This window comes from Schistocerca piceifrons, chromosome X (genome assembly GCF_021461385.2).
Source record: "Schistocerca piceifrons isolate TAMUIC-IGC-003096 chromosome X, iqSchPice1.1, whole genome shotgun sequence".
NCBI classification, from domain to species: domain Eukaryota; kingdom Metazoa; phylum Arthropoda; class Insecta; order Orthoptera; family Acrididae; genus Schistocerca; species Schistocerca piceifrons.
Window position 1 is genome coordinate 948,818,615 of NC_060149.1, and position 72,089 is coordinate 948,890,703.

General features: G+C 40.3%; 1 pseudogene; it reads left to right on the plus strand.

The window, feature by feature from the left end:
• The first annotated feature begins 1,826 nt into the window (after nt 1–1,826).
• LOC124721116 lies at nt 1,827–54,734 on the plus strand (annotated as a pseudogene).
• The last annotated feature ends 17,355 nt before the right edge of the window (nt 54,735–72,089 follow it).

Sequence of the window (72,089 nt, forward strand, 5' to 3'; positions counted from 1 at the left end):
TTGAGTAGCATGAAATGATGTACCCATGGCTGTAATCCAACCTCGATTTGATATCCAGTGTGATGAGAGCTGTTCTGCTGTTCCAGTTTCAATACTGAAATTCATATATTATTTTTAGGCTATCCTAACCAGATTGGACTGTGGTGTCATACAGCATAAAATATCTTACAACATGCTGAATCAGTGATGAGAAGTGTAGAACAGCCAGCAGGGGAAAGATGTTGGCAATGAGACAGCTTTTATGTAGAACAGCAGTACAGTGTTTCACAGTGCATAATGCTTCCGCAGATTGAGAACAAAATGTGTGGTTTGCTTTCATCCATTTTCACAAACATAGCCTTGAAAAATAATGTTGACATTACTGTGCATTCACTCTGAGGCATATTGCACTCTGAGAATGTTCATCGAATTCAGTTACTTTGTATTATATTTCAGTAACAGTGACATAATAGCAAATTGGACTGTATGAGTTTTTATGGATTTTTTTTCCAGACACACCCTACCATTTCTTCAGATTTATTTAATTTGGGTATAAATCCTTTCCAGCATATATGCTGTACACAAAATGTTGAACATAAAATGTAGCTATCTGCTGATTTAACATCTTGCTGAGTATACCAGTACAATGTTTTGTTGTAACAAATAGTTCAATGCATTTTACACACTTATAAACTGATTTATACAGTTATAGTAATTTATACCATTACATTAATGTTGTACCTTAATGTTCTGGAAGACGGTATTATAAGGAGCCTCATACTTTTCCTGGATGATAGAGTTGTCTATAATGAATTATTGCCTGAAAAAAATCTGCACAAATTTGAGTCAGATCATAACATTTCAAATTGGTCCAAAGATAGGCAACTGAGTTTAAGTTTTCAGAAATGTAAATTGGAGCACATCACAAAACAACTAAAAGACAGTATTGTATGACTACATTATCAAATAATCACAGTTTTAATTGGTCAACTCATACAAATATCTGGATGAAATGAAATGGTGACATAGACTCACTTGTAGGCAAAGCAGAATGCAGACTTCAATTCATTGGTAAGATACTGGAAAATGTAATCAGTCTATAGAGGAGATTGCTTACAAAATACTTGTGTGGCCCATTCTAGAATATTGCTTAAGTATGACCCATAACAAATAAGGCTAATGGCAGACATTGAATGTATACAAAATAGTGTGATTTATTTGATGCATGGGAGAGCATCAAGAAGCTACTACAAATTGGAAATGCCAGACAAGTGAAGATAGACGCCAAATATATGACAAAACCCAACTTATGAAATTTCAGGAACCTGTATTAAGTGAGGTATTTAGGGATTATACAATAACCGCATATGTATCACTCCTAAAGGGGCCATGAAGGCAAGATTAATTACAGCATGCACAGAACCATTTAAAGAATCATTCTTCCCACACTCCACATGAGCATTGAATGGGGAAAAACCATAATGTGTGGTACAACAATGTACTTTGTCGTACAACCCACAGTGGTTTATACAGTGTGCATGGAGACATGGAATCAGTTGACAGTAGCTGGGTAATGGTTCATATTGATTCCCATTTCCCTGTTGCAGTAGGTGATCTCATGCCTCTAATTATTTTTTCATTGCTATCTTAACTTGCATTCTTCAATTCAGTTTATTAACCCTTCTTATCTCTTTGTATTAGGGCAAATGTACAGTTAACTTTTAAGGAATTTGTATTTTCAATTTATCAACTGGAGTTTTGTTTTATATGCAGCAGCAATGTTACAAATTATTTGTTTCAGTTTCTTTAGAATAATTTGCTGTTTCACAGGTGCCTTGAAGAAAATAAAACATCTCGAAAGTGTCTCAATGACAACCGATGGCCTCGTGTTGACAAGACAGCTGGTTGCCTTGCAGAGGGCAGGGCTTGACGGTCTGAACATCAGCTTAGACACCCTGCAGTCCCAACGCTACAACCAGATCACGAGGAGGAAAGGCTGGGAGCATGTCATGGCTGGCATAGATCTAGCCTTGCAACTTGAATACGACCCTGTGAAGGTATTACTAGTGCAGCTGTCATCGCATGCAGACTTTCATAAGCAAAAGATATAAATCTGTTGTTAAGAATATCAATACAAGAATCACCATTTTAAAGCAGTACGCCCTCACCCACGCCCCCATCCCCACTCCCACCCTCACCCCTGTCTCCACACTGCAGCTGTAAGTGAAGGAAGGTATATTAAGACAGAAGAAGTAAATTTTAGCTGACGATGCTAACAGTTTCATAGTTTATACAACATAAAAAAGTATGCCTTGCAAGTTTACCAATTAAATATCTTATATTTTCCTCCCAAGAGAGTCTTATGAGACTCAAGATCTTTACAGTTTCTCTTTTTTTCTTTTGTGTCTTTAGTTTAAAATAAGTTTCCTCTATTGTGGTGTTGTTTTGAAAAAATACTCGATTGCTTGGAAAAATTATTCTTAATTCTGTAGTCACACTTTTGTTGTGTCTAAGTACTACTGGTTTCAGTAGCAAGTACCAGCATCAGTTCATCTTATTATCAAAAATTTCTTTGCAAAATAAAAGCTGACCACTGTGGCCAAGCGGGTCTAGGTACTTCAGTCTGGAACCGTGCTGCTGCTACGGTCGCGGGTTCGAATCCAGCCTTAGGCAGGGATGTCCTTAGGTTAGTTAGGTTTAAGTAGTTCTAAGTATGGGGGACTGATGACCTCAGACGTTAAGTCCCATACTGCTTAGAGCCATTTGAACCATTTTGCAAAATAAAAAGCTTCTGTACAACTGCAAACTAGACATACCATTTTCAGGGTGCAGTTCGCATCTATTGAAAGCATAACAGTGACCTTTACTTTTAGTAGATAAGCCACCTACTGGGGTAAGTGACTTGATGACTGCACGCAAGAAGTTGTCATTTATTCCATATGTAGCTACCATGCAGACTCATATTTTGTATTAGTTTGTCCTTACTCTTCCAAAAGGTTAAACCTTGTCTCGGCAGCCACAGCTTCCTCTCTTCAGCAGTTGTCTTCATCTCCATGTGTGAAGAAAATCCCATTCATTGATCATATTGTTTAAGTAGGATGTTCTCAGTCATCCCCTTGTTTTCTTACCTACGATCTTGCCTTCAGAAATGTTTTTTAAAAGATTATCGTCTCCAGTTAAGTGTCCAGTGTATTTTGCTTTGCCCTGGCCTATAACTTTCAGTGGTTCTTTCTTCTCTCCTATTTCCTTTAATTTTTCTGTCAATGCAGCTAGTTCTTGTACTTCTCCTCCAGAACCACATTTCAGCTGGTTTGAGGTGAGCTTCCTTTGGCTTTTCTAATGTACAGATTTTGCATCTGTGTGTCAGAACACTCCACACAAAGGTCTTTACAAATAATTTCTTAATGTGGAAGCTGATATGTTTATTCGTTGCAGCTTCTTCTTATTTTGGAAGGAACTCTTCACCTGTGGTTTTCTTTTCTTGAATGCCTTGAAATATTGATTGTTTTCTTGCAAAATGCTACTGAGATAGTGAATTTCAGTTCCTTTCTTGAGTTGCTCATTGCCTGTTCTTGTGTCAGTCCTACCTCCACCTCCTTTCTTGTCTGTAGCCATAACTTTTGTCTTCTTTGTATTCATTTTTAGCTTTAGTTTTACCACTTCTTGATTTAAGGCCTGAAACATTTTATTTAGTTCCTACTCTGATTTACTATTGCGATGTCGTCAATCTGCAGTGTATATGCATGTAATTAAGTTTCCATATCGACATCATGCTCCAAAAACCACTTAACTGTGTGTGGCAGGGGGTACGTCTCATGCCACCAACTGATCCTCTCTGCCTTGTTCCACTTGTGAACAGTGCTTGGGAAGAGTGACTGTCAGTACGCTTCTGTATTATCTCTAACTTCTCAAATTTTCTTCTCGTGATCATTTCGTGAATTGTATATGAGAGTAACTATTATGTTGTCAGACTCTTCTCGGAAACTACTCTCTCGAAATTTGGGTAGTAAATCTTTCCGTGATGCACAACTGCTCTCTTATGGCATCTACCACTGGAGTTGCCGAGCTTATCTGTAATGATGTCACAGCGACTAAATGATCCTGTGACAAAACACTCCGCACTTCATTGGATCTTCTTTCTCTCTTCTGTCAGTCCTACTGGGTAAGGACACAGAAGTAATTTACATTCACTTAAGATTCTTCCTGTGAATCTTAGTTTGGCATCTGCTTTTCTATTGCTGTTTTATGTGGTCGTTCCACTTTAAGGTTGCTCTGGATAGTTACTTCTAGATATTTTATGGTAGATTCTGTTTCCAGCAATTTGTCATTAATAGTGTAGTTGTACAGTATTGGATTTCTTTTCCTGTGTGTGTGTGTGTGTGTGTGTGTGTGTGTGTGTGTGTGTGTGTGTGTGTGTGTGTGTGATATGTTACATTTATTTATGTGCAGGGTCAACTGCCAGAGCCTGCATCATTCACCAATCCTCTGCAGGTCATTGTGCATTATTGATACTGTCTTCTGTTGTTGCTACTTTCTGATGGACAAGTGTAGTACCTATGAACAATATTAAGGAGCCTCTGACACTTTCTACTGGATCATTTATATACATTGTAAATGTAATGGTCCTATCGCATTTCCTTGGAGTATTCCAGAAATTACCTTTTGATTCTTGTCATCTTTTCTTTGTTGTTGTTATTACTTCCTTGATGAACATATTAAGGAAGTAAGGTGATAGAAGGCACCGGTCTCTTACTGCCCTTCTGGTTTTCCTTCTTTCATATCCGGTTCAGTACTCTGACTTTTGTATATACTCAAAATTAATCATCTGTCCTTCCACTTTGGACATTACTTTAAGGAATGATGATATAATGGTAATCTGTTTATTAAACAATATTTTAAAGATACACTATGCTTTCTGATCATATAGTGGCTTGATGATGGAATTTGATACTGAAGTTAGTAATCATTAGACAAAATAAAAGTGAAGCTATAATAAAAGAAAGTAATATTTTGGATCATGTCAGTTGTTGTTCCAAACAACAGCACGTCAGGAATAGGTTCAAATGGCTCTGAGCACTATGCGACTTAACTTCTGAGGTCATCAGTCGCCTAGAACTTAGAACTAATTAAACCTAACTAACCTAAGGACATCACACACATCCATGCCCGAGGCAGGATTCGAACCTGCGAACGTAGCGGTCATTCGGTTCCAGACTGTAGCGCCTAGAACTGCACGGCCACTCCGGCTGTCCAGGAATAGGTACTAAATTATTTGTCCGCTGATGACCTCACAGCTTAGAACACTACAACACAAATGTTAATAGTTTGTTATGTGCTCTGGTAGAGTTTACAACTGTTTACAGTTCACGATTGGCTGTTGGAGATTGGGCGTTAATCACATAGTGTATTTAGTGCACAGTGCAGAAAAAGGCAGTGTCCAGAAAAGTAAACAAGTGTAAAGGCAAAAGTTTCATGACAGCATGTTGTGTCACCATACTTGGAAGACAATTATAGCCAAAGACAGAAATTTCAAAGAAAGTGCCTCATTTGAGCTGCGGAGACCTAGTCGAGGATTCTTAGTAGATAATTGTTAGCACAGTAGAATTTACAAAGAGACAATGTCAGTTCGTGTGAGGGAAGGTTGATTGGTAAGTACCTATCAGCTTTCTCATAAAACTCACAATTTGAAGAATACACATCAAGGAAAAGGTAGAAGTCCAACAGTGTCAAATATAGACAATAATATGGATCATCCAACAGTTTTGCAAAATCCCCAGTTGTACTTTCTTTACTTACTTACTTACTTACTAACTTACTCAGATTTGCTGAGTACCATACAAGGAACTGGTTTCCACTAGTTCACTCGATCAGCTGCCACGTTCTCACCTTCCTCCAAGTTTGTGTCCATGCATTGAAGATTCATTGCAAATGTTCCAAGTGTTAAAAGGTCTTCCTGTACATCTGTATCTGTCCATTGATTTCCACAACAGTGTTGATTTTGGGATTCTTCCACCTTACATGCGTAGAACATAACCTGCAATCTTCAGTCTTCTTTCAACAATAATTTTGTGCAGGCTGTCTAGACGTCGTATTCTCAGCACTTCATCGTTTGTAACTTGGTTGGGTTAACATCTTCAGAATTCATCTCTAGCATTGTTGGTAAAAAATATGGAGACTGTGTGCTGATTTTACTGACATTTTCCAAGTCTCACACATATAAACGATAAAGGAGTACAGTCAAAGCTTTGTTCACATATTACAGACCTAATTGCCATATGGACTGATTTTCCAGTTCTGCTGGTGATTTCTGCATCTGTGACCTCATTATTACATATAAAGCTACCGAGATATGGAAATCTGTCAACATCTTGTAGTATCTTCTATTGCACTGAAATCGGGGAAGAGACGAGTAATTTCCACTTAGTTTGCACATTATGTTTGCCTTATCTCTATTAATTTTCAGCCCTACACAATAGGGCATTTAATGAGAAAGCAGATAAAAATTAACTTGATGCCTTCCAAGGAGACAGTCTCTACTAAGTCTCTACTCCTTCAAGTCTGACTATGTAAGTGTAGACCAGACATGGTTTAAATTCAGAGAAATAGTATCGACATCAATTATGAGATATATACCAAATAAATTGAAAGGATACCAAATAAATTAAAAGGGTGGTGCACAAAATATGTCAAAACTCAGCTGCAGAAGCAATGAAAAAAAGCATGTCAAAATTTAAAAGAATGCAAAATCTCCAAGATTAGCGATGTTTTACTGAAGCTCGAAACTTAGGGTGGGTTTCAGTGCAAGATGTGTTTAATAGTTCCCATAGTGAAACTTCGTTTTGAAATCTGGAAGAAAATCCAAAGAGGTTCTGGTTGCATGTGTAGTACACCAATGGCAAGACACAACCAATACCTTCACTGCGCAATAGCTGTGGTAATATTACTGATGACAGTGCTACTAAAGCAGGGTTACTAAACACGGATTTCTGAAATTTCTTCACCAAAGACAACAAAGTAAATATTGCAGTATTCAAATCAAGAACAACTGCAACTGTGAGTAACTTAGTAGTAGCTCTCCTCAGTGTAATAAGCAGTTATGTTTCTTTCAGAGAATGCTGATACAATAGCTCCATTAGAAATCATATATAGCCACTCATTTGATAAAGATCCATACCTAGAGACTGAAAAGTTGCTCAGGTCACACCAATGCTCAAGAAAGAAAAGAGGAGTAATCTACTAAATAACAGACTCATATCACTAATGTTGATTTGCATTAGGATCTTGGAACATATATTGTGTTTGAATATTATGAATTATCTCAAAGATAATGATTCATTGATAAATAGCCAAGATAGATTCAGAAATATCGACCTTTTAAAACACAGCTAGCTCTTTAGTCACACAAAGTAATAAGTGCTGTCGACTGAGGATCTCAAATTGATTCCATATTTGTAGATTTCCAGAAGACTTTTTGAAACAGTTCCTCACAAGCATTTTCTAATCATATGGCGTATTGTCTCAGTTGTGCAACTGGATGTGTGGTTTCCTGTCAGAAAGGTCACAGTTCATAGTAACTGATGGAAAATCGTCAAGTAAAACAGAAGTGATATCTGACATTCCTCAAGGAAGTGTTATAGACCACCTGCTGTTGCCGATCTACATTAAGAATTTAAGAGAGAATCTGAGCAGTCCTCTTAGATGATGCTATCATTTACGGTCTTGCAAATCATTTACTGTCTTGTAAAGTGATCAGATGATCAAAATGAACTGCAAAATGATTTAGGCTACCTATCCATATGATGCAAAAAGTGGTAACTGACCTTAAATAATAAAAATTGTTATGTCATCCGCATGAGTAGTAAAAGGCATCTACTAAATTTTGGTTACATGATAATTCACGCAGATCTAAAGGCTATGAAGTCTACTGAATACTTAGGAATTACATTTACAAATAAGTTAAATTGGAATGCTCACATAGATAATGCGGTGGGAAAGCAAACGAAAGACTGTGATTTAATAGTAAAACATTTAGAAGATTAGGATTACTAAAGAGACTATCTACAACTATACTTGTCTGTCCTCTTTTGGAGTATTCTGCATGGTGTGGGATCCTTACCAGGTAGGACTGACAGAGGACATCATTTAAAAGTTCAAAGAAGGGCAGATCATTTTGTATTATTGGGAAACAGGAAAGTGCATGCCACAGATATCGCATGTGAATTGGGGTGGCAGTCATTAAAGCAAAAGCATTTTGCTGGAGCAGGTTCTTAAAATTTCAATCATCAACATTCTCCTCCGAATGTGGAAATATTTTGTTAGAGCCCTCTTACATAGGGAAAAATGATCATTGTAATAAAATAAGAGAAATCAGAGCTTGTACGGAAATATTGAAGTGTTTGTTTTTCCTCAAATGCTGTAGGGGAGTGTAATGGTAGATAAATATGTTGAGGGTGGTTCTCTGAACCCTCTTCCAGCATTTAATTGTGAATTACAGACTAGTCATGCAGATATAGATAATGTAGATAGGCTTTCAATATTATGCACTGATTCTCTAATTTTATACATTGCTCAAATACTTTCGTGGCGCTTTAAAATAACACTTTACCAGTCTTCTTAATATGTATTTAGATAACCAGGTTGATAAGATGTTACAACAATACTCTCTTATTACTCCCCAGTTTTGGGTTACATTAATGAACAAAATCACCGCAGTGTTCCATAACAATTATGCGCTGAAGTTTCCTGCTGATGGAACCAATATGATTTTCTGTGTTTCTGAGCATACAGGTTGTGTACGCTGTTTGGAGTCTGGTGTATGCTGAATCAAATGTTTTTATTGTTATGATCTTCCATCTGAAGATTGGTTTCATGGAGTTTCCCATGCTAGCCTATCCTGTGTGACCCTCTTCACCTCTGCATAACTACTGCAGCGTACAATAACTTGAACTTGCCTACTGCAGTCAGTTTTTGGTCTCCTACAGTTGTTACCCCCATTATATTCACAGATGACCACATATTGTGGAAATTGCATATTGTAATGTAGGATGCAATAATAACGTACGGAAAGTTTCTGTTGAAAATTACGAATTATTTAGGAATAAAGGAGACGGCTCACCAAAAGGCAGAAGCACTGTCTCATCGATAGGCACATGAACAAAAGGTATGTAGAATGAGATTTTCACTGTGCAGTGGAGTGTGCACTGATATGAAACTTCGTGGCAGATTAAAACTGTGTGCCGGACCAAGAGTCAAACTTGGGACCTTTGCCTTTCGTGGGCAAGTGCTCTACCATCTGAGCTATCCATGCACGACTCACGACTCGTCCTCACAGCTTTACTTCCACCAGTACCTCGCCTTCTACCTTCCAAACTAAAAGGTACGTTGCTTGGCGAGCTTCCAGAATGCACTTTCTTTTTATAGCTGTAGGGAAAACATGCGCACACACACACACACACACACACACACACACACACACACTCACATGTGCATGTCTCCTTATGTTGTGGTCGCTCAACTGCCAGCTCTTTACTGGCCCACGGTGAGTGTTCTGGAGCGAGGTGGGGCTTTAGAGTGGGGTAGGATGGGGTGGGTTGAGGCAATGTGAGGGATGGAGAGAGATGGGAGGGGTTTGGAGGGAAGCATTTAGTGGCTCGTGGGAGAGTGGGGAGCCATCTGTGGGCTAGCTAGGGGTGCAGGTAGAGGAGTCAGGCGACAGACAGCTGGGCACTCATAGACTAGGGTGTGACGTGAGATAACAGCACACAACTAGCTGATTCGGAGGGTGGGGAGAGGGGGGGAGGGGCATGTGTGTGGGGGGGGGATGGGGGCTGGGAGTTAACTTGGATTTAGGCCAGGAAGCAAAGGATGTGCTGTAAGTATGGCTACGAAAGTTGAGTATTCTTAAATAAGATCAGCTGGTGCCAATTTATTGGAAAGTAACTGGCACACAAAGTGCAATTGTGGCTCCTTTTTCTGTATGAATTTTAAATAGTCTGCAGAGCAAATTGAATTAGGAGGATCAGGCATTTGTGTGGGTCCAGGAAAGTAAATTGTAGAGCCAGATAAAAGGCGCGCAAGACAGGAGGGGTACTACTACTCATCACCGCTGTATCGTGCTACTAGTACGTGTCTGTGTGAGTGCACCGAGAGTTGTGTTGCCGTACATGCGTCTTTAAATTGGTCACCGACTGATCATTGCAGGCTGGCTGTTGGAGGCTGTCTCTGGGAGCCAAGCGTGTGGCGCGGTCCCTGCCGTGCCATCTGCTGGCGACTCGAACATATATATGTATGGAACAGTGCTGACTGACTCTCTGTGTGATTCTAGTTTGTAATGTGCACATCAGTGTTCTGTGTCTTGTTGAGTCCTTAGAGGCATATTGTTCGGAGGTTATTATTAAAGCCATATTTGTGTGACTTGGATCACACTTCAGTATTACTTGGTTAGTACATCACCACAAACATATGCACCGGGAATGTACATCCTTTGACAGTTTGCTACGTCTCTCTCTTCTAGGACTGACATGGTAGCTGCCTTGCATTTCTTAATGACTCTGACCTTGTCAACCACAAACCGAATCTTAGTACAGTCATGATTTCCCTGAAGAGATTACATGACAGCAGAGACTTGTAAAATTGTGTTACCCATTTCTCTAGCCAGTGAAGATTCATTCTATACCTTCAGATACAGTGTCATGTAGGAGTAGAACAGCAAGAAATACGTAGCTCCTCTAACAGTAATGACAGTTTATCACCTCCCAACACTACATGTGCCAATGTTTCAGTGCATTTTTGAATATGTTTGTTAACAGATTCATCAACACAACAAAAATTTACGATCTCAGTAGCATCTTATTTCATAACTCATACTTTACTATTCATCAGAATCTTCATCGCTGCTCTTTGATTCGTCAGAGCTCCCTGCTGTACTTTGTTTTATTTCATAGTTAGAATTAGTTGAAATACCACCTACCGTATTTACTCAAATCTAAGCCGCACTCAAACCTGAAAAATGAGACTCGAAATAAAGGAAGGAAAAACAAAAATTCCTGAATCTAAGCTGCACCTGAAATTTGAGACTCGAAGTTCAAGGGGAGAGAAAAGTTTTAGGCCGCACCTCCAAATCGAAACAAAGTCGGTCCATTGTAATATGAGACACAACTTAGGTCGAATGATTGACGATACAGCTACAGTAGTTTGGTTCGAGTCGTAAGCTTAGCAGTTAAGCTTTACCAGGTAGCCTTTGCTATGCGTCAGGTGCTCCTCCGTATTTATACTGGTACCCTTCCTTTTTCACGTGCTTCTCCTGGTTTGAATCGATTGCTTATTTTGCTTTGATCTGATAAGTGCCGTTTTCCTTGTTATAGGCGTTTATGTCACTCTAAGCTGAAAATGCATTACTGTACTGTGTCATGCATTGTTTGTCGCATTCTGATAGTGCGTGTTTGCGGCCTGTCGTCGCTCGCGGCATGGATGGTTTTGTGAATGCTACCGCCGCTTACAATTAAAAAAAAAAAAAAAAAAAAGAGAGAGAAATCATCTCATTAGCGGAACAATGGCAAGAGACTACTATTTCTTGTTACTTACACTGCTGCTTTCTTTGATAATGATCAACAAGAACCAAATAATAGACTGTGTATGATAGAACATGTTCTGAACGAGAGTTAGGCGAAAATTTTTCTCCATTTGAAAATCTTTGCAGCCGCTTCTTTAGTACATCAAATTCTGCACAGAAATTAGAGTCATCTTAGATTTAAAAATCTAGTCAGTTGCCGTGCTCCATTTATGACTGTATCACTATTAGGCATAAGAATAATACGAATATAAACATGACACGATGTGTATATTCTTCCGCGTTTGCTGTTGTCTCACTCTAGTTTCGTAGTTTATTAGGCAGACAGGATTTAAATAAGATAGCAGCAAACACGAAAGAATACGTGGCAAAATGTTTATATTCGTATTACTCTTATGATGAATAGAATACTGCATGTGATGCACATTTCATCAGGTTCCTATTAGCAACCATCTCTTCTCACAGGTAGGACAAAATTCAGAACGTAGAGTTGGCCATATTGACAAACATCCCAAACAGTCTTGCCAGTCGGATTTTCGTAATACATTGAAGTTCTGCTACATTCGAAGATGAACAATACGGAATTTGTATTTACTTCGTTGGATAATATATGAAAATAGTCTTCCACCTTTTTTTTAATTTATTTACTGACGCAGAGGTTTCGGCGCCAGTATTTATCTTTGTGCCTACGAAGCATGCCTGTGTAGCGCTACATATATTCGACGGCAGAAGTTAGTTGTGGCAGCAAAATTTGGGTTTTCCTTGATTTCCCTAAATGATTTAAGACAAATGCTGGGATGGTTCCTTTGAAAAAGATGACATTTGGCTGAGGAAGCTAATTTCTGTGGCAGGTCTGATGACACAGTGTTGGTGGAAGCACGAGTATTTCAGAGCACACCATTCATTGCACACTGTTAAACATAGGGCTCTGCTGTAGACAACCCCTGTATGTTCCCATGTTGACAACACTGTTGAATTACAATTTCTGTGGCTCAGGAGCATTGAGATTGGGCAGTGAATCAATAGAAATGTGTCATCTGGTTGAATCATTCGTGTTTCGCATTACACCTGCTTGACGGTTTTGTGCACATACACTGTCAACAGAGTGAATTGGTGCTTGAAAGGTGCACTTTGCTACAGACGTAGGCCAGTGGGAGCAATATTATGCTATGGAGGACATTCACCTGGTCTTCTGTGGGTCCTGTGGTAGTAACTGAAGGCTCCATAACAGCTTTGTTCTGTGTGAACATTATTGCGCACTGTCCGCACCCTGTCCCTAATGAAGGTGACATGTTTCAACAATATGACTTTCAGTGTCATGAGGCCAGAATCAAATTCACCCCTTCTGAATCTGATGGAATACATCTGCGATGCTATCAGATACCAGTTCTGCACCCAGAAACCACTGATCTCCAATTTATGGGAATTACATGACCTGTGCTTAGACATGCGGTGCAGCATAATGCTGGGAACATACCTCACATAATGCTGGGAACATACCTGAAATTTGTTGAACTTGTCCCACACAAAATCACTGCTGTATTGTGTTCCAACAGTGGACAAACACATTATCAAACAGGAGGTCATAGTGTTTTGTCTCATCAGTTTATATATTCAATGCTTGAATGAAAGGTGTGCTCTTTTCCTTTTTTCTGTCATTGCGTGTATGTGTAAATAAGGATGTTCTACCATTTGGGCTTGTTTATATGAAGGCTGTCAGTGTTACCACCTGCACAGATACTAAATGCTCCTTTTGTGAAGACCTTTTATCTTGAGAACACTTTTAACTTTGTTTCACAAATGGCAGCACAGTTTCAAGAAAGCTTCATAATTTAATGTAATAGTTAAAATAATACCTTCAGCAAAAGATGTGTGCGTTGGAGTGGGGAAAAAGATTGGAGATGTATGTAGTTTAATTTTCGTAAATTGTTAAGAAGGTTAACAGCTTGGCATGCTAAGATAAATTCCCACATTCTCTAAAAAAGAGAGAAAAAGATTAATTTAACAGAATCAGTGAGGTATAAAAATATAACAACAGACTTGTAGAACCATTATTTTGTAGGTTGGATTAGATTAGATTCAGCTTTTGTTCCAAGACCCAAAACATGAGATGATTCTCATGGGTGAGTAACATGCCAGAAAGTATAACATAAAAAATATAAAACATCTGAATACCCTGATCATTTGTCAGGAGATTGTCAAACTAGGTGAATACAATACAAACTGGAACAGCTAATATTTTCAGAATTGATACGCTGTCAGACTCAAACATTGTTATGCACTATTAATAAATTTATCAAACAAAAAGTACATAATCTTGACTGTTATGACAAAGTGCTCTCAGAACTGAAATCTAACAGACATTCTTATTTAAGCTGGCCTAACAGCCACTGTTAAGATATTCATCTATAGAGTAGGATGAGTTGCCTATCGAAAAGTCTTTCAAACTCTGTTTAAACCAAGCTTTATCTGATACCAAGTTTTTAATGGTGACTTTCTTCCACAGATGAATTGTGTTGTAATGCGAGATTTTAATGAAGATGAAGTGTGCAGTTTTGTGGAGTTAACAAAAGAGTAAAATGTTGATGTAAGATTTATCGAGTACATGCCTTTCAGCGGCAACAAATGGGATGATGGGAAGATGGTCTCATTTAGTGAAATGTTCCAAATAATTAGAAAGCAGTGGCCTGATTTTGATCGTCTTCCCAATGGGCCCAATGATACCTCAAAGGTACGTGAAGTATTACATATGAACATACATTGAAAATAATTTAATGTTTATGACTTACTACCAATCACAAGAATACTTCACATCTGCTGGTGGTATGAGAGATGGACTGGTTTAGTTACATATTTCTCATCCCATTCAGTAAGTCTGTCCTGGCCTGGGTTTCTCTGCAGCTTTTCTGCAACTCTCCCCATTTCCTAAACCTTGACAATCCTTTTCTTTCTTCCCTTTTCCTTCCCCTTCATTGTTTCTGCCAGAAGAAGAAGCCACTGGCTCCGAAAGCTTGCACATTTCCGTAACTTTAAGGGGAGTTAGAAGGGGAAAACATTCTTGTTCTTTTTTTCGGGTTTTTATCTGATTATAAAATTTGCAATTTTCCAAATAAAATAATATGTATATTACTTATAAACTTGCGTGGGAAGTATTTTATTTTATTTTCTAAAATATAATCTACACCAGTTGAAAATGTTAAAATTTTTACATGCATTACTTCAAGACCTAATAAAATCGGTAATTTTTTATATACAGGGTAGTCCATTGATCGTGACTGGGCCAAATATCTCACGAAATAAGTGTCAAACGAAAAAACTACAAAGAACGAAATTTGTCTAGCTCGAAAGGGGAAACCAGCTGGCGCAATGGTTGGCCTGCTATAAGGCGCTGTCATAGATCAAACTGATATCAACTGTGTTTTTTTAAATAGGAACCCCATTTTTTATTACATATTCGTGTAATACGTAAAGAAATATGAATTTTTAGTTGGACCACTTTCTTCGCTTTGTGATAGATGGCGCTGTAATAGTCACAAACATATGTCTCATAATTTTAGACGAACAGTTGGTAACAGGTAGGTTTTTTAAATTAAAATACAGAATGTAGGTACATTTGAACATTTTATTTCGGTTGTTCCAATGTGATACATGTACCTTTGTGAACTTATCATTTCTAAGAACGCATGCTGTTACGGCGTGATTACCTGTAAATACCACATTAATGCAATAAATGCTCAAAATGATGTCTGTCAACCTCAATGCCTTTGGCAATACGTGTAATGACAGTCCTCTCAAGAGTGAGTAGTTCGCCTTCCGTAATGTTCGCACATGCATTGACAATGCACTGACGCATGTTGTCAGGCATTGTCGGTGGATCACGATAGCAAATATCCTTCAACTTTCCCCACAGAAAGAAATCTGGGGACGTCAGATCCGGTGAATGTGCGCGCCATGGCATGGTGCTTTGATGACCAATCCACCTGTCATGAAATATGCTATTCAATACTGCTTCAACCGCACGCAAACTATGTGCCGGACATCCATCATGTTGGAAGTACATCGCCATTCTGTCATGCAGTGAAACATCTTGTAGTAACATTGGTAGAACATTACGCAGGAAATCAGCATACATTGCACCATTTAGATTGCCATCGATAAAATGGGGGCCAATTATCCTTCCTTCCTTAATGCCACACCATACATTAACCTGCCAAGGTCGCTGCTGTTCCACTTGTCGCTGCCATCGTAGATTTTCCGTTGGCCAATAGTGCATATTATGGCGGTTTAGGTTACCGCTGTTGGTGAATGATGCTTCATCGCTAAATAGAACGCATGCAAAAAATCTTTCATCGTCCCATAATTTCTCTTGTGCCCTGTGGCAGAACTGTACATGACGTTCAAAGTCATCGCCATGCAATTCCTGGTGCATAGAAATATGGTACGGGTGCAATCGATGTTGATGTAGCATTCTCAACACCGACGTTTTTGAGATTCCCAATTCTCGCGCAATTTGTCTGCTACTGATGTGTGGATTAGCTGCCCCAGCAGCTAAAACACCTACTAGGGCATCATCAGCTTTTGTTGCAGGTCGTGGTTGGTGTTTCACATGTGGCTGGACACTTCCTGTTTCCTTAAATAATGTAACTATCCGGCGAATGGTCCGTACACTTCGATGATGTCGTCCAGGATACCGAGCAGCATACAAAGCACACGCCCCTTGGGCATTTTGATCACAATAGCCATACATCAACACGACATCGACCTTTTCCGCAATTGGTAAACGGTCCATTTTAACACGGGTAATGTATCATGAAGCAAATACCGTCTGCACTGGCGGAATGTTATGTGATACCACATACTTACATGTTTGTGACTATTACAGCAGCTGGCCGGAGTGGCCGAGCGGTGCTAGGCACTACAGTCTGGAAACGCGCGACCGCTACGGTCGCAGGTTCGAATCCTGCCTCGGGCATGGATGTGTGTGATGTCCTTAGGTTAGTTAGGTTTAAGTATTTCTAAGTTTTAGGGGACTGATGACCTCAGAAGTTAAGTCCCGTAGTGCTCAGAGCCATTTGAACAATTTTTGACTATTACAGCCCCATCTATCACAAAGCGAAAAAAGTGGTCCAGCTAAAACATTCGTATTTCTTTACGTACTACATGAATATGTAATAAAAAAAATGGGGGTTCCTATTTTTAAAAAATGCAGTTGATATGAGTTTGACCTATGGCAGTGCCATCTAGCAGGCCAACCATAGCGCCATCTGGTTTCTCCCTTCAAGCTAGACGAATTTTGTTCTTTGTAGTTTTTTCATTTGATGCTTATTTCGTGAGATGTTTGGCCCGGTCACTATCAATGGACCACCCTGTAGAAAGCTGTGGATTGCTGTGTTATGAAGGTTAAATTATGTGTTTGTATTGGTAGCAGTGTCAACAATAGTATCGTATCTTTTCATAGTATAAACATGCTTTGTATATCGAAGTGCTAACGTTTTTCCGAGGAAAAGTGACGAATAGACTGGTAAATCTCTCAAAAAGTATGACTCCAAAATGAAGTGTTTTTAAGAAATGTGGGTTTCATGGTAATAAATTTTTGAATAAAGGGAAACATTGTGTTCAGCATGTGGTGTGTGAAGTTACAGACAATGAAATACTGGCAAACTCATGAGTATCTAACGAAACACCCATTAGTGCTTCGAAGATTAAAATGAAACATAGTGATAACACAGTTATCTCAAAACAAAACTCATGTAAACGGTAGGTTAGGTTATATTCTGATACATTTACACATCCTAATAGGGATGTTATGTGAATGTGTGTGCTGTATGTATGTGGAGGGCCAGTTAGTTTACATGAAGACATTGAGGTATCAAACGGACAAGCCAGGAAACTTATCATTAATTCTGCCAGTTGTAAATATACTCATTCATTTTGGAATTCTGATAAGTGTAAAGATAATTATTTTGAAATAAATGTTAGGTGGTTTTATGGATTGACAGCTATTGGCAAAGGACACACTGCAGCAGAAACAATGTGTGTCATGATGTATATGCCACGCCCACTTTGTAAAATGGACAAGTATGCAGGATTTATTGGAGCTGCTGTGAAATCTGCTGCATGTGAGTCAATTAAGGGTGCTGCAAATGAAGCTGCTGAAATAAACGATGGTATGATTGACATATCGGTAGCTTTTGGGGCACTTGGTAGAAGCGCATCTGCAGTTCTAAGAATTCTGTTGCTACAGTGACCAGTGTGGATACTGGAAAGCTAATAGATTTCCAGATTTTAACCTAACATTGTTATAAGTATAAATCAGGGAATGAAGAAGGGCATATCTGTGACAGAAATTATGAAGGACAACTAGTCGTACGGAGGCCTGTGCAGCTGTTAAAATTTATAATCGATCTGTAAACTAAAGGCGAGTGTGTTACACTAAGTTCTTAGGTTAGGCAGACTCAAATGCATATAACAACAGTGTAGTAGCCACTCAGCCTTATGGTGAGAAGCTTATCACAGAAATGGAATGTGTTGGTCATGTCCAGAAGAGGATGGGTACCAGATTGAGGAAGTTGAAACAAAGTTTGAGAGACAAGAAACTTTCAGGTGGTAAGACCATAAGAAGCAGGCTGACAGACAAAATGATTGATGAACTACAACAGTATTATGAGATTGCCATTAGAAATAATACTGAGGATTTGTTGAAAATGAAGCAGGCAGTATGGGCTACCTTCTTCCAGAGACTGTCAGCTGATGATAAACCCTCCTGGATCTGCTTCATGGTGCAATTACCGCAATGCCCAGTACTCAAACAGGTCATACAGCCATAAACATTCTATCCCAGCAGCAGTTGTGGATATCATAAAACCTGTTTACAGAGACCTGGCAATCCTGAATTATTGAAGAAGTGTCTGCATTGTCAGACTCAAAATCCCAATGAGTCGTTCAATAATCTTATAGTGTCAGTGTCATCGTAACTGCCGTCTGCGTCCCGTCTGCTGTGCAGTGAGCTACGCTAGTTAAAGTATTAACTCTATTTTTCTTACATGTCACTTCTTCTTCCGTGTGTTTTTGCTTTTAGGAAGCTTTAATTGTCGAGTGCTAGTAATAGTGTTCCATAGATTTTGTGTTTGTTTTGAATACAGTCAGAGAGAGTCCGTTTAGTCAGCCATAGTGCCAGTAGTGCTAGTGTTTGTTTTCAATACAGTCCAGAGACAGGTAGTGCTATTTTCATTGTTTTCTACAGGAAGTGTCTAGTAACCACAGTTTAGTCAACTATCAGCCGCCTTTAGTGAATTAGCAGTCTAGTTATAAGTTGATTAACTCTCTACAGTAAATTGATTTCTTAGTATGGATAGGATGTGTGACTGCTGTGTACGGACACTGGAGGAGCTGGCCACTGTTCGCGAACAGCTGAACGTGTTGATGGCCGCGGTTAGCCGTCTTCAGGCTGTTGCCTTGGAGTGTAGCGGCAGTGGGGAGTCTGGTGCGTTGCATGGTACACCCCAGGTGTTACATGCTTCACCCACTGACCCTTCTGTCGACACATCTTTGCGGGTACCGGGCGCGGTTGGGCCACCCTCTTCCCAAGGGGAGTGGCGGGTTCAGCAGCATTCGCGGCGCACGAGGCGGAGGGTCAGTGTGGAGGCTGGCCGTGTGGCATCGCCCATTCTGCCTGTGAGTGGACATGTGGCCGCTCCTTCAGCAAGGTCCGAGCAGGCACATGGGGGGAGGGGTTTATTAGTTATTGGGAGCTCCAACGTTAGGCGGGTGATGGAGCCCCTTAGGGAAATAGCGGAAAGGTCGGGGAAGAAGGTCAGTGTTCACTCTGTCTGCTTGCCGGGGGTCTCATCCGAGATATGGAGGAGGCCGTGCCGGCAGTGATAGAGAGCACTGGGTGCACCCGACTGCAAATTGTTGCTCATGTCGGCACCAATGACTCCTGCCGTCTGGGTTCAGAGGTCATCCTCAGTTCGTACAGGCGGTTAGCGGAGTTGGTGAAGGCAGAAAGCCTCGCGGGGTGGAATCTGAGCTAGCTATTTGTAGTATCGTTCCCAGAACCGATAGTGGTTCTCTGGTTTGGAGCCGAGTGGAAGGCTTAAACCAGGGGCTCAGATGATTCTGCGGAGATCTGGGGTGCAAATTTCTCGACCTCCGCTATCGGGTGGAGAAAAGTAGGGTCCCCCTGAATAGGTCATTCGTGCACTACATGCAGGAAGCGGCGACAAGGGTAGCGGAGTATGTGTGGAGTGCACATGTGGGTTTTTTAGGTTAGAGAATTCCCTCCCTAGGCCCGACAAGACACCTCCTGAGATGCATCAAGGTAGAAGTAGACAAAATGCAACAGGGAATAACAATATTAATGTGCTAATAGTAAACTGCAGGAGCATCTATAGAAAGGTCCCAGAACTGCTCTGATTAATAAACGGTCACAATGCCCACATAGTACTAGGTACAGAAAGTTGTCTGAAACCAGATGTAAACAGTAATAAATTCTAAACTCAGATTGGAATGTATACCGCAGAGACAGGCTGGACAGTGAAGGGGGAGGCATGTTTAAAGCGATAAGAAGTGCAATAGTATCGAAGGAAATTGACGGAGATCGGAAATGTGAAATAATTTGGGTGAAGGTCACGGTTAAAGCAGGCTCAGACATGGTAATTTGATGTCTCTATAGGCCCCCTGGCTCAGCAGCTGTTGTGGCTGAGCACCTGAAGGATAATTTGGAAAATATTTCGAGTAGATTTGCCCACCATGTTATAGTTCTGGGTGGAGATTTTAATTTGCCGGATATAGACTGGGAGACTCAAACTTTCATAACGGATGGCAGGGGCAAAGAATCCAGTGAAATTTTTTAAGAGCTTTATCTGAAAACTACCTTGAGCAGTTAAACAGAGAACCGACTCGTGGCGATAACATATTAGACCTTCTAGTGACAAACAGACCTGAACTATTTGAAACAGTTAACGCAGAACAGGGAATCAGCGATCATAAAGTGGTTACTGCATCGATGATTTCAGCCGTAAATAGAAATATTAAAAAAGGTACGAAGATTTTTCTGGTTAGCAAAAGTGACAAAAATCAGATTTCAGAGTACCTGATGGCTCAACACAAAAGTTTTGTTTTAAGTACAGATAGTGTTGAGAATCAGTGGACAAAGTTCAAAACCATCGTACAATATGCGTTAGATGAGTATGTGCCAAGCAAGATCGTAAGAGATGGAAAAGAGCCAGCGTGGTACAACAACCGAGTTAGAAAACTGCTGCGGAAGCAAAGGGAACTTCACAGCAAACATAAACATAGCCAACACCTTGCAGACAAACAAAAATTACGCGAAGCGAAATGTAATGTGAGGAGGGCCATGCGAGAGGCGTTAAATGAATTCGAAAGTAAAGTTCTATGTACTGACTTGGCAGAAAATCCTAAGACATTTTGCTCTTATGTCAAAGCGGTAGGTGGATCAAAACAAAATGTCCAGACACACTGTGACCAAAAAGGTACTGAAACAGAGGATGATGGACTAAAGGCCGAAATACTAAATGTCTTTTTCCAAAGCTGTTTCACAGAGGAAGACTGCACTGTGGTTCCTTCTCTAGATTGTCACACAGATGACAAAATGGTAGATATTGAAATAGATGACAGAGGGATAAAGAAACAATTAAAATCACTCAAAAGAGGAAAGGCCGCTGGACCTGATGGGATACCAGTTCAGTTTTACACAGAGTATGCGAAGGAACTTGTCCCCCTTCTTGCAGCTGTGTACTGTAGGTCTCTACAAGAGCATAGCGTTCCAAAAAATTGGAAAAGGGCACAGGTCATCCCCGTTTTCAAGAAGGGACGTCGAACAGAAGTGCAGAACTATAGGCCTATATCTCTAACGTCGATCAGCTGTAGAGTTTTAGAACATGTATTATGTTCGAGTATTATGACTTTTCTGTAAACTAGAAATCTACTCTGTAGGAATCAGCATGGGTTTCGAAAAAGACGATCGTGTGAAACCCAGCTCGCGCTATTCGTCCACGAGACTCAGAGGACCATAGACACGGGTTCCCAAATAGATGCTGTGTTTCTTGACATCCGCAAGGCGTTCGATACAGTTCCCCGCAATCGTTTAATGAACAAAGTAAGAGCATATGGACTATCAGACCAATTATGTGATTGGATTGAAGAGTTGCTAGATAACAGAACGCAGCATGTCATTCTCAATGGAGAGAAGTCTTCCGAAGTAAGAGTGATTTCAGGTGTGCTGCAGGGGCGTGTCGTAGGACCGTTGCTATTCACAATGTACATAAATGACCTTGTGAATGACATCGGAAGTTCACTGAGGCTTTTTGCGGATGATGCTGTGGTATATCGAGAGGTTGCAACAATGGAAAATTGTACTGAAATACAGGATGATCTGCAGCGAATTGATGCATGGTGCAGAGAATGGCAATTGAATCTCAATGTAGACAAGCGTAATGTGCTGCGAATACATAGAAAGAAAGATCCCATATCATTTAGCTACAATATAGCAGGTCAGTAATTGGAAGCAGTTAATTCCATAAATTATCTGGGAGTATGCATTAGGAGTGATTTAAAATGGAATGATCATATAAAGTTGCTCGTCGGTAAATCAGATGCCAGACTGAGATTCGTTGGAAGAATCCTAAGGAAATGCAATCCGAAAACAAAGGAATTAGGTTACAGTACACTTGTTCGCCCACTGTTTGAATACTGCTCAGCAGTGTGGGATCCGTACCAGATAGGGTTGATAGAAGAGATAGAGAAGATCCAACAGAGAGCAGCATGCTTCGTTATAGGATCATTTAGATATCGCGAAAGCATTACAGAGATGTTAGATAAACTCCAGTGGAAGACTCTGCAGAAGAGACGCTCAGTAGCTCGGTACGGGCTTTTGTTGAAGTTTCGAGAACATACCTTCACCGAGGAGTCAAGCAGTATATTGCTCCCTCCTACGTATATCTCGCGAAGAGACCATGAGGATAAAATGAGAGAGATTAGAGCCCGCACAGAGGCATACCGACAATCCTTCTTTCCACGAACAATACGAGACTGGAATAGAAGGGAGAACCAATAGAGGTACTCAAGGTACCCTACACCGTAAGGTGGCTTGAGGAGTATGGATGTAGATGTAGATGTAGACCAAAAAATGTTTTTCTTGTAATGAAGACACTAATGTGGGGGTCAGTCATGCTGTTATTGCCTTTAATGATGGCAGCATTGGTAGCGTGAAAGTGCTACAACACATGGGAATTAATTCTGGAGCAAACTGCATCAGAGAATTTGAATGGATGGACAAGGTTTGTACTGGTAAAGCAGAGTATGCAGCACAGTTGGCCACTACGGAGTCCAGAAAGAAGAAAACAAGAAAAAACTTAAAAAAGATCAAGAGGATGATATACAGTATGGTGCAGGGTGCTTCTGAGTGACTAAAAATAAAATGTTAAGCATATATTGAGTAACAGTCTATTAAAACTTTAAAAACTCTTCCTGAAAATTTACATTTTCTCTTGCATTTTTCCCTAAATCTCAGAAACTACTTCGAGTAGCGAATTCAAATTTTCAGGGAGTAATAACATATGTATCCTGAGTCTTCGGAACTAAAAGAAGAACATAATGTTATGTATAAATAAAATTATTTAGAATAACATACAAAAAAGTACACAAAATTTTAACTGTGTAATTAAAAAATTGTATTTTAAAAAGCAGTGGCTGAAATGCAATTATTGTAAGACTCAGAACATATAGTTTAATGTGCTGTAAAAGTTTCTTGTCAATGGCTACAGTTGTTCCTGAAATACGGGGAAGTTAAGTCACTAAATTTAACATTGTCAGGATAGGGCGTTCAAACTCCCCTTAATGCACGTTTTCTCCTTCCTCCACTTGGTGAGCAATACATTTATAGTATATTCACAACAGCAGTAGCTATTTTCTTACAATTTCTTTTTGCAGGCATCCCATGTCCTGGGCTTCAAGGGACATGTGGGATTTATTACCTCAATGAGTGAACACTTCTGTGGCACGTGCAACCGTTTACGGATAACAGCTGATGGCAATTTGAAGGTGTGTCTCTTTGGGAATTCAGAGATATCTCTCAGGTGAGTGATGAAACATAGAATAATCGTGTCCAAGTGAAAATTCATGCGAGGAAACCATAAAATTACTAGAAGACTGACAGACTGATCAGTATTTTACCTTCAGGAGGTGAAATTCCAAAACTTCTTATAGACACATTCGTTCCTCTTGTCCTCACATTAGTCGTGGAGTCCGAGTGACCTTTCAGACCTTCAGAAACTTATCCCTCTTTCCTCTCTCATGAAGGAACTGATAGTTCCAAATGCTGAGTATAGAATAATACTTTTAAACTGTTTGCCATGCACATTAGGTATGTGGTTGGTATATGGAAGAGATAAACTGCAGTTAAATATAGCAGGTATGAAATGAGTAATCTTTTCTTGAAGTTTTCAGCTTGCACCCTCCTCCCTCCAAGACATACAAACCAGATACCTCTAACTAAATAATTTGTGAGTATATATAATTTGCCTCTGTCAACATCATGTTACACTAACCTATTTGTGAGATTAAATTAAAGGAAAGTAATCAGGACTGGAAATTATGTAAAGACATTTTTAGCTATGTCCCTTGGTTGTAATAAAGTTAACACAGTATTTCTGTCCATGTGATGGTAACTATGATTCGCCAGCCACCGTTGCCGAGCGGTTCTAGACGCTTCAGTCCAGAACCGCGCGACTGCTACGGTCGCAGGTTTGAATCCTGCCTTGGCTCAGATGTTAAGTCCCATAGTGCCCAGAGCCATTTGAACTGTGATTCATGATTATCAGAGTCTATATGTTCCAAATAAAAATTGGAACTTCATGTGTATAAATGTACAAATTATTAGACAATGGGACCAACAACTGACACTTTCAAATTGATGACTAGACTAAGAGATTAATAATAGGGAAAAAACTGCAAGATACTTGGCGATAAGTTTGTTTCAGGACAAGGTAAGGGGGGTGTGGGGTGGGAAGAATCAGCTCTCTCTTTGTGAGCATAACAGAAATCCTTTATCAACCTAAGGTAAAATAAGATATAAAAATACAGGGTCAAACAATTAATTTAAGTATCTTAGAAACCAAATGACTAATGAAATTGGAAGCTAAGAAAAGTAAGTTCGTAGTAAGTAGGGTGAAACACAGGGGGCTGCAACATATTGCCATTGTTGTTTGACTTGTCTATCAAAGAAAAAAGAAATGGATCAAAACAAAATAAAAGTGAGAATGGAAATGTATCAGAAGCAGATAGGAATAAGCAAGGAACATATTCTTTAATAAATAAAAAAAAACTGACATGTGAGGCAGATGTTCCTACAATTTTATGTTCAAAGCACAGCAGTCTGTGAAAGCAAAATGTTTATGACATTGAAAAAAGAAAATCAGTGAGTGAAAAGTGTGTGTAGGTGAATTGTGGTGAAAGACTGGATATTGGAACTTCTGTTAGGCTGCCCAGTATTAGTTAACTTGGTAGTAAAGGAGCAAGTTTGCAAGGGCAGATAACTGTTTGACTACGTAAAATAGAGTGGGAGTATGGAAAAGCTAGTCCAAGATAGGATGAAAAAGATAACAGCAACTTATAAAATGAATTGAGAAGTTACCATGAACCCCATTCCAATCTAGTGAATGCAGTGGTTGACAATATCTTGTGACATTCGCCTATAAGGCTCAAACAATAATTGCTAAATAAAAATACAAAATGTTGACAAGACTGTATCTAAGCTGTCACTCTCTTTTGAAACAAGGGTGTTTAAACCAACAAACACGCAGGAAAGCAAGGACAACTCGCACACTAGAGAAGGATGGGCAGTATCATTGAAGGAGTGAGCATAAACTGTGTGGAATATGTGTGGTACAAGAAATGATAGTTAAAAAAAAAAAAAGAAGAGGAAAAATGTTGATCTGGAAACAAGGGAATAAAAATTTGCCACGTGAAGAGACAATATGGTACTGTGCTGATGAGTGTGTACAAGTGGTGATACACAATATACATTGATAAAGGAACTCTGCATTGGGCCCAGAAGACCACGCAATGCTCTTCGAGAGATGTCCTTTACTATATATCTATGGAGAGTTAGGGGGTCAGTATACAACTCTCCAGGCTGTTATCAACTTCCAGAAGTTGAAGACACTACTTCTCACTTGAGTAGCTCCTCAGCTGGAACTACAAGCAGAGTGTACCCTATTCCAGTCTGTCCACCGAGCAGAATTTCCCGGCTCTACAAGGAATTGAACCTGATCCCTTTCTATGGCACGCCTGTGGCATACTGACTGCATAGCTGTGGCAAGAGTCATAATATACACTTGTGAACAATTGAGTTATAACTATTCTGTTTATTGGGGAGAGAGTATGTATATTGCCACCGTGAATGAAATAGTTTAGTGTATCGTAACTGGAATGTATTCAGACCTCGTACTTGTGTGAGAGCGCAGTGTCTTAGACACTTGTAGTGTTTGTCTTAGCATGAACTAACCGGTGAGCCTTACTTTCTAGTATTTTTAATTATATATCATTACTGGTGCCTCTGGCACTTATGTGTTGCAATAGCAATAGCTTGCAATAGCAAACATTGAGTCAACCATGGTTTTTGGATTAGAAGTAGAGGTCAGCTGGGTTGACAGTGGGAATACAGTGATGGGAAGTGGACAATAAGCAGTTATATTGAAGGGTGCATTATTTGATATGTTAAGGTTAATTACAAAACGTGGATTGGAGAATTTTTCACGTTGAGCAGAAGTAAGTTTACAGGACCAGATGTCAAATTACACATGATCAGTGTAAATCCCTATAGTCAGCATGAACACTGGCACACAGAATAATTTATAGGTAGCCTTGCTGTATATAAAAAATCAGATTTGTGCTGAACTGTCATGAACAAACTGTCACTTCTCTGGAATAAATAGACTCTGATTTGTTAATTACATCTGTGTAAATGAAAAATATAGGAAAATATAGATTGCTGCTTACTGTAAAGGAGACATGTTACATTGTAGACAGGCACAATTAAAAAGGCACTTACACAAAGCTTTCGGCCACAGCCTTCATCAGCAAAAGAGATACAGAGAAACACACACATTCATACACACAGGCAAGCACATGTCACACACATATGACTGCCAACTCCAGCAGCTTGCCCCTAGCTGCTGGACTTGGCAGTTTTTTTTCTCTGTGTGTGCGTGCATGCGTGCATGCGCGCGCAGTGTGCTTGCTTGTGTGTTGTGCCTGTGTGCAACTTTGTTTTCTTTATGGTAAATAGAGATCTATCTTTCCCTGCACTGTTGATATTCCTACCTGGAATTTACATTGTTTAATCAGTGTAAATAAGAAGGACACAGTTACATATATTCTGTCACTTGAAGACTAATACATGAAGTAAGTGGACATTATTTTTTATTGCAGAGGATCTTTGTCACCATTAATTATTAATTTTGTGTTCCAGTTAATTAGACATGCTTTCATCCTTTCCTGGATGTGCTCTTTTTGTTAAATCTTCCTTCAAAAGATCTGATGTACTTCAAATTAATAAACCTGAGTATTCTGAAAAAGGAGGTGCAGCTTACAGCTGCAGTGTGACAGTTGATCACAGGGTGACTTTATCACTGCCATGTCGTGGGTACCCATGGATCAAGACACATATTCTATAAGGGTGTGTAGTCATTGGGCTTTCTTGTACCACAGTGTCAAAGGTGTACTGTGAGCAGATTTATTCAAGGAAAATACTACCACAATCAGCAGAGTGAACTGCTATGGGCAACAGGATATCATTGACAGGGGTTACCACTGACTAGCATGGCTTTAGCAGCGAACAGGTGGGCCACAATGTAGCAAATGACTCACCAACTCAGTGACAGTCAATAAACAGTAACCATTCATGCCACTGGGAACTGTCACCTCTTTGTGGGATACAAAGATGCAATCTGCACACTGCCCGTCACAGTTACAAAGATTAGCATTGGTTTGGAACAGCACCAGGGGATGCTCGAAGCATGCAGGAAAGTCGTCTGTCTGATGATTTGCGGTACATATTGCCAAGGTGGCAGGGTGCAAAATAAGGAGTGATCAAAAAACTTCCATTTGAAGGCTGCATAGTTCAGATCAGTATGCCACACACACACACACACACACACACACACACACACACACACACATACACACATATCCATCCGCACATATACCCTGCTTTTGTCTGTATATGTGCGGATGAATATATGTGTGTGTGTGTGTGCGCGCGTGAGTGTATACCTGTCCTTTTTCCCCCCTAAGGTAAGTCTTTCCACTCCCAGGGTTGGAATGACTCCTTACCCTCTCCCTTAAAACCCACATCCTTTCGTCTTTCCCTCTCCTTCCCTCTTTCCTGATGAAGCAACTGTGGGTTGCGAAAGCTTGAATTTTGTGTGTGTGTTTGTTTGTGTGTCTATCAACATACCAACGGTTTCGTTTGGTAAGTTACATCATCTTTGTTTTTAGATATATTTTTCCCATTTGGAATGTTTCCCCGTATTATATTATATATCAGTCTATTCCTCTCACACAACTATCCTGCAGACCTTGTCCACAAACAGAGCTCCCAAGCAATACATTCCTCCCCACCCAACAACAATGTTACTACCCCCAGACCACACAGAAGCATCCCTCTTTTCACCCAATATTATCCTGGCCTCGAATACGTCAACTAATTACTCTGCCACGGATATGAATTTCTCAAGTCAAGCCCTGAAGTGAGATCATCCCTTGACAATATTATCCCCACACCACCCAGAGTTGCCTTTTGCCGACCCCCTAACCTCCGTAACATCCTTGTCAAACCCTACAATATTCCCAGACCACCTTCTCTACCCAGCGGTTCCTACCCCTGTAACCGACCCCGATGCAAAACCTGCCCCATGCATCCCCCCACAACCAACTACTCCTGCCCCGCTACTGGTATAACATACACAACTCAAGGCAGGGCCACATGTGGGACAACACGTCATTTATCAGCTGACATGCCTGCACTGCACAGCCTTTTACTTTGGTATGATGACAACTAAACTGGCTGAGCGCGTGAATGGGCACAGACGAACTGTCCGCCTAGGAGATGTCCAATACCCAGTAGCGGAGCATGCCCTCCAGCATAATTCTAGGGACCTAGGAACCTGCTACACCATATGTGCCATTTGGCTTCTCCCACCCAACACCAGTACCTCGGAACTGCGGAGATGGGAACTTGCACTCCAACACATCCTTTCATCCCGCCATCCCCCTGGACTGAACATATGTTAACCAACCTCACTCCCATTTACTCTTTAGTCTTCTCCTCTTTCCCTTTCCTCTTTAGCCATTCACGCATCTTTTCATCCTACACAGTGCCTCTTTACTTCTGTATTCATCCTCCTTGGTTTGAAGCTGGCACAGTAATTACAGTAGAATATCTTTGGCTTCCCTTTGACATCCATGCCTCCATCTTTGCTACCCTCCCTGTTTACCTTTCCCCTGTGGCTTCATAACCTGGGTTGTGAATAACTGAATCCACTTTCCCTTCTTCCCCTTTTCTCCCCTCTCTCCTCCCTTATGAAGGAACGAAGTTCCGAAAGCTAGGATACGTCAATTTTCTGTTCTGTTTTGTGTATCTATCGGCTGTACTGAGCTGAGGTAAGTACTGGCCAGGCCCTCTATCTCTTTATTAGCATTTGTTTCATATATATAAACACACTCACACACACAGACACACACACACACACACACACACAGACACAGACAGGGTGATGCGTATTATCATTTAAAAGCCTCCAAAGCACTGTATATGACCCTGAGACAAGTAATTTAATACAAGACACATGGGATCACAAATGTTGGATACGATACAAATGTTGGGAAATGTGTCAAAAGCGAATGACAAATGTCACCAGATGATGTACCTTGCCATGCTTGCAGTGGTTGAGCCTCTCGGCCTGTCACACTTGATCATCCCAACCCAAGTCAAGTATTCATATCATTGTGGCTACGGACACACGTGTGCGACTTTAGTGATGGTGTTCAGGATTTGAGTCTTGCATCTGGCAGGCAGTATTTTTTCATTGTGTTAAACAATTATGTATTTATATTGAAGTTTATTATTTTATTTACCGGTCTTGCACTTTCCTTGATTTCTTGCAAAGTACAGTACAATGAAAACCTACCATATTGCATAACAAGTAGATGAGTATAAACTTCAGAATAGCATCATTTCCATTAAATGACCTATGTTTTCTTTACTAACTAATGTCTGTAAACAAAAAGAGAAGGGACAGAAGCAAAAAACACAAAATCAGAACTGCTTTTGCTTGATTACAGCAGGGACAATAATTTTGTAACATCTACATTTACAACAGATCATATTTACAAAATGTTTTCGAAATTTGCTCTGTTTGCTCAAATGAAAGTATTGCACTGCTCAATCATTCCTTTACACTCAGCCCCAACTGCTGCACATGCTGTGGGGTATGTCATCTGGTTACGTCATATGTTCAGTGTTTATCACCAATTTTTGTGGTATTTTGAAATGTATAAAAAGGCAAATGCAGAGCGTTATCACATTTTACTGCACATTACCTGCATCACAGAAAAATAATGTATACAAATCTTCTCAGATTTGCCACTGAATAACTTTGTGCAAGCCTCACAATATTTCACCAACACAACTGTTCGTCATCTTCAGGTAGTGGTGGGTCCTGTCATCACTGCTGCAAGATGTGACTGGTGATATTCGCACAGCAGAATTGAAATTTGTCAGGCTAGAAGCAGGAGTACGAATGTGTGGACAGGCAATCCCAGTTGGATGGAAATGCCATTAATAGTAGCCTTCTGCTTATGTGTTGTGGGCAATGACTGCACTTCTGGACACTCGTGTGGTTAAAAGCTGAATTAACTCTCTGCAAGGTGCTGCATCAGGTCATACATCAGAGGATCTCGTTTCTACTGTTTTAATTTCATGGCAGTCAGTGCTGGATTCTGGGCAGTGCTTAGTCAAAATTCCATATTCCTGTTGGTAAGATTGCCCACTGTATGGATACATGCCTCATTCTTAAAAACACAATCCTAGAGTGATGATGCTGAGGATAAAATTTCAGTCCTCTTGGGAAACGTGTGGTGCCCTGTATTCAGGCAGTGCTCTGCTACCACTAATTTACTGGGTGGCATTTTTGTCAGCGCTGTTGAACACAGTGTTCTTGCACAATGTGAGGTGTCTGCCCTATATGAGATTTCCCATAATGGCATCAGATCTTATATATGATCTGTGTTTTCTAAGGTCAAGATTGTCTTTAACTGAACCCAAACAATTCCTTAGTTTTGCTGGTAGACGAAAAACACACTTGATTCTGTTTCTCTTAGCGATTCTTTCTATTTTTGAAAACGTGTCACTGAAATATGGCAAGAAAGCCATTTGCAGTGCTTGTCTAAGTATCTTCATTTACATCCCTACACTGAACTTGCTTTGCTCAGAACACATTGCAAATCTGTTTACAAGAATAAACATTCTGCTGGAACACTGTTCTTAGGTGTTACAGTTCACCAGGCAGACTGTCGGTATCTGAGATCACGTGTGCTCTATGTGCCAGGGAGTGTAAGACACTACCACATTGTGCAGGGTGATGGCAACTTTTGGACCGCAAATATAACTCTGCGTGTATCAGTTTGCAGTAGAGACTATGCGCCAGTGTTCTGTCAGCTTTTCTTCTAACCGTGACATCCAGGAATGGTAAGCTGCTATCTTTTTGTACTTCCGCAGTGAAGTGAATATTCAGATGGAGTGAGTGCAAATGCTGCAGGAACATAGGTAGTGTCTGTATTATGTGGGCCACACCACAAATGTCTCTTCAGCATTCTGCCAGAAGGAGGAATGTTGGATATTTACTAAGGGAAATAGAGGGTCTCCCATGGGAACACTGTCCACTTGATCAAAGTAGTTGGTGTTACATAAGAAATAGGATGAGGTATGCACATGTTTAAACAGCACCACAATTTCTTTCTCAAACTTGCTGTTAATAATCTCTAATGAGGGCTGCAGGGGCACTTTTGTAAGTAATGATATAACATTTGAGCTAACTAAAAGATCTGAAAGTTCTAGTTTAAGCATCTTCAGGTATTCTATGAAATCCTCTGAATTCTAAATATGATGGTCATAGTCATCCACATGATAAATTTCAAAGCTGTCACGTGGAAATTACCAGTTGCATCTTGCAGCAGTGATGGTGGAAATCACCACCACCTGAAGATGCCAAAACGTTGTGTCACTGAAATATTGAGGGAGGGACTTGCATAATGTTATCTGGTGGGGAACCCAAAGTGTTTTTGCAACAGATCTATCAGGCAAGCCTGAAAATTCACATATACTCCAAGCAGTAAGTACCTGTTGTAAAATGGTCACATTAGTGAGCTTGGCAATTAATTAACAGTTTATCAATAAATTTGGCTTCATTTTGCAAGAAATTGTGCTGTGTTCCACTACTCCCTCTTCAACAAAACCAATGTCAGTTTCTGCTCCACCTCTTCAGCCCAAGATCCTATGTATACTCTTGAGCATTTGTGTAAGATACCTGTTTATTTATAAAAATAAAAGTAACTTCTATCATGACTTTCCCATTCTTGTCCAGTGGGTTTGTTATTCTGCTGTTGCCTACTGCAGACTACAAGATTACTGTTGAAGATTTCTGCAAAGTTTTTCTTCCTTTTTAGTGTACCAACATTTCACTGTGTGGTAATTGCCTGGTACTGTTTAACGGGTGTTTTAACTGTTGTTTCAGAGATGCAATACGAAGCAAATGCAGTGAGGATGACTTGCTTGCCATGATTGGGGCAGCAGTGAGAAGAAAGAAGAAACAACATGCAGGTAAGATACATTACAGCAAATGTAACTCTATAGATAGAAAGAAAATTTCTGCTTAACAAGTCATAGCAAACATAAGAGCAAAATAGAAAGAAAAACAACAGTGATAGAACCTGTGTTTTTGTGTAAAATTGGATTTAATTTTTTATTTAGTATTCAGTCTGATTAATGCCCATTGGTCAACAATACATTTCAGCCCTAGAATTTGGTTCTGCAAGGTCCACCAGATAACCATATATGGCTGTTGGCTGTTGGACTTCAGAAGTTTTCCAGCAACAAATCTTTTTCTTTCTTTCTTTCTTTCTTCTTTTTCTGTTTTAAAAAAAAGCTAAAATGCAGAAAACATCATAAAGGAAACACTCACAGAAAAGCATCAGTGTCCTTGAAACAATGGAAACTCCAGTAGGAATATCAACAATGTTGGAAAAGGCAGATTACTACTTACAGGTGAAGGCTGTGGCTGAAAGCTTTATGTAAGTGTCTTTTAATTCTGCCCATCTGCAGCCTAAGGTATCTTCTTTATGGTAAGTAACAGGCTGTCTTTTCCTTCATTATTCATTAGTGTTCTTTGTTTTTATTGCTGTTTACCAAGCATCATGAGGTATATAAGGGATGCGAATAGCGTCAGATGTTGAATCATCACTCTGGAGGATATGAAGGTGCTGCATATTGGTGTGAGACAGCATTATCTGATGAGAGTTTGAAAGAAACCTCATTGTGGATGTCCATTTGGTCGCCTGGTTAAACCTTGCAACATCTGTATTTTTGGAGTATTTGGATCTGATAGTGGCCTGATGTTGGAAAGTAAGGGCATACTCATAATCAATGTTCCAGTTGACTACATCAGACCACTACAAGGGAGCATCACTGTGTAGTGTACTGAGTACATTGTAACCTGTTCACGTCTGTGACTGCCATCTGAGAACAAGTACAGTAAACTCTCGTGCAGCTACACTTTTGGCTAGCTAGATTGACACTTGACAAGTTTCAATTTGCATGCACCTGGAGCCAAGCATTTGCTGGTGTTTTTTGGCAATCTAGTGCTAATCAGTACACTGGTGCGTGTCAAAAGTCCAAGTATCGTCAATTCGTGCGTGTGTTGGTTGAAGCTCTAGTGTGTTTCTTATTCGTATTGCATGGTTTCATGCCACTGCCATCTATTGGAACTCCTTGTAAGTACAGTACATACAGTATTGTTCTATGCAGCACAACGTAGTCCTGTCGAAACTGACAATTAGAGTGCGCCGCCTAACACTTTCCACTTGTTGTCAGTACATCAAAGCTGGTGAGCCGCCCACAAAAGTTGCTGCAGAGTAGGAGTACAACTACTGATCGGAGGACAAATCGATCAGGAATTGAAAAATTTTGTTCCATCCAAGAATTGGGTAGCGCAGTGAAATCTTGAAAAACAATGAAAAAAGGTGCACATCCTCAGTTAGAAGAGGCATTACTTTGTGGCACGAATAAATAAGAGCCAAAGGTGTTTCAGTTTCAGGTCCTCTACTTTGTCAAAATGAGCTGATGAGCTGATTGAAGGAAAGAAGCAAGAATTCCTCGGAAGTAATTGCCTGCAGGATCGTTTCAAGAAGCGGCATGGCATTCATGAAATTGCCATCAGTGCCAAATCATTATCTGGGGATGAAGCTGCTACGCTGATTTTAAGAAGAAACTGCACACAATCATTGACAAAGGAGGTTATACTGGCAATCAACTTTACAAATGTGATGAAACTGGGTTGAATTACAAAATGCTGCCAACGAAAACCCTTGCCTCTAAAGAAGAAGAAATGGCTTCCGGATACAAAAAAATCAAAGAAAGATTTACTGTCCTCGCTTGCAGTAATGCCACTGGCAATCATAAACTGTGTCTTACTTTAATTGGCAAATCCAAAACACCAAGAGCATTTAGACACCAACCAACCAGTTTGCCACTGAGGTACACGAATCAGTCTTAAGGCATGTATGAACAGTGCCATCTTCAGAGAGTGGTTCCAGGCAGAGTTTGTTCCAGCTGTAGTAAATTACATGGAAGGAAATGGACTTCCTCGAAAAGCGCTACTTCTTGTGGACAATGCTCCTTCTCACCCAGGTGATCTGCAAGATGGGGATATCAAAGTTGTATTTCTCCCACAAAATGTCACATCTCTATGTCAACCGATGGACCAAGGTATTCTTGAGGCGATGGAAAAACATTACAGACGCAAGATGCTAGGTGATTGATGCTGCAGATGATTTTGTGGAAGCTCTTAAAAAATCGATGTTTTATGTGTCATTCATTGATTGCTGAAGCTTGGAGTCTAATTCCTCCACTTCCTCTTGTTAGGTCTTGGAAAAAAACTCTTAGATCGTAAGGCAACCTAAGTGGTGGGAAGGAGGAGGCAACACCGAAACTCAAGCTGACATAATTTTGGTGAATTTACTAGAGAAGCTGGTTGTAAAGACACACACTCCGAAGACATTGAAGAGTGGATGGAAAATGGCATTTTTTCATGTGACTGAGGATGAAATCGTCCAAATTGTGACCGATCATAAAGTGTCAGAAGACTATGTTTCTGATGATGAATCAGAGAAAATTATTCCTCACATATTCTGTTACGAAGTGATCCAAACTGCCCTGGAGTACATCAGCCAACAGGAGGAGACGATTTATCCAGAAATAGTTTGATTTCAACGTTGGAGATGTATTGTTGCAGCAATAGTTTCTCAAGCAAAAAAACAAAAAAAAAGACATTTGTGAGTTCGTTACCAAAAAATAAACTCTAATGAAGCATCCTAGAACTTCTATGTGCATAACATAAAAACTTTTTTTTTTTTTTTAATTTTCTTGAAAGTTCCTCTAGACAGACTTTTCGTTCCTTTGAGTAATCTCTAGATTTGTTTCATAATTTTGTTCAGTAGTTTATTTTTTATTCAAAAGAGTAGGTAATAAAATTAAAACTCCTGTTTTTTCCTGCTGCGAAATAAGGGAGATTTTTTCTGTAAGAATGCAAAATAAACGAGCTTTGTTATACAGCATTTAAAAACTTCGAGTTTTCAATCATAGTTTGGTGCCTTTTTAACATGTCAACACAATTTTTTCAGTAAAAAAGTGCAGGGTTATTTGCAACCATATCAGTAACGTTTTACATACCCTATGCACGTTTTACGATCGTATTTCGCAATATTGATGCAATTTGGAGTGTTCACATGTGAAAAAAGGGGGACTTTGATTTATCTGAAATTTTCGTTATCGGAACCGGCCACCGTCCCGATCATTTCGGATAAACAGGAGTTCACTGTAATAGACTCTTTGCAACATGCTGTGTCATACAGCTAGGAGCAGCCAGACTGTGGAATTGCCGTCCTGCGCATAGGCTGCCATTAACACCCAAGCAAATGACTGCATGTGAAGTGGTGCCATGATCGAGAAGTACGGACTGCTAATGAATGGCGTCACATTATGTTCTCTAATGAGTCCCAGTCCTGCACTGCTCCAAATGACTATCGTGGAGAAGTTTGACAGTGACCCAGGGAGATGGGGAGAGGTCCCATTCTTCCACATTTGGGGGGGGGGGTCACAAAGCAGTCCCATGGTGTGGGGAGCCATTGGGTATGACTTCAGGTCATGGCTTGTAATGGCCGAGGGAACTCTGATGGTACAGCAGTGTGTAATAGTATTGTGGTGCTATTTTTCAACAGGCCAGTGCTTGTCCACATGTAGTATGTGTCTCTTTAAATTGTCTGCGTGATGTTGATATACTCCTGTGGCCAGCAAAATCCCCATATCTGTCCCCGATAGAACATTATGGGACCAACATGGACGTCAACTCCATCCCACTGCCTGTATCCATGATTGCAATGTCCAGTTACAACAGTTGTGGGTCACCTTTCTCAGGAGGGTATGCAGCAGCTTTACGACATCCTCCCGCACTGTCCAGGCGAGACAGGGTGCATTGCTGTATTGATAAGTGGGCTCAAACTGATAAGTTCTGTATAAATTTGACTCTGTATTGTTATCACTGAAATAACATCACATACGCCCTAAATTCGCTATGTTTCAATTTGTTTTCTCCCCACCTTCTGAGTGTCTCACTTTTTTTCAAGCAGTGTAATTTAAGACAGACATAAGAATATGAAAATGGGATGGCATATCACATTGCTATTCAACTATGCCCCTAAGAAAATTGTAAGATTGGAGAAGAGCAGGTGCACTATTACACTGACTAGAACGTAAACTTAAAGATAGAATTATGTTGTGTAACCTATACCGATGACATAATACTAATTGACAAAAACATCACTGATGTGCTAAAGCAATTTGAAATGTAAAGGGAGCAAGCTAGGAAAATTGGACTACTAATTTCACGTGGAGAAAAAATTCTTGGATGATACCAAAATGGTACTGGGTGAACTTATATAGGCAATGACATAGTATTCGGTGTTAAAGAGTTTAAATAGTTAGGTGAAAAAGACCACTGAACTTCATAATGAAAAGAAGGCCATAGAATCCAGACTTCAGAAAATACAAACTGTCTCTCAGTTAACTAAAAGTATTTTTCCTGGAACTCTAAAATCTAACATTGTACAACAGTGATCAAATTAGAATTTCTTTATGCATGAGAGAGAGTCTTTGTCCAACACAAGACATGAAAACAGCAAACTGAATTAGAAGAATGTAAAATTGTAGTAAAAATCTTAGGTCCAAGAATAAAAGATGGAATACATCACACAGAACCCAGTGTGAAATCTCCAGGCAAATTCCTAAAAACTCTTGTTACAATGTGTCTCCAAAGAATCCAACTTGTGGGACGTACAGAAAGAATGTATCCAAACCGGCAGCTCATTGGATTCCCACATACTTGAAAAATAAGATCCAACTGATGAAAACAAACAGGAAGAGACCTTAAGGAATTGGAATCACCACATTTACAGTATTCTGATGTAGTGATGAGTCACACAGAGTGCAGTTTCACAGTAGCTTGATCGATGCTTGTACTTGTGTATGTAGTATATGCAAGTGTGTACAGCGTTTCTTCTGGTGTACTCACGATATGCTAATTTAGTGGCCGAGCAGTAAACCAGATCAATACTCGGTTCCAGTGTGCTGTGCTAATTATTCTTCTTCACTTGACATTTATGCTTGGAGCTGCAAGAGAGGCCATTTTCCAGATAGTACCACAAAAACAACAAATTCTCAGATATCAGTTTAACTTACACACTTCAACATCATAGACAACATTTCACATTAATATGTTGCAGAACACTAGATTAGTGTTAAAATTGCCAGAGTAAACATTGTTCTCCATGTGACAGATTGTCACCCGACGTCCAAAATCGATAAATTTTATATCTCTGCACAGAGAAGCAGCTTGTTGCTCATTGTCATCTGTGGTGCTAATCAATGGGTCGAGCTCGTTGCTGGCACAGCGCCACCTCAGAGTAAGTAGCCCTCATCCCAGCAGGTGGCGATGTTTTAACACCCGTATAGCTCCCCAGACTTACCGCGTCTGTGGATAACTCCGTCTCTGCACAGAACTTCACACATTTCCCACACAGTGGGCCCTCGTGTCTTTTACACACAATAAATCTTCAAACTTATTTCATTGGCTAAGTTAAATTTCGAGTGTGACATGCTATTTCGTAAAAAATAGCAAACGGTAGACATGGATGTTATTGTGACTCTTTCCTAAGGCAACATTTGTGTATTACACTTGTAGAAGTGCACTGCAACATAAAACAGTAGACCGTAAGTTCAAACAATGGAAACTCCAGGTTGGAATATCAGCAGTGTAGGAAAAGATAGAGTGCTAATTACCATAAAGATGGCACGTTAAAATGCAGACAGGCACAGTTAAGACACTTACACATAAGCTTTTGGCCACAACCTTCATCAGAAAAAGAAATAGAAATACACAACATTCATTCACACAAGCAAGCACACCTCACACACACATGACCGCCGACTCCGACAGCTCAGGCCAGAATGCTAGTCTGTAAGTTTGCTACACAATAAAATAATTATTCTGAGCTACAAGAAAAATGGATTCAAAGAACTAAACTGCTTGAAGAGAAAAAAGGGAAGGTCCCTGAAGCAACATAGTTTCACGAGTGTGCATACCAGTGGTAAATTATGAGAGTCGCAACTCTCTGAAATGGATACAAAGGCCACCAGATTGCATTAGCTTTGTTTGTGTCTCGGATTGTTACCGTGAATGGTAGGAGCTATAAGAGATGTGAAGAGTGTAAGATGTTGAGTGATCCCTGTGAAGGGCACAGATGCCCTGTACTTCTGTGAGTCAGCATTATCAGCACGTAACAAAATTTGAAGGGGCCTAATTGTGTGTCTCCATTTGCCAGGCTGATTGAATTATGCAATATTCAGATTTGTGAGACATTCAGATGTGGTAGTGGCCCCATGTTGGACTGCTTGGGAACGTAAGGGCGGCGTGCTTGTCAGCAAGCTTCCGGTTGACCGTGTCTGACGAGCTCATGGGAGAATTGCTGTAATGTACGCCGAGCACATTGTAACCCTTTCACACCTGCACCTGTCATGTGATCAGCAGTGAGTCACATTCTGCAAGACCCACGATGACGGTTGTCAGTGAGTATGACAACGACATAGGGAGAGGGCGTGTGGGGCAGCATCGGATATGACTTCAGGTCACTCTGACAGCACAGCAGTATGTCATGGACATCCTACATCCTCATTTGCTACCTCCATGTCCAACGGAGTTACAAGAGACAGAGCAGTGAAAACATATCCAGTTGTTGACTCACAAAACGGTTTTGAGGTGTGACGCATGTAGTCTTAAGTGAGTCTCGGTAGGGTACACAGTTTTAATCTGCCAGGAAGTTTCATATCAGCGCACACTCCGCTGCAGAGTGAAAATCTCATTCTGGAAGCATCCCCCAGGCTGTGGCTAAGCCATGTCTCCGCAATATCCTTTCTTTCAGGAGTGCTAGTTCTGCAAGGTTTGCAGGAGAGCTTCTGTAAAGTTTGGAAGGTAGGAGACGAGGTACTGGCAGAAGTAAAGCTGTGAGTACCGGTCGTGAGTCGTGCTTCGGTAGCTCAGTTGGTAGAGCACTTGCCCGCGAAAGGCAAAGGTCCCGAGTTCGAGTCTCGGTCGGGCACACAGTTTTAATCTGCCAGGAAGTTTCATATCAGCGCACACTCCGCTGCAGAGTGAAAATCTCATTCTGGAAACATCCCTCAGGCTGTGGCTAAGCCATGTCTCCGCAATATCCTTTCTTTCAGGAGTGCTAGTTCTGCAAGGTTTGCAGGAGAGCTTCTGTAAAGTTTGGAAGGTAGGAGACGAGGTACTGGCAGAAGTAAAGCTGTGAGTACCGGTCGTGAGTCGTGCTTCGGTAGCTCAGTTGGTAGAGCACTTGCCCGCGAAAGGCAAAGGTCCCGAGTTCGAGTCTCGGTCGGGCACACAGTTTTAATCTGCCAGGAAGTTTCATATCAGCGCACACTCCGCTGCAGAGTGAAAATCTCATTCTGGAATACTTGCATAGTATTTGTGAGGTATTGTTTCAGTCTTGCAAGCTAATCTAAAATACAAATCCCTTTTGTATCCTAGAAAACAATGACCACTCTTTCTCTCCGATGAAGTCACCTTGGCTATTTTTGTGCAACTGCTGTTTCATTTCAGTCATCTCTCATCCACGGGAACAGATTGGTGCATAGAATCAGTTGTGTGTCAGATTGTCCCAAATTGTTTTTCACATTAGGTTGTAGTCAGGCTTCAACAGACATGCCACTCACTTTCTGGTACGGCCACGGCATCAACTGTTTTGCACATCTTTTTAATTACTGATCTTGCAATATCACACTGTGTTCTTTCTCAGCATTTTCATATTTGATTGTAATTCTAGGAAGTTGTTCATGAGTCATCTTACAGAGACATATGCCACATATGAATTCAGCCACCCATTCCTTAACTGTTGACCATGAAGGAACTCCACCCATGAACCATGGACCTTATCGTTGGTGGGGAGGCTTGCGTGCCTCAGCGATACAGATGGCCGTACCGTAGGTGCAACCACAACAGAGGGGTATCTGTTGAGAGGCCAGACAAACATGTGGTTCCTGAAGAGGGGCAGCAGCCTTTTCAGTAGTTGCAGGGGCAACAGTCTGGATGATTGACTGATCTGGCCTTGTAACATTAACCAAAACGCCTTGCTGTGCTGGTACTGCGAACGGCTGAAAGCAAGGGGAAACTACAGCCTTAATTTTTCCCGAGGACATGCAGCTCTACAACTTGACTAGAAGAAGAGATCGGTTGGTAGGACATGTTTTGAGGCATCAAGGGATCACAAATTTAGCATTGGAGGGCAGCGTGGAGGGTAAAAATCGTAGAGGGAGACCAAGAGATGAATACACTAAGCAGATTCAGAAGGATGTAGGTTGCAGTAGGTACTAGGAGATGAAGAAGCTTGCACAGGATAGAGTGGCATGAAGAGCTGTATCAAACCAGTCTCAGGACTGAAAACCACAACAACAACAACATGAAGGAACTGACTCCTAATAAGTAAGATGGTGCCTGTAGATAAGTACAACAAAACAGTAATCTCAAAAAAGGACAGGATAGACAGTACATTCTGTAGGACATATTAAAAATGATTGGTAAAAGAGACTTGGTGTATTAAATGCAGCTTTTGATTACATGATAATTGAATTGGATAGATAATCAATCTACTTGCTAAGTGGCAGCAGGACACACACATAAAATAAGATTATAATTAAGCAAGCTTTCAGAGCCAGTAGCTCATTCTTCAGGCAGAAGGGTTGAAGTGGAAGGAAGAGGGGTGAAGGATAGGTCTAGGAGAAAGGGTAGATTTTGAGAAAGTTACCCAGAACTGCAGAACAAGGGTTACTTTCCAGATGGGATGAGAAGGAAAGACTGATTCCACATCTACATACATACTCCACTAACCACCATATGGTGCATGGCAGAAGGTACCCTGTCTCACTACAATAGTCTGAATAAAATTACTTGATAGTTGACATCAATCACTTGCTGCAACAATGTTGCCACATTGGCTGCCAGCTACTGTTTGGTTACAGGTGACAACAAACAAGCGGCTCACTTCACAAATTATGTTAAATGTTTAACACAGAGCAATTTTTCTAGTGGCTGGTGCAAGGTATGTCAGAAATGTTGGATACTCTGTCGACTATTGATTTAAAGTGACCAGTGACTGAACTGGGGAAGATGACCCGTTTTGTATCCCTGACTGTAAACTTGTGTCCTAACCCAGCCAAGAAAATTGTGGTCAACAGTCTGCAGCAGTACTAATATCATGATCGCTTTGTTCATGGCGATTAAAGCTAACCCTTAACTCAAGACAACAAAAACTCAATTTCAGGGCTGAAAGCAAATTGAAATTTCTCCGTGTCATTTGTTACCTGTAACTATCCTTACACTAGTTGCACATGCTGCCATGTTAGAAACCAGTGAACAGTCCGTGTGGGCACTTGGTCATGGATTATAGATGACTGAGGCAGATTCCAAATGAAGATATAATGACAGGAAGAAAAATAAGACCAAATAGAACAGTCAAAACAATGATGAAAAATGATGCAGCAAATTACGAAAAATAATAAATATATGTATTTAAAGCAATTAATTGAATGAAAATAATAATCACACTCTTTTGGATGGATTTAGAAATAAAAATTTTGCTGCATTGATGAGATTCAAACCTACGACATGCTACACATTAGATTAACCTGCCAACCATTGTGCTATGCCTCAGCACTGCATGAAGTATTTATATATGTGAATGTAGTGACCCAGTTGCAACTATGAATTGCAACCTTAAAAATTTAAGTTTCACGCAATGTAGTGAAAAGCTTATCTAATGTAAGGTGATCTCTGTGAATATGATAACTATATGTATGATACTGAATTACACCTTGTGCTGAGTTATTCGGTAGTGTTTGGTTAGTGCTATGAATGAAATGTGTGTCTTTCATTAGCATTGTTAATGTGTGTTGTTTTTGGTGTAGTTATCGCGTGTCATGAAATACATAATAAAAGTGTCGGGCTCATAATTCGGGATACAAATACATCAAGAAAGAATGCTGAACCAGGAATTGGAAGTGACTGGCCAATTTTGGTGGAGTTTGGCAACAGCAGACAGTTCAAGTGTGACGCTGACTACTCTTTTTGGCGTTTGAAGTGCCAACTATCACGTAATTTTAATTCGACTGTAGTCAGTTCCTTTCCCGTTCCATCTGCCAATCGAGTGAGGAAAAAGTGAATGTCTATATGCCTCTCTATGAGTCCTAATTTGTCGTCTATTATCTTCGTGGTCCTTATGCATAATGTATGTTGGTGCAAGCAGAATTGTTCTGCAGTCAGCACAGTGTTCCTCAAAATCCCTCCAGGGATTCCCATTTGAGTTCCAGAAACATCTCCATAATACTTGTATGTTGTTGTTTCAACCTACTGTTAACAAATCTAGTATCCTGCCTCTGAATTACCTCAATGTCTGCTTTAATTCGACCCCTTGTGGATCCCAGACACTCAAACTGTACTCAAGAAGAGATCACACTAGCATCCTATATGTGATGTCCATCACAGCTGAGCCACACTGTAGTAAAATCCACCCAACAAACGAAAGATGATTATTCACCTTCCCTACCATGACCCTCACAAGTTTGTTCCATTTCATATCACATTGCAATGTTATGTCCAGATATTGAAACAATGTGACTTCTTCATTCATGACACTACTAATGCTGGATTCTGGCATTATGGATTTGTTTTTCCAACTCATCTGCAGTAACTTATATTTTTCTACATTTAGGGTTAGCTGTCATTTATCACACCAACTGGGAACTTTGTCCAAGTCATCTTTTATCCTCCTAAATCACTCAACGATGACACCTTCCATACACCACAACATCATCAGCAAACAACCACAGATTACTGCCCACTTTGTCCATCAGATCAGTTATGCACATAGAAAATATGAGTAATAGAGCTCCTATCACACATCCCTGGAACGATCCTAATGATACCCTAGTCACTGATGGACACTCACCGTCAGGATAATGTAGTGGGTTCTATTACTTCAGAAGTCTTTGAGCCACTCACATGTCTGGTAACCTATTCCATTTGCTTGTACCTTTGTTAAAAGTCTGCAGTGAGGCACTATGTCAAATGCTTCTCGGAAATCAAGAAATATGGAATCTGGGTTTGTGAATTTTGTGATGGCAAAGTTAGAGGAGCAATGCATCTGCGTTAAATTTTGCGTGAAACTCAAGAAAACCTTTACAGAGACACACCAAATGATGCAGGGAGCCTATAGCGATGAGTGCTTAAGCCATACTCGGTGTTACATATTATTCACACGTTTTAAAAATGGCTTTACAAAAGTCAAAAATGATCCTTGTTCAGGACGCTCTTAGAGGTCCCCTGTTGATGCTTGTGTCAGGAACGTCAACGAAATTGTGTGTGCCGGTCGAAGATTCACTGTCCGAGAGATTGTAGAAGAATGTAAGATTTCAATTGGATCATGTTATGAAATGACACAGCATCTTGGAATGCATTGTGTTGCCGCCAAGTTCATTCCACGGCTCATGAGTCAAGACCAAAAAAACTTTTTGGATCTCACAAATGAGAATGAGATGTTCCTTGCAAGAATAGTATGACCCCTGCAGACTTCTTTTTATTTCCAAAGTTGAAAAAGATGAAGTTTCCAATGGTAGATGAGATAGAAGAAAATTCGCAGACAGCACTTTATGCGACCCAGCAGGAGGTGTGTCAAGACTGCTCCTGGAAGTGGAAATGATATTGGGAGCAGTGTATCAATTGTGGAGGAGAGTATTTCGAAGGAGACAATCCATAGTAACTAAAAGATAAGCATAGAAAATTTTGTGGACAAAGTTCTGGAATTTTTTGAACAGACGTCGTATGACAAAAGGGCATGCTGAGTTGCCCATGAGCGATGCTTTGTACTGATTTGTGGACATAAACTATGAAACTGATTAGATTCAAACCCAGAATATGTTCAAGAATTCTGCAGCAAACTGATGTTACAGGTATTGGTCTGTAATTTCGCGGGTCTGTTCTTTCGCCCTTCCTATATACAGGAGACGCCTCTGTAATTTTTCCCCAGTTGCTTAGGTCTTTCTGCTGGGTGAGAGATTCACAATAAATACAAGCTAAGTAAGGGTCCAGTGCCATATAGCACTCTTTGTAAAACCAAATTGAGATTCCATCTGCAACTGGTGACTTATTTGTTTTTAATTATTTCATGTGTCAGGGATGCTTACGAGGGTGGTTTGAAAAGTTCTTGAAACAGAATAGAAAAAAAATACTTAGTCACTGAAACTTTGTTGTTTCTCAATGTACCCTGCTTGTAGATTAATTCATTTGGTCCAACAGTGTTCCAATACCTTGATCCCATCTCGACAATGATTTTCCTCCAGGCCTGCAAAATAGTTGTCAACTCAGGCTATCAATTCTTCATTTAAGTGAATCTTCATCCACAAAGAAAAATTTTCAGTTTAGGGAAGAGGCACGTGTGGCAACAATTCATACCTTAGTTTGTGTAATTTTACCATGGTGATGGCACATGCGTGCGAGCGTGCATTGGCTTGATGCTAGATGACTTTCTTCCTTATTAAACCTGGCCTTTTTTGCATATCTTTTGTTGCAATTTGTCCAGAAGGTTAGCATAGTACTCTCCAGTGATTGTTTGCCCAGTGGGGAGATAATGTACAAACAGAATCCCCTTCTCATCCCAGAACACTGATTCCATGATCTTCCCCGCTGAAGGAATTTGGTGGTGCATCCCAGAACACTGACGCCATGTCCTTCCCCGCTGAAGGAGTTTGGCGGAGGAGATTCAGCATGTTTCCACTGCTTTGATTGTTGCTTTGTCTCTGGGGTATAGTAGTAAACCAAAGTTTCCTTGTGGTCACAAACCAGCACAAAAGATCTTGTTTGTTTCTCCTAAAACAGGCCAAACATTGTTGTGATATGTCCATTCTTATGCATTTTTGACCCAGCGTAAAGAGTCGCGGCACCCATCTTGTGAATACCTTTCAGATGACATCTGGCAAGCGTGAGCAATTTAATGCACTCTAAATTGGTGAGCCTCCTTGATCATTATGCGCACTTTTGCAATGATTTCTAGAGTAGTGACACATCTTGGCTGACCTATTCATGGATGATCATCATCTAAGCTCTCCTGACCAAATTTAAATTGATTTATCCACTTGGCAACAGTTGAAGACAAAGGAGCAGAGTCCCCTGGTGTATTCTGGAAATCGGCATGAATGTCGTTCGCTTTCATACCTTTCTTTATGAAGTACTTAACTGCTTGAATCTCGACCCGACCCCCCCCCCCCCGTCTTTGCAGATCACTACACAGGAACAACAACCGAGCCGTGTCACTGCCACAGCTCTCTTCCAAGAGCACTGACATGGCACGTGTTTACAGGTAACAGTCCAACGAATATCATGTGAACAACTTGTGCTAGCGCTGGCCTCTTGTGGTGATTGTTGTTAGGTGTCTTTGTGCTATTGTTAAATGACGGTATGTTTATATGATTCTCTTGCATGAATGATTTCTTAAATGCAAAATTTAAAACATTTATCTCCTACTGCCACACCAGACTGGTCAAGTGACTTGATGGAAACCTTTGACTCACTTAGTGATTTTACATAGGACAATAATTTCCCCTGCTTCTCAGCCAGATCTTTTGCTGAGGTATGACAGTGGTAGTAACCTTTCCTTGTTGCCATTTGGCATTCTCTTTTGAACCAAGAGTGCAGTAGCTTTTCCTTCCTCAGTATTTTCCGAATTTCATTGTTAAACCACAGTGGCTCTTTTGCATCCTTAATTCGTTTACTAGGTACAGACTTGTTGAGAGTGCAATTCACGATCTGTTTAAGCTTTGACCATAATCTCTCTACGTCCATCTTAATGGAAGTAATTGATGTCAGTTCTGTCTAAGTGAGATGCTAACATCTGCTTATCTGCTCTTTCTGGCATGAACATTTTCCTAGCCTTCTTGACTGATTTATTAATTTTTGTAACCTTAGTTGTTATGATGTTATCATGATTATTAATCCCCATCTTTATGCTGAAGTCATTGATGATATCTGGCTTGTTTGTAACTACAAGGTCTAAAATATTTCCATTGCATGTGGCGTGCCAAACTAGGTGCTCAAGACAATTTTCGAAAACCACATTCAAAAGTGCTTCACAAGATTGACTGCACCCCCTGCAATGAAGCCATAGGCTACCATCTATACTCAGTAGGCTAAATTCACCTCCAACTAGTATTGCATGATCTAGGTATTTACGTGCTACTGTCTGTAGACTTTCTTTGAATGGCTCCAAAACTGTCATAGCAGAACCGGGTGGCTGATTAAAACATCCATTAATTAACGTGATTTCACGTAGACTTGTTATACTTCACTGTCACAATCAGCTTTGACCTCAATAGAGACAATGGACACTCCCTCTCCTACAGTGTCTAACCTGCCTTTCTGATATATATTCCATTAATCACTAAATATGTCAGAGCTTTCTACTCTGGGTTTCAGCCAGCTCTCAGTCGCTGAGAATAATTTGAGTGCGAGACTTTCCTGGATGGCAGTAAATTCGGAAACTGTGTTACAAGTACTTTGACAACTGATAAAATTTTGACAATCTACACTGGAGTGAATTCAAAAGATAAACCTCAACCAACATTGAATGTATCTTGGTGATAAAGAGCCCAAATAAATAAATTGATGATTTTATTCCATTTCATCTGATTGAATGAAACACACACAGCATAACTACTCAGAAAACAACTATAGTGCTGATTACATTTACTATCATACATGTAGCACTCTGAGAACATTTCACCTTGTCATAGTAGTCCTGTGTTTTGGAACTAGGCAGTGCTTCATTTCACAAAGCGAAAGGAATGGCTTCTGTAAAGAAAAAAAAAAAAAAAAAAGAAGAGGAAATAGTGGTTGCTGGTGTTTTTAACACTATCATTCAATTTAGTTCCTATTGTGAACTTTGCAGCTAGGATATGTAAATGCTCTGAGACTGCTATTGATAATATCTTTATGAACAAATCTAGGGGAAAAAAGTCATATCACAAAACCAATAGTAAATGGACTATCTGATCACGACGTGCAGCATCTTGTGTTAAATGTTGAAACTTGTCAGGATAAAAAAATATTAAATCTGAGTACAGGAGGATAATAAATAAGCCAAATATTGAGGAATTCAGGAAATTGCTCAAAGACATGAACTAGAGAGATGTTTACCTGACTCAAATGGAAAATAGAAAGCATTTATTAATAAAGTTACCTCCTCTTTTGAAAATTGTTTTCCCCTAAAGGTAACTCAAATCACACAGAAGTCAAAAGATAAACCATGGATTACACAAGGAATAAAGATATCATGTGGGGCAAAAAGGAGACTGTATCTACTATCTAGGAACATTTCTGATATTAGCATTGTAATGCATTACAAAGAACACTGCAAAATGTTGAATCAAGTAATCCAGAAATCGAAGTAGCTTTATTAAGAGAAAAAGATAATTGTATCGGGCAACAAAATAAGAACTGTATGGGATATAGTGAAGACAGAGAGAAGTGGGGCCAAAAAGGAAGTGGAACAGATAGCTCTAAAAGTAAATGAGACTTTGGTAACAAGTGCATGTAGTGTTGTAAATCTCTTAAGCAAGACTTAATTTTTGTTACTGACGGCTCGGGGTTATCAGGTTCGGTGAATGGTGCAATGGAGTATCTGGGACCAGTCTTTGATGAACATCGTGTAGAACCTATTCGAGGAACTTTGAATTCCAACCATTGCTTCTCAGTATACTTACTCCTTAATGAAATTTGTTGCAAGTTATATATCTATATTTCCAACAAATAGCTCAATACATATTATCAATACTAGGAATAAGAACAATCTATATAAAGACCTAAAATCACTTATGTTGGTCCAAAAGGGGGTCCAATATTCAGGAACACACATTTTCAATAAATTGCCAGCAACCATTAAAAACTTGGTTTCAGATAAAGCACAGTTTAAACAGAGTTTGAATGACTTTTTGATAGGCAATGCCTTCTACTCTATAGATGACTAACCTAACAGAGACTGTTCGGCCAGCTTAAGTAAAAATATGTTAGATTTAAGTTTTGACAGCACTTGGTTGCAACAGACAATATTAGGTATTTTGTGTATGATAAATTTATTAATAGTGCATAACAATGTTTCATTCTGACAGTGTATTAATTCTGTAAATATTAGCTTTTCCAGTTTACTGTATTGTATTCACCTATTTTGACAATCTCGTGACAAATGATCAGGGTAGTATTCATTATATTAAAATGTTTTGTGTTATACATTCTGACATGTTCCACACCCTCGAGAATCATCTCATTTTTTCGGTGTATGTAACGAAATCTGAATCAAATCAAATCCAATCACCATCTCTCGTCATGTAATAACTTCACTTCTTCTTCCCTTGTCGTCTCCTGTTTTTCCAGTACTCGTCCATCTCCTCCTCATGTTTTTCCCCCTTTATTCTATTCGTGTTGTTCTCAATCCCCTATTTCTTCTGCATCGAAAGCCTTTTATTTTTATTTATTTATTTTTTTTATCGAGGTGAGTCTTTACGGACTGCGTGGTAACAACCAACTTCACTCTAGTGCCAGGTCTCGTTCTTGCTCCAGCTTTGACTTCCTGCCAGTATCTTCTGAGCCCCTCCAAGAAGTGCCTTTTTATGCCCTTCAGAGAATGGTCCTCACTGTCTTTCGGATGTTGATGCCATGTTAAAACCTTGGTAGTTGGTCACCAATCTTCTAAATTTGTTCCTTTCAGGAATTTCTCTCTGAGATACCAATCTGCTTAAGATCTTTTTCACATTCTTTGAACCATCTCGGCCTCGTTTTCTTAGATAGGATGAAACTCCGTATTCTTTTTGTTAGTCGATCACCGTCCATTTTCATGAGATGACCATAAAATAACAATCATTTCTTCGTAATGGATGCTGTGATAGGTTCTGTCTTGCTGCACGAGTCCTCATTTGCTCTCATTCGCCATTGTCCATCGACCCATCTATTACCTTAGGATTTTCCTTAATATCCTACACTCACGCTTTTCCAGCCACTCAGCTTGACCTTGTCTATTCGTGGTCAAAGTTTTGGATGCTTATAAGCCCTCAGGTTTTACAACTGTATTATAATGTTGGAACTTGTCCCATATACTCATAGACTTTTTGTTATAAGTATTCTTTGTCAGTTGGTATGCTTGGTCTAACTTCCTCATCCCGACAGTTGCTTCTTCTTTTAATCCATTCTCCTGGTGGATGACTTCACCGAGATACCTGAAATTCTTAACTCATCCGATTTTTTCCCAGGTTGGTTATCATCCATTCAGGTCCGTCACAGATGTTTGTCATATATTTTGTCTTTTGAATAGAGATCTGGAGTCTAACTGTTTTCAGCAATTTCTGACAGCCTATTTATCTTGTTGACTGCTGACTCTATGTTGTTAGCAAAAATGGCCAGGTCAGCCGCAAAATCTAAGCAGTCAATGCACACCCCTTTGTTCTTAGGACCAAGTCTGAACCACTCTTCATTTGTTTCTTCTTGGGCTAATAACTTTCTCCACTCTCGAATGACCTTTTCCAAGACACAATTGAAAAGGAGAGGGATAGTCCATCTCCTCGTCTTATGTCTGTTCTGATTGTAAAGGGTTCAGATACCTCACCCATAAATTTAATTTTTGACAATGTGTTAGCAAGAGTTTGTTTGATCAGCTTTCTTGATGTATTATCCACCCAAACTTTTCCAAAATATTCATTAATGCCTGTCAGTCGATGGAGTCATATACTTTCTGAAAATCAACAAACAAGACCACATAGTTATTTCTTCCAATTTTTTTTGTACCTGATGATGTTCTTCAGGTTAAAGATCTGTTCTGCGCAAGAATCGCCCTTTCGGAAACCAGCTTGATAGTCCCCAGTCAGTTGGTTACAATGATCTTCTATTCTATTCTGTATCACTTTGGAGAGAATCTTATATGGAACAGATACTAATGAGGTACCCGTATAGTTATTGACATTCTATTTATCACCTTTTTTGTGTAGACGATGGATTAAAGCTGACTGCCATTCAGTTGGTATCATCCTAGCTCTCCAGATCTCCTCAAAAAGTTGGACTAGTATATCTAGAGTTTCATTATTTGCCAGCTTCAGTAGTTCCACCACTATTGAATCCTCTCCAGCTGCCTTATTATTCTTAAAGTTGTTGATGATATCTTTGGTCTCCTCTTTACTAGATGGAGATGAGGGGTAGTTTGTGGATTGGGGCACATACAGGGAATGTTTCTTTCGGTTCATCACAATTAAGTAGGTTTTCAAAGTAACGAGACATTATCTTGCAGTTTTCTTTGTTGGTCAGGCCGAATGTGGTGTGCGTACTGTAAGACCTTCAGTACACACACCATCAGATTATTTGACTTGTTGCTCTAACGAAGTAAGCGAGTGTCAGCAATATGTCTCGTGGTCTTATCATGGCGTGTTTATCTTCTGCCATTAGGTCAGACGATAGAAATGCCACTTGCACGCTTAGAGTAGCAGATTGACGGTGACCAACTTTAAACAGAACTTGATTAATTTTCAAATACATTTATTAAAATAATAACAAATATAAAAATTACTTAACTTGGTTCTGGATGCTATTTACAATTGACAATCTGAAGTTCCTTTGGTATTGGTACGTTAATCTTATTCTCACATATATCTCGGATACTTGACAAAAGTGTCTATACATTTATCTTCATGGCTATGTACAGGAAAATGGTAATCTTACTAGGCGCAGACTGAATCTTGACTATGGACTGGTACAGACAATTGTAGAACTCATACAGACTGGTACAGACTAATGCAGACTGGTACAGACTAATGCAGACTGGTACAGACTGGTGCAGACAAATGCAGACTGACTGATCGAAGGTCTTAACACTTGTTATAATACCTCGCACGTTCATGTATCACTGCGCGAGTCTGATGCGCTAGGAGAAAGTGTTCTATGTTAGCAGCAATCTCATTGGCTGCGTTACATATTAATACGCGGATCGGCGGAAGCAGAATTTGGTCCGTCTCTATGGCAGCGCCATCTCGTAGTGCGGAGATGGACGAGCGCTGCGCCTGCGCTGTTGTGCTTAGCAGGGCGCACTCTAGTGGGAAATTTGTGTACGCGCTGAATACGCGGAACTATGTACACAACACTGAGCTTTCCATTTTCGTCTCTAAAACAAAAACTAGGGGCTTGGTATACTTTCAAATTCGATTTGAACGTCTGATAGAAGTCTCTGACATTGTTTATCTGGAAACGCTGATCGATCTGTTCTAACTGCTGTTTCTCTGCAATTGCTTAGCCCTTCGTACAGTTCTGGCTGCATATTTTCGAACTTCATGGAATACATCAAAATCATCAGGTCTCCTGGTAGAGTTCCACTTTTTCCATGCACTTGCTGTTTGGGCCACCACCTCACCAGAAACCTCATTCCACCATGTATGATTCCTCTTTTTAGCTGTCAGGATTGTAGTATTAGCTGCTTGTTGGATCATGGAGGCAATGTCTGCCCATTTATGGGATTCAACTGTCAGTTACTGGTGGCATTGTTCCAATATGTTTTGATTGATTTTGAGCTTCGCAATATCATATTTATGAATTTTATTTCCAGTTTTCACGGTCTTATTGAGAGGGATGAAATTAATTTTGATCTTGGAGAGGTGATGATCCTTTTAAATACAGTATTTTACCTGTAAAAAGGTTTCTTTCTATTATTTCTGATTGTTTGATGTTGTTTCTTTCTTATTTCTGTAATCCATGATATCATTGATTCCTTCTTCCAGAACTACTCATTCATTAGAGGTCTCTAAAAAAAGATTAATCTTCTTTTAGCCATTACTTCTGATATTTTCTCAAAATTTTTGTAGATCTCCTCATTACTTCTCATTTTCCAGCCATCTGTAGCTTGTATTGCAACCATTATGTTCTAATAATGCTCCTTTGAGGAACCTCTGTTCTGTCCAGCTTATAGTTCATCATTAGGCATCCTCATCCATATAAACATCCTGGTCATACCACTGTGGGATAGTGTTTTAGTTTTGTTTTTTTAGTTGTACATTTCTTGTTGTAAATATCCTTTGTCAAACGATTTGCTCTCTCCAGTTTGCTGACTCTTGCATCTACTGTTAATTCTTCTAGTCCATTTTGTTGTACAGTTTGTCCAATATATTTAAATTTACTTACTAATGCTATTTTACATTTTTGTTTTTCTAAGAATGTTGATGCATTGTTTGAAATTCTCATCAATGTTGGTTTTTCGGCTGAAATTTTGGGACCAGCTCTCTTTGCTACTTCTTCCAAAAGATTTCTTTCAATAACTGTCTGTCAGATTTTTGAAAGTATATCAGAATCATCTGCAGAAGCCAGGCAGTTTACCTTAATTCCATTTGTTTTTCGTCCTAATATTATTGGTTCAATTTTGTGATTTTTTTTTCTCCAAATTCCAGATACTCTCTATTCTTTCTAGAATGCAGTGTTACAGTAAAGGTGATAAACTGTCCCCTTGTCTAACACCAGTTTTTATTTCAAATGGTTGAGATACTTCTCCCATAAATTTAGCTTCAGTCATCCTATTTGCTAGTGTTTTGAGGATTATGTTTGCTTTAACACAAAATTCTTTGATGATTTTACCTATAATTTCCTTGCCTATCAAATCAAATGTTTTCTTGAAACCAATACGTGATACTATTATAGGTTTGGTGATTAACAGTATGTGGAGAATTATCGATTTTCTAATAAACATCTGTTCTGTGCAGGGTATTCTCTTTCTAGAGCTCCTTGAGATTCTCCCAGTTATTTGTCTAAAGTTTCTACAACTCTGTCCAGAGAATTTTTGAAAATATTTTGTATACCACTGGCAGAAGTGAGGCATCTCTGCAATTGTTGACATTTTCTGTGTCCCCTTTTTTTCATAGCTGTGGATTAATGCTTTCCATAATCTCTTCAGCTTTCCAAATGTTCTCAAACAGCAGTTGTAGATCATTTGTGTGTTCTGACTATGTCAATAATTTTGCTGCAGTAGAGTCTTCATTTATTGCTTTGAAGTTTTGGAATGATTTGATGGCTTCATGAATTTATTGCTCTGTTAGTGGAAAATCTTCCTCCAGATGTTGTGGGACTGCTATTATATATTGCTACAATGTGCTGTTATTATTGTTCTTGTTGTTATTGTTGTTGTTGTTGTTTGGTTGCCTGTTCTTCAGCACTTTCTTTCTGTTACCTTTATGTATTTGCCGCCATTTTAGCCCATTTACCGGTATTTTCAGCTTGTTCTTCACTTATTTGACCTTTTGGTGGCTCCTCTTGAAGAGATCTTATTTCTCAGCATTTAAAATTACATCATCTGCTGCTCTTTCGCAAATGAATTTCATCATGTCCAGTCTAGTTTTTTCATTCATTTAACCATACATCTTCCTTGACTCAAGATCCTGAATTTTTGTCCTTAATTCTTGAACAGTCTCATTTCTCTTTTTACGTTTTCCAGATGAATAAACTTTTGGTCCTCAAAGCTAAGATTAGTATCAGTTTTTTTATTTGTTTCTGCCTATGGCTGCTATATACCTTTAGTTAGAATATTTTCTCTCTCTGTATTTGATTATAGTCTAAGTCTGAATATTTTTATAAGTACATTTATTGCTGTAGCAATGAGTAAAATAAATTGTATTGCACTGCCTGTAGCATGTAGCACCATTTTGACTGTTAGTCCTCTTGCTGTACAAAAAATAGCTTTGATGATTACTTAATGCAAGTATTTTGTAAGAGCTGTGGAATGGTTAACATCTGTTTATATTTTTCTGATTAATTCAAGCTCGTCAATGCACATCCTGTGTTAAGGAAATATTTGCACTGAATTTACTGTGTGTTAAATATAAGCAGTGGATCCATTGGGGTAGTCTTTTTGGTAGAAATATGTCAAGGTGAACAAAACAGGAGATGGTGAAGGAAGAGAGGGAAAAGATCAACATTTGCTTCTCATCAGCAATATAACTGGGTTGCAACATTCAGTGAAAATTATCTGTGACAGAAAGTTGTCAGAAATACATTTTTTGAAGAAACTTTATGTTTGTATAAGCATTTATTAAATTTAAAAAGTTGGATTTCATCTGTTAATACAAAAGATAATGTTTTGCATTGCAGGCATGATGAACCTGTCAAAGATGAAAAATCGGCCAATGATTCTTATTGGAGGATAACAGTATGTATAACTTAAACTTGAGATTCTTGAAAATAAAGCTAGTCAGTATATCTTAACAGTACTGATTTAAATACATCTAAAAGATCGCTGTTACCTAAATGAAAGTTGACGAGCAAAGTCTTAGTGGACATTTGTATAAAATTGTCATAGGTGTTATTTACAAGAAGAGTAAATAGTTTCAATAGGAATGTGGTGAGACATTTAACAAATGTCATGACCACACATTAATAGGACTTTATAACACTACCATTATGATATTAGTATGCTTTTACGTAAATAACAGAAACCCTGTCTCTATGTTGCCACGTATAACCCTCTTACTAAAATTTAGTTTAGCTTCCAAATAAAATGCACTATGGAAGGATAGTCCTGTTTATGGGAAAAGATAATCAATAGAGTTATCCTTCTTACTGGATTTACCGTGTGTTGTGTCTAATGGATAAGTAAATTGGACTATTCACTTCTTTTCCTAAGATCTTACCCAGTGGCTAGATAGAAACACAGTATGAATAATAATATACTGAAGATAGGACAACTCATTTCCAAGTTCATTTAGTGGTTTAAAACATGTACTTAATGGTCACCAACCTATCCTGGCAATGAAATAGTGAAGTATTGGAGAAGCAGAAATGTGAATTTTGCCTACTTTCTTGCTACTGTTTAGTTTGGCTCTTCAAATAAATTACCCCACTTAAACAATTTTGGGCTACATCTTTATATATTATGTTTTTAAAAAAGAAAAAGCCCAGTAGATAACTTCAAGGAAGGTAAAAAAAATTAGCCGGGGTGGGGGGGACAACCTTTAGAAAAGCACTTTCCATAATCAAGAAACTTAAATACTTAGACACTAAAGCACACACTTTTTAACTGAACATTTCACTTAAAGAAAACCTCTTTCTTGGTGGAACTTACTTTCAAAAGCTATTATTCTTTGAATTAATTCTATATAGCCATCTAACAGGTTCTAGTAACTTGGCTTCACTCTGATTGAATTTTATGTAAGCAAACTATAACACTTTGCAATAGTTAAGAAAACATTTTTATTATTTACACTAAAGCAATTTAAATGGTGCCTCTTTATATTAACTTGGCACTTCATAAGTCTGTAAAACAGGACACTTGGATTAATCAAACACCAGGAAGGAACCCTATACAGATGTACGATTAGGATGAAATGACAGGGTGAGCCAGTTACCGTAAAGTTCAAGAATGATTATTAAAACACAGTTTAAATTAATGGTTCATGCTGTACAAAGGTAAAAATAGAAAAAAATCTTATCTGGTGGCTGTAGGCTTGGGTGTGACGAACAGCTATGACGGCTACACTACCCACACTATGGCCTGCAAGTTTCTTGCTGTATGGGCTCAATTTCTCTTCTTGGCTTCATTCAGTTTTACATACTGTAGCTCAACAACTCGCAGCTATGCTGTAAGCTGTTTGCAGTCTTCAACCGAGGCATTTTTATGAAAATATGCAGGCAAAGCTTCTGCTCCACAAAGGAGTTACCTCAATCACTGCTGCCTACAGACTGTGTGACTTACTTCCCGCACTTGCTCAAGGTAGCATGCCAATTCGCCTTTCGCACCTTTTGCACTCCCCACAGCTATTTTCGTTTCAAACAACAGCACACTGGCTTTTACATAACACCTATTTCTTACATTGTTCCTAAGCATGACCATATCTTAAATTGTCAAATTTACATCAACATGAACAATTTATACACACAAATATTTTTAAATACAAAATGTTATCAAAACATTATTTAGACCCATGGTATCCTTTGTAGAGGACTTGGGCAGGTTTGTCCCATCCTAGAACACATTATTTTGTTATTTCCCTTCAGATATTCCATTTAGCTACATCTACAATAATTCCCAATGTTCTGCCTTTTGAGGTGTCCAGTGCGGGTTGCTCTCCACTTCCTGGGTGTATTGTATCGAGTTAGCTCCCAGGAGCTGCTCAAAGCACAATCTCTTAGAAGATTCACTCTTCTTGTACTTAAGTCGGCATTGTCCCTTATGTATTCAATCCCGACGCAATTTCTGTGTTTCCTGGTTAATGTGAAGGTCCAAGGGATACAGAAAACCTGCACTGGAGCATCGGAATCTAATACTGGTCTCCCAGGTGCCGCTGCAAGCACAAACTCTTAGAAGATTCACTCTTCTTGTACTTACGGCGGCATTGTCTCATTTGTATTCAATCCCGATGGAATTTCTGTGTTTCATGGTCAATGTGAAGGTCCAAGTAATGCAGTAAACCAGCACTGGTGCATTGGAATCTAATACTGGTGTCCCAGGAGCCGCTCAAAGCACAAACTCTTAGAAGATTCACTCTTCTTGTACTTAAGTCGACATTGTGCCTTATGTATTCAATTCCGATGCAATTTCTGTGCTTCATGGTCAATGTGAAGGTCCAAGGGATACAGTAAACCTGCACTGGTGCATCGGAATCTAATACTGGTCTCCCAGGAGCCGCTCAAACCACAAACTCTTAGAAAATTCACTCTTCTTGTACTTAAGTTGGCATTGTGCATTTTGTATTCAATCCCGATGCGATACGTGTGTTTCATGGACAATGTGAAGGTCCGAGGGATACAGTAAACCTGCACTGGTGCATCGGAATCTAATACTGGTCTCCCAGGAGCCGCTCAAAGCACTAACTCCTAGAAGAAACATTCTTCTTGTACTTAATTCAGCATTGTAGCTTTTCTATTGAATCCCGATGCAATATCTGTGTTTCATGGTCAATGTGAAGGTCCAAATGATACAGTCAACCTGCACTGGTGCATCGGAATCTAATACTGGTCTCCCAGGAGCCGCTGAAAGGATAAACTCTAAGAAGATTCATTCTTCTTGTACTTAAGTCGGTATTGTGCATTTTGTATTCAATCCCGATGCAATTTCTAAGTTTCATGGTCAATGAGAATGTCCAAGGGATACAGTAAACTTGCACTGGTTCATCGGAATCTAATACTGGTCTCCCATGAGCCGCCCAAACCACAAACTCTTAGAAGATTCACTCCTCTTGTACTTAAGTCGGCATTGTGCCTTTTGTATGCAATCCCGATGCGATTTCTGTGTTTCATGCTCAATGTGAAAGTCAAAGGGATACAGTAAACGTATACTGGTGCATCTGAATCTAATACAGGTCTCCCAGGAGACGCTGAAAGCACAAACTCTTCGAAGATTCACACTTCTTGAGGTTAAGTTGGCATTGTGAGTTTTGTATTCAATCCCGATGCAATTTCTGTGTTTCATGGTCAATGTGAAGGTTCAAGGGATACAGTAAACCTGCACTGGTGCATCGGAATCTAATACTGGTCTCCCAGGAGCCGCTCAAACCACAAACTCTTAGAAAATTCACTCTTCTTGTACTTAAGTCGGCATTGATCATTTTGTATTCAATCCCGATGCAATTTATGTGTTTCATGGTCAATGTGAAGGTCAAAGGGATACATTTATCGTGCACTGGTGCATCGGAATCTAATACTGGTCTCCCAGGAGCCGCTCAAACCACAAACTCTTAGAAAATTCAATCTTCTTGTACTTAAGTCGGCATTGTCCCTTTTGTATTCAATCCCGATGCAATTTCTGTGTTTCATGGTCAATGTGAAGGTCAAAGGGATACATTTATCGTGCACTGGTGAATCGGAATCTAATACTGGGCTCCCAGGAGCCGCTCAAACCACAAACTCTTAGAAAATTCACTCTTCTTGAACTTCAGTTGGCATTGTGCATTTTGTATTCAATCCCGATGCGATACGTGTGTTTCATGGACAATGTGAAGGTCCGAGGGATACCGTAAAACTGCACTGGTGCATCGGAATCTAATACTGGTCTCCCAGGAGCCGCTCAAAGCACTAACTCCTAGAAGAATCATTCTTCTTGTACTTAAGTCAGCATTGTACCTTTTGTATTCAATCCCGATGCAATATCTGTGTTTCATGGTCAATGTGAAGGTCCAAATGATACAGTCAACCTGCACTGGTTCATCGGAATCTAATACTGGTCTCCCATGAGCCGCCCAAACCACAATCTTTTAGAAGATTCACTCTTCTTGTACTTAAGTCGGCATTGTGCCATTTGTATGCAATCCCGATGCGATTTCTGTGTTTCATGGTCAATGTGAAGGTCAAAGGGATACAGTAAACCTGCACTGGTTCATCGGAATCTAATACTGGTCTCCCATGAGCCGCCTAAACCACAAACTCTTAGAAGATTCACTCATCTTGTACTTAAGTCGGCATTGTCCCTTTTGTATTCAATTCCGAAGCAATTTCTGTGCATCATGGTCAATGTGAAGGTCCAAGGGATACAGTAAATAAGCACTGGTGCATCGGAATCTAATACTGGTCTCCAATGAGCCGCTCAAACCACAAAACCTTTAGAAGATTCACTCTTCTTGTACTTAAGTCAGCATTGTGCAATAAGTATTCAATCCCGTTGCGATTTCTATGTTTCATGGTCAATGTGATTGTCCAAGGGATACAATAAACCTGCACTGGTGCATCGGAATCTAATACTGGTCTCCCAGGAGCCGCTCAAACCACAAACTCTTAGAAAATTCACTCTTCTTGTACTTAAGTCGGCATTGTATATTTTGTATTCAATCCCGATGCAATTTCTGTGTTTCATGGTCAATGTGAAGTTCAAAGGGATACATTTATCGTGCACTGGTGAATCGGAATCTAATACTGGTCTCCCAGGAGCCGCTCAAAGCACAAACTCTTAGAAGATTCACTCTTCTTGTACTTAAGTCGGCATTGTGCCTTATGTATTCAATTCCGATGCAATTTCTGTGCTTCATGGTCATTGCGAAGGTCCACGGGATACAGCAAAACTACACTGGTGCATCGGAATCTAATACTGTTCTCCCATGAGCCGCTCAAACCACAAATCCCTTTGAGGATTCACTCTTGTTGTACTGAAGTCTGCATTGTGCAATAAGTATTCAATCCCGATGCAATTTCTATGTTTCATGGTCAATGTGAAGGTCCAAGGGATACAGTAAACCTGCACTGGTGCATCGGAATCTAATACTGGTCTCCAGGAGCCGCTCAAACCACAAACCCTTAGAAAATTCACTCATTTTGTACTTCAGTCGGCATTGTCCTTTTAGTACTCAATCCCGATGCAATTTCTGTGATTCATGGTCAGTTTGCAGGTCCAAGGGATACAGTAAACCTGCACTGGTGCATCGGAATCTAATACTGGTCTCCCAGGAGCCGCTCAAACCACAAACTCTTAGAAGATTCACTCATCTTGTACTTAAGTCGGCATTGTGCCTTTTGCATTCAATCCCGATGCAATTTCTGTGTTTCATGGTCAATGTGAAGGTCATAGGGATACAGTAAACGTGTAATGGTGCATCCGATTCTAATACGGGTCTCCCAGGACACGCTCAAAGTACAAACTGTTCGAAGATTCACACTTCTTGGGGTTAAGTTGGCATTGTGAGTTTTGTATTCAATCCCGATGCAATTTCTGTGTTTCTTGGTCAATGTGATGGTTCAAGGTATACAGTAAACCTGCACTGGTGCATCGGAATCTAATACGGGTCAGCCAGGAGCCGCTCAAACCACAAACTCTTAGACGATTCACTCTTCTTGTACTTATGTCGGCATTGTGCCATATGTATTCAATCCCGATGCAATATCTGTGTTTCATGCTCAATGTGAAGGTCCAAGGGATACAGTTAACTGGCACTGGTGAATCGGAATCTAATACTGGTCTCCCTGGAGCCGCTCAAAGTAGAAACTCTTAGAAGATTCACTTTTCTTGTACTTAAGTCGGCATTGTGCTTTTTGTATTCACTTCCGATGCAGATTCTGTGCTTCATGGTCAATGTGAAGGTCCAAGGTATACAGTAAACCAACACTGGTGCATCGGAATCTAATACTGGACTCCCATGAGCCGCTCAAACCACAAAGCATTTAGAAGATTAACTCTTCTTAAACTTAAGTCAGCATTGTGCAATAAGTATTCAATCCCGATGCGATTTCTGTGTTTCATGGTCAATGTGAAGGTCCAAGGGATACAGTAAACCTGCACTGGTGCATCGGAATCTAATACTGGTCTCCCAGGAGCCGCTCAAACCACAAACTCTTTGAAAATTCACTCTTTTTGTACTTAAGTCGGCATTGCCACTTTTGTATTCAATCCTGATGCCATTTCTGTGTTTCATGGTCAATGTGAAGGGCCAAGGGATACAGTAAACCTGCCCAGGTGCATCGGAATCTAACAATGGTCTCCCAGGTGCCGCTCAAACCACAAACTCTTAGAAAATTCACTCTTCTTGTACTTAAGTCGGGATTGTCCCTTTTGATTTCAATCCCGATGCAATTTCTGTGTTTCATGGTCAATGTGATGGTCAAAGGGCTACATTAATCGTGCACTGGTGCATCGGAATGTAATACTGGTCTCCCAGGAGCCGCTCAAATCACAAACTCTTAGAAAATTCACTCTTCTTGTACTTAAGTTTGCATTGTGCATTTTGTATTCAATCCCGATGCGATATGAGTGTTTCATGGACAATGTGAAGGTCCAAGGGATACAGTAAACCTGCACTGGTGCATCAGAATCTTATACTGGTCTCCCAGGAGCCGCTCAAAGCACAAACTCCGAGAAGAATCATTCTTCTTGTACTTAAGTCAGGATTGTACCTTTTGTATTCAATCCCGATGCAATTTCTGTGTTTCATGGTCAATGTGAAGGTCCAAATGATACAGTCAACCTGCACTGGTGCATCAGAATCTAATATTGGTCTCCCAGGAGCCGCTCAAAGCATAAACTCTTAGAAGAGTCACTCTTCTTGTACTTAAGTCGGTATCTGCATTTTGTATTCAATCCCGATGCAATTTCTATGTTTCATGATCAATGAGAATGTCCAAGGGATACAGTAAACCTGCACTGGTTCATCTGAATCTAATACTGGTCTCCCATTAGCCGCCTAAACCACAAACTCTTAGAAGATTCACTCTTCTTGTACTTATCTCGGCATTGTGCGTTTTGTATTCAATCCCGATGCGATTTGTGTGTTTCATGGTCAATGTGAAGGTCCAAGGGATAGAGTAAACCTGCACTGGTGCATCGGAATCTAATACAGGCGTCCCAGGAGAAACTCAAAGCACAAGCACTTAGAAAATTCACTCTTCTTGTACTTAAGTCGGCATTTTCACATTTGTATTCAATCCCGATGCAATTTCTGTGTTTCATGGTCAATGTGAAGGTCATAGGGAGACAGTAAACGTGTAATGGTGCATCGGAATCTAATACAGGTCTCCCAGGACACGCTCAAAGCACAAACTCTTCGAAGATTCACACTTCTTGGGGTTAAGTTGGCATTGTGAGTTTTGTATTCTATCCTGATGCAATTTCTGTGTTTCTTGGTCAATGTGAATGTCCAAGGGACACAGTAAACCGGCACTGGTGCATCGGAATCTAATACTGGTCAGCCACGAGCCGCTCAAACCACAAACTCGTAGAGGATTCACTCTTCTTGTACTTAAGTCGGCGTTGTGCTTTTGTATTCAATCCCGATGCAATCTCTGTGTTTCATTGTCAATGTGAAGGTCCAAATGATACAGTCAACGTGCACTGGTGCATCGCAATCTAATACTGGTCTCCCAGGAGCCGCTCGAAGCACAAACTCTTAGAAGATTTATTCTTCTTATACTTAAGTCGGCATTGTCCATTTTGTATTCAATCCCGATGCAATATCTGTGTTTCATGCTCAATGTGAAGGTCCAAGGGATACAGTAAACTTGCACTGGTGAATCGGAATCTAATACTGGTCTTCCTGGAGCCGTTCAAAGTAGAAACTCTTAGAAGATTCACTTTTCTTGTACATGAGTCGGCATTGTGCTTTTTGTATTCAATTCCGATGCAGATTCTGTGCTTCATGGTCAATGTGAAGGTCAAAGGGATACAGTAAACCAGCACTGGTGCATCGGAGTCTAATACTGCACTCCCATGAGCCGCTCAATCCGCAAAGCCCTTAGAAGATTCACTCTTCTTGTACTTAAGTCGGCATTGTGCAATAAGTATTCAATCCCGATGCGATTTCTGTGTTTCATGGTCAATGTGAAGGTCCAAGGGATACAGTAAACCTGCACTGGTGCATCGGAATCTAATACTGGTCTCCCAGGAGCCGCTCAAACCACAAACTCTTTGATAATTCACTCTTCTTGTACTTAAGTCGGCATTGCCACTTTTGTATTCAATCCCGATGCCATTTCTGTGTTTCATGGTCAATGTGAAGGTCCAAGGGATACAGTAAACCTGCCCGGGTGCATCGGAATCTAATAATGGTCTCCCAGGAACCGCTCAAACCACGAACTCTTAGAAAATTCACTCTTCTTGTACTTAAGTCGGGATTGTCCCTTTTGTATTCAGTCACGATGCAATTTCTGTGTTTCATGGTTAATGTGAAGGTCAAAGGGATACATTTATCGTGCACTGGTGCATCGGAATCTAATACTGGTCTCCCAGGAGCCGCTCAAACGACAAACTCTTAGAAAATTCACTCTTCTTGTACTTAAGTTCGCATTGTGCATTTTGTATTCAATCCCGATGCGATATGTGTGTTTCATGGACAATGTGAAGGTCCAAGGGATACAGTAGTCCTGCACTGGTGCATCGGAATCTCATACTGGTCTCCCAGGAGCCGCTCAAAGCACAAACTCCGAGAAGAATCATTCTTCTTGTACTTAAGTCTGGATTGTACATTTTGTAGTCAATCCCGATGCATTTTCTGTGCTTCATGGTCTATGTGAAGGTCCAAATGGTACAGTCAACCTGCACTGGTGCATCAGAATCTAATATTGGTCTCCCAGGAGCCGCTCAAAGCATAAACTCTTAGAAGATTCACTCTTCTTGTACTTAAGTCGGCATTGTGCATTTTGCATTCAATCCCGATGCAATTTCTATGTTTCATGGTCAATGAGAATGTCTATGGGATACAGTAAACCTGCACTGGTTCATCGGAATCTAATACTGGTCTCCAATGAGCCGCTCAAACCACAAAACCTTTAGAAGATTCACTCTTCTTGTACTTAAGTCAGCATTGTGCAATAAGTATTCAATCCCGTTGCGATTTCTATGTTTCATGGTCAATGTGATTGTCCAAGGGATACAATAAACCTGCACTGGTGCATCGGAATCTAATACTGGTCTCCCAGGAGCCGCTCAAACCACAAACTCTTAGAAGAGTCACTCTTCTTGTAATTAAGTCGGCATTGTCCCTTTTGTATTCAATCCCGATGCAATTTCTGTGTTTCGTGGTCAATGTGAAGGTCCAAGGGATACAGTAAACCTGCACTGGTGAATCGGAATCTAATACTGGTCTCCCAGGAGCCGCTCAAACCACAAACTCTTAGAAGATTCACTCTTCTTGTACTTAAGACGGCATTGTCCATTTAGTATTCAATCCCGAAGCAATTTCTGTGTTTCCTGGTCAATGTGAAGGTCCAAGGGATACAGTAAACCTGCACTGGTGCATCGGAATCTGATACTGGTCTCCCAGGAGCCGCTCAAACCACAAACTCTTAGAACATACACTCTTCTTGTACGTAAGTCGGCATTGTCCCTTTTGTATTCAATCCCGATGGAATTTCTGTGATTCATGTTCAATGTGAAGGTCAAAGAGATACATTTATCGTGCACTGGTGCATCGGAATCTAATACTGGTCTTCCTGGAGCCGCTCAAACCACAAACTCTTAGAAAATTCACTCTTCTTGTACTTAAGTTGGCATTGTGCATTTTATATTCAATCCGGATCGATGCGTGGGTTTCATGGACAATGTGAAAGTCCAAGGGATACAGTAAACCGGCACTGGTGCATCGGAATCTAATACTGGTCTCCCAGGAGCCGCTCAAAGCACAAACTCCTAGAAGAATCAATCTTCTTGTACTTAAGTCAGCATTGTACATTGTGTATTCAATCCCGATGCAATACCTGTGTTTCATGGTCAATGTGAAGGTCCAAATGATACAGTCAACCTGCCTTAGTGCATCGGAATCTAATACTGGTCTCCCATGAGCCGCTCAAACCACAACACCCTTAGAAGATTCACTCTTCTTGTACTTAAGGCTGCATTGAGCAATAAGTATTCAATGCCGATGCAATTTCTGTATTTCATGGTCAATGTGAAGGTCCAAGGGATACAGTAACCCTGCACTGGTGCATCGGAATCTAATACTGGTCTCCCAGGAGCCGCTCAAACCACAAACTCTTAGAAATTTCAATCTTCTTGTACTTAAGTTGGCATTGTATATTTTGTATTCAATCCCGATGCAATTTCTGTGTTTCATGGTCAATGAGAAGGTCAAAGGGATACACTAAACGTGCATTGGTGCATCGGACTCTAATACAGGTCTCCCAGGAGACGCTCAAAGCACAAACTCTCCGAAGTTTCACACTTCTTGAGGTTAAGTTGGCATTGTGAGTTTTGTATTCACTCCCGATGCAATTGCTGTGTTTCTTGGTCAATGTGAAGGTTAAAGGGATACATTAAACCTGCACTGGTGCATCGGAATCTAATACTGGTCCGCCAGGAGCCGCTCAAACCACAAACTCTTTGATGATTCACTCTTCTTGTACTTAAGTCGGCATCGTGCTTTTGTATCCAATCCCAATGCAATCTCTGTGTTTCACAGTCAATGTGAGGGTCCAAATGATACAGTCAACGTGCACTGGTGCATCGCAATCTAATACTAGTCTCCCAGGAGCCGCTCGAACACACGCTCTTAGAAGATTCACTCTTCTTGTACTTAAGTCGGCATTGTCCCTTTTGTATTCAATCCTGATGTAATATCTGTGTTTCATGGTCAATGTGAAGGTCCAAGGGATACAGTAAACTTGCACTGGTGAATCGGAATCTAATACTGGTCTCCCTGGAGCCGTTCAAAGTACAAACTCTTAGAGGATTCACTTTTCTTGTACTTAAGTCGGCATTCTGCCTGTTGTATCAATTCCGATGCAATTTCTGTGCTTCATGGTCAATGTGAAGGTCCAAGGGATACAGTAAACCAGCACTGGTGCATCGGAATCTAATATTGGACTCCCAGGAGCCGCTCAAACCACAAACTCTTAGAAAATTCACCTTCTTGTACTTAAGTCAGCATTGTACCTTTTGTATTCAATCCCGATGCAATTTCTCTGTTTGATGGTCAATGTGAAGGTCCAAATGATACAGTAAACCTGCACTGGTTCATCGGAATCTCATACTGGTCTCCCATGAGCCGCCCAAACCACAACCTCTTAGAAGATTCACTCTTCTTGTACTTAAGTCGGCATTGTGCCTTTGTATACAATCCCGATGCAATCTCTGTGTTTCATATTCAATGTGAAGGTCCAAATGATACAGCCAACGTGCACTGGTGCATCGCAATCTAATACTGGTCTCCCAGGAGCCGCTCAAATCTCAAACTCTTAGAAGATTCACTCTTCTTGTACTTAAGTCGGCATTGTCCATTTTGTATTCAATCCCGATGCAATTTCTGTGTTTCATGGTCAATGTGAAGTTCCAAATGATACAGTCAACAAGGACTTGTGCATTGGAATGTAATAGTGGCCTCCCAGGAGCCGCTCAAAGCACAATCTCTTAGAAGATCACTCTTCTTGTACTTAAGTCGGCATTGTGCCTTTTGTATTCAAACCCGATGCAATTTCTGTGTTTCATGGTCTATGAGGAGGTCGAAGGGATACGGTAAACCTGCACTGGTTCATCAAAATCTCATGCTTGTCGTCGATGAGCCGCTCAAACCACAAACTCTTAGAAGATTCACTCTTCTTGTACTTAAGTCCACGTTGTGCCTTTTCTATACAATCCCGATGCGAATTCTGTGTTTCATGGTCAATGTGAAGTCCAAGGGATACAGTAAACATGCACTGGTGCATCGGAATCTAATACTGGTCTCCCAGGAGCCGCTGAAAACACATTGTCCTAGAGGATTCATTCTTCTTGTACTTAAGTCTGCAATGTCATTATGTATTCAATCCTGATGAAATTTCTGTGTTTCATTGTCAGTGTGAAGGTCCAAGGGATACAGTAAACCTGCACTGGTTCATCGGAATCTAATACAGGTCTCTTAAGAGCCGCTCAAACCACCAACTCTTAGAAGATTCATTCTTCTTGTACTTAAGTCGGCATAGTCCCTTTTGTATTCAATCCCGATGCACTTTATTTGTTTCATGCTCAATGTGAATGTCTAAGTGATACAGTAAACCTGCACTGGTGCATCGGAATGTAATACTGGTCTCCCAGGAGCCGCTCAAAGCACATACTCTGAGAAGATTCACTCTTCTTGTACTTAAGTAGGCATTGTCTCTTTTGTATTCACTTCCGATGCGGTTTCATTGTTTCATGGTCAATGTGAGGGTCCAAGGTATACAGTAAACCGGCACTGGTGCAATGGAATCTAATACTGGTCTCCCAGGAGCCGCTCAAAGCACAATCTGTTAGAAGATTCACTCTTCTTGTACTTAAGTCGGCTTGTCTCTTTTGTATTCAATCCCGATGTAATTTCTGAGTTTCATGGTCAATGTGATGGTCCAAGGGATACAGTAAACCTGCACTGGTGCAACAGAATGTAATACTGGTCTCCCAGGAGCCGCTCAAAGCACAAACTCTTAGAAGATTCACTCTTCTTGTACTTACGTCGGCATTGCCCCATATATATTCAATCCCAATGCAATGTCTGCGTTTCATGGTCAATGTGAAGGTCCAAGGGATACTGTAAACCTGCACCGGTGCATCGAAATCTAATACTGGTATCACAGGATCAGCTCAAACCACCAACTCTTAGATTATTCACTCTTCTTGTACTGAAGTCGGCATAGTCCCTCTTGTATTCAATCCCGATGCACTTTCTGTGTTTCATGCTCAATGTGAAAGTCCAAGGGATACAGTAAACCTGCACTGGTGCATCAGAATATAATACTGGTCTCCCAGAAGCCGCTCAAAGCACAAACGCTTGCAGGATTTATTCTTCTTGTACTTAAGTCGGCATTGTCCCATTTGTATTCAATTCCGAAGGAATTACTGTGTTTCATGGTCAATATGAAGGTCCAAGGGATACAGTGAAGCTGCACTGGTGCATCGGAATCTAATTCTTGTCACCCTGGTGCCGCTCAAACCACGAACTCTTAGAAGATTCACTCTTCTTGTACTTAAGTCGGCATTGTGCATTTTGTATTCTATCCCGATGAAATTTTTCGTTTCATGGACAATGTGAAAGTCCAAGGGCTACATTAAACCTCCACTGGAGCATCGGAATCTAATACTGGTCTCCCAGGAGGCGCTCAAAGCACAAATTCTCAGAAGATTCACTCTTCTTGTACTTAAGTCGGCATTGCCCCATTTATATTCTATCCCGATGCATTTTCTGCGTTTTATGGTCAATGTGAAAGTCCAAGGGATACAGTATACCTGCACCAGTGCATCGGAATCTAATACTGATCTCCCAGGATCAGCTCAAACCACCATCTCTTAGATTATTCACTCTTCTTGTACTTAAGTTGGCATAGTCCCTTTTGTATTCATTCCCGATTCACTTTCTGTGCTTCATGGTCAATGTGAAGGTCCAAGGGATACAGTAAACCTGCACTGGTGCATCGGAATCTAATACTGGTTTGCCAGGAGCCGCTCAAACCACAAACTCTTTCAAAATTCACTCTTCTTCCACTTATGTCGGCATTGTCCTTTTTGTATTCAATCCCAAAGAAACATTTGGGTTTCATGGTCAATGAGAAGTTCCAAGGGATACAGTAAATGTTAACTGGTGCATCGGAATCTAATACTGGTCTCCCAGGAGCCGCTCAAAGCACTAAATCTTCGAAGACTTACTCTTCTTGTATTTAAGTTGGCATTCTGCCTTTAGTATTCAATCCCCATGCAATTTCTGTGTTTAATGGTCAAAGTGAAGGTCCAAGCGATACAGTAAACCTGCACTGGTGCATCGGAATCTAATACTGGTCTCCCAAGAGCCGCTCCAAGCACAAACACTTCGATGATTAACTCTTCTTGTACTTAAGTCGGCATTGTGCATTTTGTATTCAATCCCGATCAAATTTCTTTGTTTCATGGTCAATGTAAAGGTCCAAGGGATACAGTAAACCTGCACTGGTGCATCGTAATCTAATACTGGTCTCCCAGGAGCCGCTCGGAGCACAAACTCTTGCAAGATTCACTCTTCTTGTTTTTAAGTCGGCATTGTCCCTTTCGTAATCACTTCCGAAGGAATTACTGTGTATCATGGTCAAAGTGAGGGTCCAAGGGATACAGTAAACCTCCACTGGTGCATTGGCATCTAATTCTGGTCCCCCTGGAGCCGCTCAAACCACAAATTCTTAGAAGATACACTTTTCTTGTACTTAAGTCGGAGTTGTGATTTTCGTATTCAATCCCGATGCAATTTCTGTGTTGCATGGTCAATGTGAAGGTCCAAGGGATACAGCAATACAGCACTGGTGCATCGGAATCTAATACTGGTCTCGCAGGAGCCGCTGAAGTCACAAACTCTTAGAAGATTCACTCTTCTTGTACTTAAGTCGGCATTGTGCAATTTGTATTCAATCCCGATATAATTTCTGTGTTTCATGATCAATGGGAAGTTCCAGGGGATACAGTAAACCTGTACTGGTGCTTGGGAATCTAATACTGGTCTCCCATTAGCCGCTCAAAGCAAAAACTCTTAGAAGATTCACTCTTCTTGTACATAAGTCGGCATTTTGCATTTTGTATTCAATTCCGATGCAATTTCTGCGTTTCATGGTCAATGTGAAGGTCCAAGCGATACATTAAACCTGCACTGGTGAATCGCAATCTAATACTGACCTCCGAGAAGCCGCTCAAAGCACGAACTCTTAGAAGATTCAGTCTTCTTGGTCTCAAGTAGGCATTGTCCCATTTGTATTCAATCCCGATGCAATCTCTGAGCTTCATGGTCAATGTGAAGGTCCAACGGATACAGTAAACCTCCACTGGTGCATCGGAATCTAATACTGGTCACCCAGGAGCCGCTCAAAGCACAAACTCTTAGGAGATTTACTCTGACTGTACTTACGTCGGCATTGTGCCTTTTGTATTCAATCCCGATGCAATTTCTGTGTTTCATGATCAATGGGAAGTTGCAAGGGATACGGTAAAACTGTACTGGTGCTTGGGAATCTAATACTGGTCTCCCATGAGCCGCTCAAAGCACAAACTCTTAGAAGATTCACTCTTCTTGTACGTAAGTCGGCATTGTGCATTTTGTATTCAATCCCGATGCAATTTCTGCGTTTCATGGTCAATGTGAAGGTCCAAGGGATACATTAAACCTGCACTGGTGCATCGGAATCTATTACTGGTCTCCCGGGAGCCGCTCAAAGCACAAACTCTTAGATGATTAACACATCTTGTACTTAATTCGGCAGTCCCTTTTGTATTCAATCCCGATGCAATTTCTGTGTTTGGAGGTCCAAGTGAAGGTCCAAGGGATACACTAAACCAGCACAGGTGCATCGGAATCTAATACTCGTCTCCCAGGAGCCGCTCAAAGCACAAACTCTTAGAAGATTCAGTCTTCCTGTACTTAAGTCGCCATTGTCTCTTTTGTATTCAATCCCGATGCAATTTCTGTGTTTCGTGTTCAATGTGAAGGACAAAGGGATGAAGTTAACCTGCACTGGTGCAACAGAATCTAATACTGGTCTCCCAGGAGCCGCTCAGAGCAGAAATTTCTAGAGTACTCACTCATCTTGTACTTATGTCGGTATTGTACCTTATGTAGTCAGTCCCGATGCAATTTCTGTGTTTCATGGGCAATCTGAAGGTCGAAGGGATACAGTAAACCTGCACTGGTGCATCGGAATCTGATACTGGTTTCCCAGGATCCGCTCAAAGCACCAACTCTAAAAAATTCACTCTTCTTGTACTTAAGTCGGCATTGTGTCTTTTGTATTCAATCCCGATGCAATCTCTGTGTTGGATGGTCCATGTGAAGGTCCGAGAGATACACTAAACAAGCACAGGTGCATCGGAATCTAGTACTGGTCTCCCAGGAGCCGTTCAAAGCCCACACTCTGAGAAGGTTCACTCTTCTTGTACTTAAGTCGGCAATGTTCGATTCGTATTCAATCCCGATGCAATTTCTGTGTTTCATGGTCAATGTGAAGGTCCAAGTGAATCAGTCAACCAGCATTGGTGCTTAGGAATCCAATACCGGTATCCCAGGAGCCGCTCAATGCACAAATTCTTAGAAAATTCGCTCTTCTTGTAATTAAGTCGGCATTGTCCCATTTGTATTCAATCCCGATGCTATTTCTGTGTTTCGTGGTCAATGTGGGGGTCCAAGGGATACAGTAAACCTACACTGGTGCATCGGAATCTAATACTGGTCTCCCAGGAGCCGCTCAAATTACAAACTCTTAAAAGATGTACACTTCTTGTACTTAAGTTGGCATTGTCTCCTTTGTATGCAATCCAGATGTAATTTCTGTGTTTCATGGTCATTGCGAAGGTCCAAGGGATAAAGTTAATGAGCACTGGGGCATAGAAATCTAATACTGGTCTCCCAGGAACCGCTTAAAGCACAAACTCTTAGATGATTAACTCATCTTATACTTAAGTCGGCAGTCCCTTTTGTATTCAATCCTGATGGAGTTCCTGTGTTTCATGGTCAATGTGAAGATCCAAGGGGTACAGTTAACCTGCACTGGTGCATCGGAATCTAATACTGGTATCCCAGGAGCCGCTCAAAGCACCAACTCTGAAGAGATTCTCTCTTCTTGTATTTAAGTCGGCATTGTCCGTTTTGTATTCAGTCCCGATGCAATAACTGTGTTTCCTGTTCAATGTGAAGGACGAAGGGATACAGTAAACCTGCACTGATGCGTCGGAACCTAATACTTGTCTCCCAGGAGCCGCTCAAAGCACAAACACTTAGAAGATTCAGTCTTCTTGTACTTAAGTCGGCATAGTCCCTTTTGTATTCAATCCCGATGCACTTTCTGTGTTTCATGCTCAATGTGAAAGTCCAAGGGATACAGTACACCCGCACTGGTGCATTGGAATCTAATACAGGTCTGCCAGGAGCCGCTCAAACCACAAACTCATAGAAAATTCACTCTTCTCGCACTTACGTCGGCATTGTCCCTTTTGTATTCAATCCCAAAGCAATTATTGTGTTTCATGGTCAATGTGAATGTCCAAGGGATACAGTGAACGTGAACTGGTGCATCGGAATCTAATACTTGTCTCCCAGGAGCCGCTCAAAGCACAAACTCGTAGAAGATTCACTCTTCTTGTACTTATGTCGGCATTGTGCCTAATGTATTCGATTCCGATGCAATTTCTGCGTTTCATGGGC